Below are 72,089 nucleotides of genomic sequence, written 5' to 3'. Positions count from 1 at the left end.
GGGGTACGTTACGTTACCGTACAACACCATTGTAATACGGGGACGGGCCCACCTACGTCATCGACCACGTGGTACAGAACGTCACCGCACATCACTAGTGAAATATGGAGACGTACCGCACCTACGTCATCGACTTCGGGGTACGGTACGTCACCGCACTCCACCAGTGTTATACGTGCCGCATGTACGTCATCCAGCTCGGGGTACGGTACGTCACCGCACAACACCAGTGTAATACGGAGACGTACCGCACCTACGTCATCGACTTCGGGGTACGGTACGTCACCGCACTCCACCAGTGTCATACGTGCCGCATGTACGTCATCCAGCCCGGGGTACGGTACGTCACCGCACAACACCAGTGTAATACGGAGACGTACCGCACCTACGTCATCGACTTCGGGGTACGGTACGTCACCGCACTCCACCAGTGTTATACGTGCCGCATGTACGTCATCCAGCTCGGGGTACGGTACGTCACCGCACAACACCAGTGTAATACGGAGACGTACCGCACCTACGTCATCGACTTCGGGGTACGGTACGTCACCGCACTCCACCAGTGTTATACGTGCCGCATGTACGTCATCCAGCCCGGGGTACGGTACGTCACCGCACAACACCAGTGTAATACGGAGACGTACCGCACCTACGTCATCGACTTCGGGGTACGGTACGTCACCGCACTCCACCAGTGTTATACGTGCCGCATGTACGTCATCCAGCTCGGGGTACGGTACGTCACCGCACAACACCAGTGTAATACGAAGACGTACCGCACCTACGTCATCGACTTCGGGGTACGGTACGTCACCGCACTCCACCAGTGTTATACGTTCCGCATGTACGTCATCCAGCCCGGGGTACGGTACGTCACCGCACAACACCAGTGTAATACGGAGACGTACCGCACCTACGTCATCGACTTCGGGGTACGGTACGTCACCGCACTCCACCAGTGTTATACGTGCCGCATGTACGTCATCCAGCTCGGGGTACGGTACGTCACCGCACAACACCAGTGTAATACGGAGACGTACCGCACCTACGTCATCGACTTCAGGGTACGGTACGTCACCGCACTCCACCAGTGTCATACGTGCCGCATGTACGTCATCCAGCTCGATGTACGTCATCCAGCTCACCGCACAACACCAGTGCAATAGACGTGTGGGACATACGTCTGCTAAGTAATTGTATGTGTAAGTATGAGAGTGTGTGTCTGAGACCCCCCCCCTGGCCACCTGTGCCCAGCATCAGAGTGTGTGTATGGCTAAACCCCCCCCACTGCCCACCACTGCCCAGCATCAGAGTCCCCACCACTGCCCTGCATCAGAGTGCCCAGCATCAGAGTGCCCACCACTGCCCACCACTGCCCAGCATCAGAGTGCCCCGCATCAGAGTGCCCACCACTGCCCAGCATTAGAGTGCCCCGCATCAGAGTCCCCACCACTCCCCAGCATCAGAGTGCCCTGTATCAGAGTGCCCACCACTGCCCAGCATCAGAGTGCCCACCACTGCCCAGCATCAGAGTGCCCAGCATCAGAGTGGCCACCACTGCCCAGCATCAGAGTGCCCCGCATCAGAGTGCCCACCACTGCCCAGCATCAGAGTGCCCCGCATCAGAGTGCCCACCACTGCCCAGCATCAGAGTGCCCCGCATCAGAGTGCCCACCACTGCCCAGCATCAGAGTGCCCAGCATCAGAGTGCCCACCACTGCCCAGCATCAGAGTGCCCCGCATCAGAGTGGCCACCACTGCCCAGCATCAGAGTGCCCCGCATCAGAGTGCCCACCACTGCCCAGCATCAGAGTCCCCACCACTGCCCAGCATCAGAGTGCCCCGCATCAGAGTGCCCACCACTGCCCAGCATCAGAGTCCCCACCACTGCCCAGCATCAGAGTGCCCAGCATCAGAGTGCCCACCACTGCCCAGCATCAGAGTGCCCCGCATCAGAGTGCCCACCACTGCCCAGCATCAGAGTCCCCACCACTGCCCAGCATCAGAGTGCCCAGCATCAGAGTGCCCACCACTGCCCAGCATCAGAGTGCCCAGCATCAGAGTGCCCACCACTGCCCAGCATCAGAGTGCCCCGCATCAGAGTGCCCACCACTGCCCAGCATCAGAGTGCCCAGCATCAGAGTGCCCACCACTGCCCAGCATCAGAGTGCCCAGCATCAGAGTGGCCACCACTGCCCAGCATCAGAGTGCCCCGCATCAGAGTGCCCACCACTGCCCAGCATCAGAGTGCCCCGCATCAGAGTGCCCACCACTGCCCAGCATCAGAGTGCCCCGCATCAGAGTGCCCACCACTGCCCAGCATCAGAGTGCCCAGCATCAGAGTGCCCACCACTGCCCAGCTCGTACATCATAAACATACCATTGTCAACCTCATTACCCTCAGGAGATAGACACATTTTAGTATACCTAAATGTGAACATCACACCAGCTCCCAGGCACCCAGCAGTCACAGACATCATCACACAAACTACAAATCTGAAAAGCAAAAATTAGCTTCATTCAGCGGAATCACAAAATAAAAGCAAATGAGAGTCCTCGCTCATTAAAGGCCAATGGCCAGTCCAATAGAGTCTCAGCAATAGTTTGTGCCTCCATGGGTGTCATCTCACCCAAACCTGCCTGCACATGGCGTTTATTCAGCTGTGCTGACTACGGGGGCACCATCTGTGGAATCCTCCGGCACCGCATGGACAGGAGAGGGAAGGACAGGTGGAGTGGGTGCAGGTGTAGTGGATTCATCCACACTGGTTGGGGCATCGCCGAAAGTAGATTCAAAAACCTGGCTGCACACCTCAGCCAGGGCGGAAAAATTACCACCTGAACCCGGGGACACATTGGGGGTGGAGGTACAGGGCTGTGAGTCAGTCCTACTGGGTGTGTGGATGCGTGTGTGAGGTGTCTCCCCTCTCCCTGTGGGTGTGCCTACTTTCCCTTGAGACTGTGTGCGTGGAGCTTTGAGCTTCTTATGCTGTGTGTGTGCAGTGGGTGTGTCTGACCTGTGGCGTGTGCGTGTATGCTGTGTAGGTATGTGAGAGGCAGAGGTGGATGGCTCTGAAGGATGGGGGGGGACAGATGCTGCTGGGTGTACATAGCTGCCGTCAGTGTTGATTCAATGGCAGCCACACTCCGACGCAGATCAGACATGGCTGATGACATGCCCTCCATGAACGACACCACCTGTGTAATCAGTTGTGTATGTCCATGGAGGACAGACAGCATGGATGCCTGACCTACTGCAATCTGCCGGAGTAGGTCCACTGTCTGAGCACTGAGGGCAGCAGGGGACACAGGGGCAGGGGCTGGGGTGCCGGGAACAAAGGAGACACGGGGGCTAGCACGGACCCTAGGCACACCAAGGAGTGGGAGGTTGGAGATGGGACTGGAGGAGCGGAGGGCAGCCAAAGATGTATGAGTGACCATTGCTGCATATTCCCCCCCCTCCTGAGAGTCTGTCTCGGATTCGTCGGCATGGTACGATGTGTCAGTCACATGTCGTGCGGCCTGTAGACTCTCCTCCCACTCTGTGCCACTGCCTCCCTCTGACACCTCCCAGCAGGTGGCACTGTCGGTGTGTCCCTCCGCCTGGTCCGCGCCTCTGTCTCCTCCAGATTCAGATGATGATGCTGTGAGCAAGGAGAAGAATGAAAACATATCAGTCACCTGTACACATCAGACATATCAGCTGCAAATCATATGGCCTCTTTCGTCAACATGGCATGCATCATGAGTCACATGACACATAATTCTTCATAATGACAATTCTACTTGTGGAGAAATGTCAGAGACACAAAGCACAATGTAAGGTAGGAGACAAGGTATAGGCAAGGAAAATACTTGTATGAGAGACACAATCATGATCCACTGCCTGACAACAGGATAGCTGATGATGCATAACAGTTCATTAGCCAACCCTGCCACCCAAATGAAGACCTGTTCATGTTTGATTCACATTGACTCTGTGCCACATTAGAAAAGTCCTGGGCAAACTGCCATGTGATGCCATCCTGGGACCTGAACCAAGTCTTCCATCACCTCACACTGCCATCACCGCTTTGTACATCCAAAGTCACATTGTGTGGCAAACCATCAATACTATGTACAAAGAACATGCCACAGATGTTGAGAATATGCACACACGCACTGCCCAGTGTGAGTATGCAGAAGTCCAAAATATAGCACATGTACATTGTACACCTGCAGCTAACACAAGATAATTAGAAAGTGTACCATGGACAAAGGCCACTGAGGCTGACTTGTGCACAAAACACCTGTTGAGACTCAAGAACAGTGCCACAATATGAAGAAGCTGAAAACATTTATTCCATACAAATATTAATTAATTAAATACAAAAGAGCAGACCATGGAGGTATTAGGCCTAATACCTCCATGGTCTGCTCTTTTGTATAGGAGTTGATTTGTTTACCCCTTACAGTTTTGAGTACATGAACCATGTGTTTCAAGCTAAAATGAATGTTTGAAATTGAAAATTCGTAGGTTTTGTACTTTTTTCAAAAATTGTTTTTCATTTGCTATTTAAATCCAGCAGACCTTGTTCTTGTTCTTTTACTTAGAGTGCTAGAGTCACGTTTGAATGCGTTGTGAATGTGATATGATTGGATGTTTGAGTGTTTGATATTCTCAGGTGAATATAATATAATGTGTCCGTCCATTCTTTGATTTTCTTCCTTGTTTCTTCTCTGATGTATTTGTATTAAATTTGGTGACTTTTTGTATCAAATAAAATTGCAACTAAACAGCAATACCCTCTCTGGAATTAATCTTCTGTTTGTGGCTGATTAATATTTGTATGGAATAAATGTTTTCAGCACTGGCATCCCCCTTTTTGTTGCTTAATATATCGGCTCAGCCTTGCTGAATAGAGCCAGCCCTATTTTTGTTTTCACACAATATGAAGAAGGGCAGACATAGTGCACATGTGGTGCTACATTTAAGGTACGAACAGGTGTCACATACCCCCCTACAACATGAAGATGTGCAAAGGAAGATGCAACTTGAGACACTGCACCATAGGAGTACATGTCAAAAACAAGCATTAGCCAAAGCAAACCTCTACTGTGGAGTAGGGCAAGGCATGTAAAGAAGCAGCTGCTGATAGAGGGACAATCGAATTCCAATGCATGAACTGCCTGTCTGACCACACCACTCAAACTATGGGAGTGTGACCATGCCTTAGAGCTCTTCAGGTACCATTTCTCACACACATGACTACAAACAGACATGTACCTACCCCCTTCGTGCTGCTGTCCCTCCTGCAACTGCCTATGGAGGTCTGGGAACACCACTTCCAGGACCCGGAGCATGTTGGGGGTGAGTTGGCGGCTGCCGCCATGCCGGCGTGGAGCTTCCAGCTTCAGCTGGACTCGGGCGATGCGGCGGCTCCAGCACCGGATGTCCTGCCACCTCTTCTTTATGTTTCGAAGCCTCCTGCGAGGCCCCCCCTCTCTCCGGACAGCCCTGGCGATGTCCACCCAGATTTCACCCTTCTCATAGGCAGATACCTGTCACAAATGTAAAGTTACAGAACATCAGTATACCTGGTGCATGTTCCCAAGACACCCATATGTCCACAAAATACATGATGACAATAGGGCAACGTATGGCACACACATTAGCATCATTGTCCAGGAGTATGTGGCCTGTGTGCTAAAACAACTGCTTAGCATGACATAGAAAATCTACAGATTACATGAGGGCTGTAAAACACTCTTTGAGCATGACACTCACTGAACAAGATATGCTATGTCTGGGTGCAATGCAGCATGTGACATGCTGTCACACACCACACTACAACAAATAACTCTCTTCTAACAACACTGTGCACCCTGGCACTCACTCAACAACAACATTGCATCTATCCACTATTACTACACAGTGGCTATGATGTCACACACACAACAGGTGCACACTCCAAGGTATTGCACACATCACTCACCTGATCCTCTGGTCTCCCATACAGCTTGCTGAAGTTTGGCAGGAGGGCATCCAGAAGGGCCTTGTTCTCCCCATCAGTGAATGCAGGTGCCCTCTCCATGTTCAGCTAATCAGGGCCAGAGGATTCAGAGACAGCAGCTGTGGTTAGCACACCAATGTTGTGCAGGCAAGTGCCCTCCCACAGCCACATGCTGCCTTATATCTGTGCTGCAGAGGGTCTGTGAGTCCAAGGAGTAGTGTGTGATAGGCCACCATAATTTGCATCCTATGTTCCATCCAATCACATCACACCTAAGCCCATGACACACATATGCATGGTTTGAAAATAGAGCCAGAGCTGAACAACAACTTTCGCAACATTGTATACTTTTTCCTAACTGATTCTTCCAGGACACCTGTAGGAGTGTAAAAAAACTCCGTATCCATGACAACCTGGTTGCATTTTGAACAGTACACTGTTGCACTAGTTGTTCCCTATGCATATTTTAAAATCCACACACAAGTACGGTGACATTGCCAATGCTACACATTGAATGGTGTAACGATGCGTACACAGGCACGTACCATTGGGGTACGCTCAGCTCGCGTAGAGCCTAAAGGCGATAGGGAAACGATGCGTACACACGCCCGTACCATTGGGGTACGCTCAGCTCGCTCAGAGCCTAAAGGCGATAGGGAAACGATGCGTACACAGGCACGTACCATTGGGGTACGCTCAGCTCGCGTAGAGCCTAAAGGCGATAGGGAAACGATGTGTACACAGGCACGTACCATTGGGGTACGCTCAGCTCGCGTAGAGCCTAAAGGCGATAGGGAAACGATGCATACACAGGCACGTACCATTGGGGTACGCTCAGCTCGCGCAGAGCCTAAAGGCGATAGGGAAACGATGCGTACACAGGCACGTACCATTGGGGTACGCTCAGCTCGCATAGAGCCTAAAGGCGATAGGGAAACGATGCGTACACACGCCCGTACCATTGGGGTACGCTCAGCTCGCGTAGAGCCTAAAGGCGATAGGGAAACGATGCGTACACAGGCACGTACCATTGGGGTACGCTCAGCTCGCGTAGAGCCTAAAGGCGATAGGGAAACGATGCGTACACACGCCCGTACCATTGGGGTACGCTCAGCTCGCGCAGAGCCTAAAGGCGATAGGGAAACGATGCGTACACAGGCACGTACCATTGGGGTACGCTCAGCTCGCGTAGAGCCTAAAGGCGATAGGGAAACGATGCGTACACAGGCACGTACCATTGGGGTACGCTCAGCTCGCGTAGAGCCTAAAGGCGATAGGGAAACGATGCATACACAGGCACGTACCATTGGGGTACATTGTGTCAGACATGGTCAAGTGAACGATTGTGTAGGCTGCGTCCCTGTCCACCTTCATGTCACCATTGGCAGAGTCACACTAGGAAATCTCACAGCAGGGATGTAGTCTACACTCATGTCGACCATGTGGATGCATACATCAGCATGGCACACATACATCAGTATGTGCCTGGTTTGGCAGACATTGAAGAAGCACAGGGATTGTGACCCTGTGCCTCAGTTGATGTGTGAATAGCTTGCACAACATGTCATCATTCATGATGCACATGTGCATCACATGCATTCAACAATTTCAACACGATTAACGTCTGCAACATGTAGCGAGGCACATGAACACTCGAATGGGCCACAATTCAGTACAGGGAACTGGCACATGATGACAGGAACATGCCCACTGTCACAGAGGTGTCATAGCCGCACAGCATGACCCTGTGTGACCACGTCATGTGTGTGCCATGTGCTACATTGTGCATGCTGTTAGCATATGCCATGAACAGGTCAGTAAAGTATTACTCACCTCAGAATATCCCCACATGTCATCCTGGACATGGCAATTTCCGTAATACCGTACACTTGTGTGTTGGTGTGTAAATCCTCTGGCTCTGCAAGTATCCTTGGCGTTGTGTCTGCCCTGATGACTTTATCTGAGTAGTCATATGTCACCTCTGCGTCCACACGTCAGGTCCTCTGTTTGTTTCTCAACACCAACGCAGGTCCGGTCTAAGTTAAAGCTTACACATTTTGTACCCTAAATCATTGTACTAACACTTCAGAACATTTATCTTTTATTGTCATACTCAAGACCGTGTCAATAGGGATGTCACTTACAAAGCCTGTGAGGAATGAAAAGGCCTCATGTTGGTGAGTGACCCTCACCGTCTGTGTCTCCACGGTTTTCACGTCAGGCACAACAACAAGTGCTGCTCCAATTGCGGGGACCTGACATATGAATCCAGGTGTGATATGTCCCACAAGCCACTTAGACTCCAGCAGTTGGCACAGCACCACAATAGCTCATGGTTGGGATGTAGGACCAGTGCATGTGTGTGGGTGTGGAGACATGTGAGCCCCTCATTAGTACATCATTCCCCAGGGCAAACTCGTCAGGTAAACAACAAAAGTCAGAGATGTGTAATTGCATTGACAAATAACCACGATGCAAGTGCAATGCTGCATGGGATTAGGGTGACGGCGACCACACGGCTCCATCAGAATAGCAGCCATCGTAGCCAGCACCACGACCTACGGTCCCAGCCCTGCATGTGACACAGGAGGAGTAAGTGCACTTCCTCATGTCCATGATGTCCCTCACCCCGCCCACTGACTCCGCATCAGCTTCTGGCCCACCGTACCCGTCAGGGGGCAGTTGCGCCTCTGTTGATATGCCCCTGACGCCATCATTCGCTGAGTGACGGACGCAGGCGGTGCATACGTCCCAGAACCGCTGTGACAGACATGATCGGAATGTTCCTCCTGGTCCCCGCTGGTTCAACTCACAACCTCACTGCCAGATCTCCCCCAGGTGTCAGCCGTGGCGCCATTCTGGGGTGGTGCTGGCCCCGATACCACACACTGTACGGCTCCGCCGTGGTAACTGTGTGGCAGAACACCGCTCTTAATGCTGCATGGGAATGTAAACATCAATGAGCTGGCCACACCTCATTACAATTGGCGCTAAAGAGTATTGGGAGGGTCAAGAAGACCCACTGGCACGTGAGTGTCAGTCCCAACACCACAGGACAGGTGGACTGGGGGATGTGAGTGTTGTGGACACCTAGCCAGACACAGGTGATGTCTCAACTCAAAAGATGTATTTGGATGATTGGGCAACGTTCAGTGTAGTGTTTATGTGGGCGGTTGGAACCATGGCCCTTCATCTCCCTGTTGCTGCGGTGAGGACCAACTTGTCACTCAGGTCCTTCAACTACACTAACGCTACGCTGAGCCTCTGCAGGCCTATCTTGATGAGAGTACTGTATGTATATTTGCAAGCATGTACAGCCACGCAGCATGTTTGTCTGTACATAGGCACGTTGTCAGACCCCCCACTGCCCTACCCGGACTGACCATGTTCCCTGTCCTACCACCCCATCCCAGGAAGCATCTGCATGCAGCCCTCAAAACCACAGAACACATTCCCGTTACCTACGCTGTAGAGGGTATCCAAGAGGTACAGGCACTACGCAAAGATGTCATCATCCTCCCTGACTCTGGGAGTGATGTTTAGCTACTTGACATGCATCTTTGCCTGCTACCCACACTCTCTGTGGGATATGTTTGTGTAACAGCTGCCAGTGTATGCGTTGTAGGTACGGCCAAAACGTGGCCACGCCCTTGTCGGATGCCAATCAACAACACTAGTTTTGTTCCAGTGTGGCCTGGATAGCCACCACTCACTGGTCAGATCGATGACACCCAGGGAGGCTAATTAGTCCTAAGCTATGTATGTATTGAAATGTGACACTTTGCTACTGCCTACTGTTCCTTACAGATATTGGTTTACAAAAGGTAAGTAACTAGTCCTTGAAAGTACTGTGCATCTGCTGTAGGAGCATCTATGTTGTGTCCTTGCTGAGATGGCAGGGTGACTAATGTACACACACCATGCCACGTGTGTTAATGACCCGTTCACATGTGTGATGGCATCACAGACCGTCAGTGACAAATGTAATTATCATGCTGTATGATGATGGTCATGTAATTGTCACTGAAAGTACACACCGCGACATGACTAAGGTTGAACAGTGCAAATGATTGCACATGTGGTGTGTGTGTGTATTGCAGTCTGCCCTCTGGGTGTGCAGACAACCTCCTACTGACATTGACATGACGTGTCTCACTGACATGATACATTGTCATGGTCACTAAGACCTTTACATCTGAAGGCTTGTATGCATGTCACATCCATTCCACACACTACAGGTATTTTCCTTCGCCACGGAGGAGTGTGTGGGAGCTGGCATCTGTGTGTATCCCACACCACACTCCAAATTGTCTACATTATTTGGAGAAGTGTTGCTTGTGCCATGTACATTGTTATAGTCTTAGTCAGACAGTTGTAGACATTTCCTTAAAATTGTGTCTTGCAGGGCACCCCCTCTGGAAAGGCCGTTGCCTGACTTGGAAGCCATGAGGGAGCGCAACTGCATCCGTCGATATCGCTTCGGCCGACAGTTGATCAAGGACCTGACGGGCAGGCTTGAGGCTCACCTACAACCACGCCACAGGTATCCAAGTGCACTGACACCCAAGGTAAAGGTGATGGCAGCCCTCCATTTCTTTGCCACAGGTACCTTCCAATTTACCATAGCTGATGTGGGAGGGATGTCTCAGACCATGTTTAGCCGGGTATTGGGTGATGTTTTGGGAGCAATGTTGCTCCACCTTGATGAATTCATTACATTCCCTACTCCAGAAGAGTTGACAGATGTCAAGGGGGAATTCTATGGCCTGGGCCGTATGCCACATGTAATTGGTGCAATTGATGGTACACATGTTACTCTTGTCCCACCACAGGCTCAGGAGCAAGCGTATCGCAACAGGAAACACTACCACTCGATAAATGCCCTGGTGGTGTGTCTTGCCAACATGATTATCTCACATGTTTGTGCACGTTATCCAGGATCGTGCCACAATGCTTTCATCATGAGGCATAGCAGGGTACCACAGATGATGCTGCAGCTGCACAACCACCGGGCATGTCTAGTTGGTGAGTATACACTGTGAGCTCTGTATGTCAGTATGTCACAACTTCATGATCTGCATCATATGATTCACTCTTGTACATGATGTCAAATTGCAGGAGACGCTGGATATCCAAACATGCCGTGGCTAATGACTCCGCTACGCAACCCCAGGACAGCTGCAGACCAGCGTTACAACAATGCACATGTGAAGACCAGGCAGGTGATCGAACGGACCTTTGGACTCCTGAAGAGCCGCTTCAGGTGCTTGGACAAGACAGGCGGAGCCCTCCAATACAGCCCACGCAAGGTGTGTGACATCTTCACCGTGTGCTGCATGCTACACAACATGGCAGTGGAGAAGGCTGTGCCACTCTACCTGGATCCTGATGAGCTGGAACATCCGCCCGTTGAGGATGAAGGCCTTGGCCAGGATGCCAGTGATGAGGAGGGTGAAGATGATATCCGCGGTCACCTCATCCGCAACTTCTTTTCATGATGGTGAGTCCTTTCATCTTTTAAGTAAAAGATGGACTATAGAGTAGCATGGGTAGCATGCTATGTATGCAACAGACTGTAAGCAAGATCACTTGGATGTGTGTTGTGCTGTGTCACATGTTCAGTTGTAATGCTACACACATACGTGCTATGAGTGCACTCGGAATGTACAGGTGTCATACTACATCTGGCTATTCAACAGACATTGACAAAATGACATTATACCGAACGTGACCCCTTGTGTGCCACTTTCATCCACAGCTCGCCCTGCCTGTTGTCCGTTGGGGTACATCGTGGTCATCCTGCTACTGCTCATTATGATTGCAACGTCAGCCACATCAACGGAGCATGCTTGAACATGTGGAGAAGTCAATTTGGGTAAGGACTCATATGAGGCTGTTTAGCGTTGGTATGTGTAGAAATGTGTGGTACATGCTCATGTGCATGTGGTGTCATCTTGCATACATGCTACTCCATTATGTACCTCATGACATGTATGGCCACTCCCATGACAGGATAGTCACCCCTTCTGTCATCTGTTGTACTTTGATACTCTGGTGAATGCATCAATGTGTGTAGACATTGCCACAGCAACATTGCACATACCATGGCATGACATTGTGTCAGAGGTCACAACCACGGACTCTCTGGGGGATTGCAGCCTCACTGTGTGCATTAGAATGTGACTGGATCCTCACCTCCAGCTTGTGGGCCAGTCCAGTGTGATTACCATGAAACCATGTGGTGTTGGTGTTGCCCAGTGTATGTTCCACATCTTAAGACAACTGTCCTGTGAATCAGTTAACATGGATGCATTGCCCCTTGCAGCAGTATATCATGTCACTGTCATGTCGTTACCTCAGTGCAGGTTGAGAATACTGCTACGCCAGCCTTCACAGTGAGTAGCCGTGATGTTTAGATGCACATGATGCCATGTATGTTTAGCATGACAAAGTAAAAAGTGTGAAAGATGCATATGTGAATTTCTGTGTAGCACCAGTGGAGTGCGGTCATTCACATGAATCTCTGGTCGCCGGCACCATGACTGTGGTATGGTAGGGTCTGATTATGTAGCTTGGATGGACATCACTTGCACTTAATATTTTTTGTACATGCATATCATGTTTAGCATTGTGATGCATACTTGACACACCAAAAGACTGGCTACAGAGTGCCTTCATTGCATGTCGATCATTAGCTTCCTCATCATATGTGATACTAACAGCTGTAGTGGATTTGCTCAAGTTAGCCTACAGGGCCCTTATGGCTAACCAATATCACATACAGACTTTAGAGTTAGCGGTAGTTGGATTTCCATATGTTTCCATTTGTTACTGAGGTCTACCTCATCTGTGCCTGGGAATGTGTTTATACTACATAGATCTTTTTGCATGGGTGCTCACTTGTGAGCGTTACACATGACTCTAATGGATGACAGACTGTCCCAGTTTTTATGTGTCTGTGTCACAGCATCGAATCTGATGTGATGGCATGATTAATCATCATTATTTGTCACCAGACAGTACACTTCACAGGTGTGACTGGTACAGTGTAGCTAATGAGGTTTTTGAAGTGTCTGTGACATGAGAATGTTGTCCTAATGCTTAATTGCCTCTGTTTCAGGTCTCCCTCCCAGCAGTTCCCATCCTCTCCTTCCCTCGCCTGATCACCCTTTTGTGTCTGTTGTTTGTACTCAGACCAATGGGCTATTTGGAGGTGGAACCCTTAGAGCATCACACCAGTCTGATGAAGAAAGGTAAGGCCAGTCGTTGACAGCCTTGTAGGTATTCGTAAAGCGGCATTACAGGTGACATCATGATTAGTGTAAATTGGACTTATTGACAATGCACATGTATGATTGTGAAAGCTCCATGGGCTCACAATGTAGATTATCATGTTGTGCATGACGTCTGACTCCTACAGAATATAGTGCCTGCTTGTGGCTCTACACACATGTCCGTCTAATGTGCACATATACTATTTTGAACGTAGTTACCTCATGCTTGTTAGGTGTGTAACTGTATATTGACCACACGCATGGGGTGGGTGAAGGCTAGAATACTATGTTGTGTGTGAGGTACATGTCTTTGTTGGTGCAGTTTTCCTTTGAACATACTAGCTCTTGTATACACCTGCAGACGCTGGGTGTCTTGTGCCCCACTTGACCGTAAGGGCCCTGATCCACTGACTGTGATGTGTGGTGATTACTGTGCCATTTAGTTGTCAGTGATCCTGAGTGAGGCAGACACTCCTGCCTTCACATCCACATGTCACTTTGTGCATTGCGGCTGCCCTTGTGTTATGTGTTTGTTTAGCAATTAGTCACACCCCTCCTGCCGTCATGTATTCACTCATTGCTGCAGCTGCATACACAGCCAACATGCAGCGCACACTATCCAGGAACACAGACACCTACAGGATGACCCTCCTTCCATCCATTAATAGAGCATGCTCCGGCCACCCTACACACAGACAACACCAGACATTCACCCTCGTGCTATGAAAATGCTGTGTACTCAGCCATAGCTGCTGCTATGCGTGTGTGTGCAACACATACTAGCACAACTATGCAGATTCACATGACATTGGGTCTACGTACCACCAGGTCATGTGGCGTGTCCAACACACACACACCTTACATAGGCACAATATTGTACAGTGTTAGCTTGTCAACACCACTAGATCCGAAAACTGTTAGCTTACAGTCACGTGCCAGAACACAACATGCTCACACCACTTCAACATTGCTGTCACAGTCAGTCAAGTTGGCACATGGGACACACACCATGACCCTGTCTCTTGGGTGTGGTGTGATTTGGCCGTTCCGGGGTTGGTATTTGTCTGATGTGTGTCGTTTTTCTGTATGCGTTGCTCCCATTACAGTAGTATAGTACTTGTAGCTCCATAGGGGTAGGTCACCTAATCAGGTGTGCTTGTGTAGAGTGCTCCAGCCCATTGCCCACAGTCTGTCCTGCCACCGTAATCCTGTGCGGCATTAATCACATACACAGTAATGCATCATGCTGATGGTAGCTCACATACCTGAGGACACAGTTGTAGGTACTCCCTACATGGACTACTACTTTTGTGACACTGACATGTACTCCTCAAAGTGACTCTCCTGGGCCTGCCTGTGCTAGCAGTATTGGGATTCAATCCCCCCTCCAGCATTGACTGTCCCACACAGGTGTGTCTTACCATCCATGTATGTAGTTTGTGGAAATTTCTGACCAATGTGTGTCCTCACTCAGATTCTGATCCAAGTGTGTGGATGACTGCTGTTTGTTGTATACCTTGCATTTATGACATTTGCTGACACATATACATGTATGCTGTTTCAAAGATTACTCACCAAATGCGTATGATGTTTAAATTATTTATTGGGTGCTCTAGTGCATGAAACGTGAATAGGTGCTGTACAGAAAGGGGGGGAATCCAAAATTCACTGCTGGAGATGAGATGCCTTACTGTTTCAGTCAACAGAGTCCAGCCCACAGTGCCTGACATCATTGGGCAGACTGGGACCAGCAAGTCCATGTGGGAGAGTCTCATAGGGGATGCTGTTGCACCCAGGGGCTATATGCCAGGTCCAGTGTCCTGGGAGAAGTCCATGGGCCACAGGCCCTCAACGTCTTCGGCGTGGACGACCCACCTTCCTTGGGGGACCCTCATGTGCAGGCATGGACGGTGCATGGGACGCTATGTCAGAGGGTTCATCCTCCTCCCTCTCCTCCCTCCCTGTGGCTGGTGTTGCACTTTGCCGTGATGTTGCTGGCCTTGTGACACAGGGAGGGGGCTGCATGTTGGCAGCCATCTGACGTAGCACATGGACAATGTCCCTATGCACCATCAAGAGCTGAGCCTGGTGTGCCTCCACCCGTCCATAATGCAGGTCTTGCCTGGCTATTTGCTCTGCCTGCTGTTCTTTGAGCTGGTTGAGGGTCTCCGCAAGCTGGCTTACCTCACTGGTGTCCCGCCGGTATGCCTCAAGGATGTTACCGAGTTCAGCCATACCGGTCCCTGCAGCTGACTGCCCAGATTCTCGCCTCCGCCTTGCGCCACTCCCACCACCCTGACCCACATGAGCACAGCCTGCGCTTGTGGGCACATCCGATCGACGGGCCCCCCGAGTGCTGGGAGGGTGGAGGTTGTCACCAACCTCAGGGGCGCCCGACAAAGGGTGTCCCTCATTTTAGACTGGCTCGATTGTGAATCATGGGCAGGGCTCTGACCTGTCTGCTGGGATGTGGTGGGAATAGGTCCGGTGGTTGGCAGAGATGTAGCTGGTATAGTTGCTGCAGGGGTTTGGGATCCAGAGGAGCCAGGTTGGTTGGGGTCATCCACAGTGCGTTGAGGGACGGCGCTGGCGGTGGGGTCTGGGTCCTGCTGAGCCTGGGACTGGGATCCTTGGCCCCCCTGGCTGGGGGGGAGATCCGCACGTTGCCCTGTGTGTGGGAGAGAGAGAGACACTGTTAGGGCTATATCAAGTGACATGTGGTTTGGGTATCCATTATCAGCATCACTGTTCCACAAGCTATACATAGTTGACATTGTACAGTTGTGTATTTAGTGGTAGAAAAAACAATAGTACGATGGGGTATATACATTCTTCCAATCTCTTGACAATGACTGACACAGCCATTGCTGTGTCTTGTGTTGCCGGCACCACACGTGTAAAGCATTTGTAAGTTTCACGCAACATCCTGGATGTGGTGAAAATTCTTATGTGTGCGTCAAGCATGCACAGAGTTTAGATGCAGCATGTTGATGTAAGAGACAGAGCATCATTATTTAGCATGTCAGCGACTAGTTTGGATGTCTTTTGCTGTTCCATGCTGGCCAAACAATGCCAACACCGCTGGACCTGTACACCCACTTGGAGATCATGGCTTTAGAACTTGGCACTTCTCTGAGACGCATCACCTTGTCAATACCCATGTCCATGTTGGTACTTATGTACATCCACAAAGGTAATGAGATGGGGCACTAGCTTTTTTAGAGGGGCACAATGGACTGGAGCTTCTGTTATGTGCATGTAAGAGTTGTATGCATATTCATATGAGTACGTGTTTTGTTGTGGTACATGGCAATTGGGACAGTGTTGCAATACAACGCCTGTCCCCCGGGGATGAGTTTCTGTAAGGGGTGTGTACAACAGGCCATGCTATTACTTTGTTTGCGAATTGCAAGTGTCCATTGTTCATGTTTTGGCTGTCCCCTCATGTGGCATGCTGCCATTATGTTGGATTTGTGTTGGTGCACAGGATGTGTGACCTTGTCCTCATGTTTGTGTTGGCAATGAGCACAGGAGGGACTTGTGCTGCCTACACCTGTGCCCATTGTGTACTATAGAGCTTTCTGAGATGTGTGTCCTGACACAGTACAGTGTTGACAGCAAATGGTGGGTGTCTTACAGGCACATAGCAGATGCTTGCTGGTACTTGTGAGACATCCCTTAACATTCAGCTCTATGGAGTTTGTGAGGCCTGTGCAGTGCTTGTGTGCAACTGTGTGTGTGCCCCAGGGATGTGCGTTGAGGTGACCGAGGGACAAACACTGACTGATGGAGACAGAGGGAGAGGGAGACAGAGGGAGACAGAGGGAGAGGGAGACAGAGGGAGAGGGCGGCAGAGGGAGAGGGCGACAGAGGGAGACAGAGGGAGACAGAAGGAGAGGGAGACAGAGGGAGACAGAGGGAGACAGAGGGAGAGGGACACAGAGGGAGAGGGAGACAGAGGGAGAGGGAGACAGAGGGAGAGGGCGACAGAGGGAGAGGGCGACAGAGGGAGAGGGCGACAGAGGGAGAGGGCGACAGAGGGAGAGGGAGAGGGAGACAGAGGGAGAGGGAGACAGAGGGAGAGGGAGACAGAGGGAGAGGGCGACAGAGGGAGAGGGCGACAGAGGGAGAGGGCGACAGAGGGAGAGGGAGACAGAGGGAGAGGGAGACAGAGGGAGAGGGCGACAGAGGGAGAGGGCGACAGAGGGAGAGGGCGACAGAGGGAGAGGGAGACAGAGGGAGAGGGAGACAAAGGGAGAGGGCGACAGAGGGAGAGGGCGACAGAGGGAGAGGGCGACAGAGGGAGACAGAGAGAGACAGAGGGAGAGGGAGACAGAGGGAGAGGGAGACAGAGGGAGAGGGCGACAGAGGGAGAGGGCGACAGAGGGAGAGGGCGACAGAGGGAGAGGGAGACAGAGGGAGAGGGAGACAGAGGGAGAGGGCGACAGAGGGAGAGGGCGACAGAGGGAGAGGGCGACAGAGGGAGACAGAGGGAGAGGGAGACAGAGGGAGAGCGCGACAGAGGGAGAGGGCGACAGAGGGAGAGGGCGACAGAGGGAGACAGAGGGAGACAGAGGGAGAGGGAGACAGAGGGAGAGGGAGACAGAGGGAGAGGGTGACAGAGGGAGAGGGCGACAGAGGGAGAGGGCGACAGAGGGAGAGGGAGACAGAGGGAGAGGGAGACAGAGGGAGAGGGCGACAGAGGGAGAGGGCGACAGAGGGAGAGGGCGACAGAGGGAGAGGGCGACAGAGGGAGACAGAGGGAGACAGAGGGAGAGGGAGACAGAGGGAGAGGGAGACAGAGGGAGAGGGAGAGGGCGACAGAGGGCGACAGAGACAGAGGGCGAGACAGGGATGGAGACAGGTAGATTGTGCTTGCTCTCTTGCTACACTGCCTTACTTTGTCACAAAATGATGCATCTCTGAAAGGTGTGTCAGCAAAATGTTAATATTTAGCAGCTGTGGTCTAGTATCTTGTGTGATCTTTACCTATCCCTGTGCATTGGGCATCATGCTTGTGTGTGTCCCTGGGACATATGGCATGAGAGCAGCCTCTTACCCTACACATTGCACCCTATGTGCCTCCCCCTTGCAACTACCACCATTTGGTTGTGTACTGCTTGGAGTCATGGCCACCCACCCCATGCTGCTGGGCACTGTTGTTAGTCTACCCATGTAAGTTGTGTTTTTTGTACACTCACCAGACTCAACGGCTCCTTCTATTCCATGTACTCCCACCGCTGGCAGTAGGACCATGACCTTCTCCTCCCAGGGCTGGTATACAGGAGGTCTGCGGGGACCACCGCCTCCAGTGTGGTGTGCATTGGCGTAATCCTGTGCCATCTTTTTCTTCACCATCCTCCGCAGATCGTACCACCTGGACTGGCAATCATCCCTGGTGCGTCTGATGGGTGCAACAGCATTGACCCGGTCTACAATCCTCTCCCACAGGCGTGTTCTTTCTGCCAGGCTGGTCTGTCTGACCAATGCGCCAAACAGCTGCGGCTGGAATCTGATGACTTCATCAGTAAGTATCTCCATCTCCGGGTTGGTGAATTTTGGATTCTTGGGTGTGGTCATGGTGTGAGGTGTATGTGATTGAGGGTGTGATGGTGTGTATGGATGAGGGTGTGTGTTTGTGATAGTGAAGGAGGTGGTGTTGGTGTAGATGTGATAGGGTGTATGTGTGAAGGTATGTGGCTGCAATTGTTGGTGTGCTCTCTGTTTCCTCGCAAGCATGGGTATGTTGCAAAGGATGATGGGTTGTATGTGTGGTCCCTTTTATTGGTCAAATGGTGGGTGTGGCTTAATTTGAATTGTTGGTGTGGGTGTTATATGGGGTGGGTGTTGGTGTTGTCCTCTGTTTGGCTGCTTGGCTGTGACCAGGACATTGATTGTCAAAGGTGTGTACACAGGAGACATGTTCAGTGTGGTAGTGCGACTCGTTAGCAAGGTCCTTGTGGTCGTTTTGGTGTTGGCGTTATGTGTGCTTGCGGTACTTGTGCGTGCGAGTGAGTAGTACGGACCGTTGGCGGGTGGGGGTGTTCGCGTAGGCTTGGCCGAGGGGTGTGCGTGTCGTACTTGTGCGTGCGAGTGAGTAGTACGGACCGTTGGCGGGTGGGGGTGTTCGCGTAGGCTTGTTGGGGGGGTGTGCGTGTCGTACTTGTGCGTGCGAGTGAGTAGTACGGACCGTTGGCGGGTGGGGGTGTTCGCGTTGGCTTGGCCGAGGGGTGTGCGTGTCGTACTTGTGCGTGCGAGTGAGTAGTACGGACCGTTGGCGGGTGGGGGTGTTCGCGTGGGCTTGTTGGGGGGGTGTGCGTGTCGTACTTGTGCGTGCGAGTGAGTAGTTCGGACCGTTGGCGGGTGGGGGTGTTCGCGTAGGCTTGTTGGGGGGGTGTGCGTGTCGTACTTGTGCGTGCGAGTGAGTAGTACGGACCGTTGGCGGGTGGGGGTGTTCGCGTAGGCTTGGCCGAGGGGTGTGCGTGTCATACTTGTGCGTGCGAGTGAGCGGTACGGCCCTTGGCGGGTGGGGGTGTTCGCGTAGGCTTGTTGGGGGGGTGTGCGTGTCGTACTTGTGCGTGCGAGTGAGCGGTACGGACCGTTGGCGGGTGGGGGTGTTCCCGTAGGCTTGTTGGGGGGGTGTGCGTGTCGTACTTGTGCGTGCGAGTGAGCGGTACGGCCCTTGGCGGGTGGGGGTGTTCGCGTAGGCTTTTGTGGGGGGGTGTGCGTGTCGTACTTGTGCGTGCGAGTGAGTAGTACGGACCGTTGGCGGGTGGGGGTGTTCGCGTAGGCTTGGCCGAGGGGTGTGCGTGTCGTACTTGTGCGTGCGAGTGAGCGGTACGGGCTGTTGGCGGGTGGGGGTGTTCGCGTAGGCTTGGCCGAGGGGTGTGCGTGTCGTACTTGTGCGTGTGAGTGAATAGTACGGACCGTTGGCGGGTGGGGGTGTTCGCGTAGGCTTGGCCGAGGGGTGTGCGTGTCGTACTTGTGCGTGCGAGTGAGCGGTACGGACCGTTGGCGGGTGGGGGTGTTCCCGTAGGCTTGTTGGGGGGGTGTGCGTGTCGTACTTGTGCGTGCGAGTGAGCGGTACGGCCCTTGGCGGGTGGGGGTGTTCGCGTAGGCTTTTGTGGGGGGTGTGCGTGTCGTACTTGTGCGTGCGAGTGAGTAGTACGGACCGTTGGCGGGTGGGGGTGTTCGCGTAGGCTTGGCCGAGGGGTGTGCGTGTCGTACTTGTGCGTGCGAGTGAGCGGTACGGGCTGTTGGCGGGTGGGGGTGTTCGCGTAGGCTTGGCCGAGGGGTGTGCGTGTCGTACTTGTGCGTGTGAGTGAGTAGTACGGACCGTTGGCGGGTGGGGGTGTTCGCGTAGGCTTGGCCGAGGGGTGTGCGTGTCGTACTTGTGCGTGCGAGTGAGCGGTACGGGCCGTTGGCGGGTGGGGGTGTTCGCGTAGGCTTGGCCGAGGGGTGTGCGTGTAGTATGTATTGGTGGAGCTTGCAGTGAGGCGAATGTCCCATACGAATCACTGTTGAAGCGTGAATACTTTGGCCCGTACGTATCTCGCTCAGGCATTTCGTTCCGAATCGGAATAGTGAGTTTGTACGAACTGATTACGAATCGTACGGTGGTCTGCCCGAGGCTTATTCGTATGGGTATACGAATGTCAATCGTACGGATCGTAGCAAATCGTACGGAAATCAACGGTAACGGATCGGAATTCGCTGGTCGGACGGTAGTTTCCCATTCGTACGGAATCGGCTACGAATACGAATCGTACGCCGGATTTTTTTACCGGATCGGAATCGACCCCAAAGTGGGAATCTGGGTCTTCAACATCAACATCCATGTACTGTTCAGAAAACGGAACATCTTATTAGATCACTACTCCTCCCTTTCCTTGAAAGGGTAAAGAGGTTGAGCGTTCAAGTTAGTACTCTAGTGGATGAAACAAAGCTACACACAGAAATATTGAAAGGTCTGGCAGCCTAACGGCAGAAAACTATAAATAATGGGGTGAATCCTATTTTAACTCACCCGAAGAGGGTTATTTCAACTAGTATAGAAACCACAAATAAGACAAAGCTGGCTGAACAAACTGTCCCGGGGTTGAAAGACAAGAGCGTTGTAGTATCTAGATTAAAAGACTCAAGTAAGTTGGCTGAGAAAACAATAGCAGCATCAAAAGAGATGAGGGGGTAGAGGTTTAAATAGTAAAACACCACTCACAGACTGCAATCCGGTCAGAGTTGACCACCCTGATAGGGAACTAAAAAAGATAGGAAGCCATATTGATTTGCCCCCTGAGGCGGCCCCGTTTGTCATAGTCTTTACTGGCGTGCCTGAACTTAAAGAGGGGAAAAGGGAAGGATATACGGAGCTAAAAAATAAAGTCATGCATTGGCTCAGGCATAATAGACCACTCCCGGGTAATATAGACGGAACAATAATACATGTTTGCAGACTTGCGTGGGTGGGCCCAAGACCTAAAGAGCTTACTGGTGATATAATTATAATCAATTTCAGAGATCGCCGGGCGGTAACACACATTTTATATTGGTATCAGGAGTATGGAAGCAATGGTATAGCAACTCGGTCACTTACTTATTTTTATCCTGAGCCGTTGTTGTATCAGCAAGATTTTGCTCCTCCCCCAAAAACCAAATATTTTTCATATAGTCGCCGTATAATGTGTAACAACCAGCAAAGAGTAACTCATCCGGTCTATGAGACATACCCCTCACATAATCTCCGCCCTATGCATATTAATCACCAACGACCAATTCATTCGTTCTATGGGAATTCTGATAGGACCCTGACTCATCAGGATTATTATTCATCTCTTCCTAGGGTACAAGGTAATATGTACCTAAACTCTAAACAAGGAAGGAGGCCTCAAGAGTTTTTGAACAATCAATTTAGAATACCAATATTTAATCGATTTGATGTTCCTTACTTTCAGGAAAGTCTAGAAGGAGTAGATTGACTTCCTAATCAGAATGGCCTTCAAGCGACCCTTGAGACTTTGGAACAGCGTGAACTACGAAGTAGCGCTGCAAAAGGGGAACAATTATATCTGGCCTCAGATTTAAGGGACAGAGTAGAGTTTTCTCCATTATATAATTTGGGTGAAACAGAGAAACAGTTAGATCAATTGGTGGAAGATGTTGCACTACTGAAGAATAAAAGGCTAGCTTTAGTCCCACCCATGCAAATGTGCCAAACAATATTAACATTACCATCAGAAGTCAAGTTAAACAATGCCCGAGATTTAAAAATACTTAGCTGGAACATAGCGGGTCTTGACCCTAGATTGGCGGACAAAGATTGGGTCGAACTAATCTCAGGTTATGATATAATAATGTTCCAAGAAACTTGGGCACCTCATGATTTGAATGTTAATGGGTTCCACTGCTACAATATAGCGGCTCGTAAATCGCATTTCGGCCGTGCAGTTGGAGGACTGTTTGTTGGCTTTAGCATTATGGCTCGGGGGAAACATAGGATTATTAACACGGAAAACGCCAATATACAAGCCATTGAATATACACGGCAGGTTCCTTTTGTCTTGATAAATTTTTATAACAATGATTTCATTTCGATCCCAAACAGGAATTTTCTAGCGCTCACCAAATTTATCTCTAAATTAGAAGATAGCTGGAGTAAAAGTGAAGGACTTGAAATTATTTTAGGTGGAGATTTCAATGCCCAGCTCTCAAATAATACTTGGCAAGAAAAACAAAGGAAGGGGGATTTAGCTAATCAAAGGGCCAAGAATTGAAAAGTTTGTTAGACAAGCATATCCTGACTAATATTATGGATTCTGGCCAGAAGATCTTGCCACAGCAAGTACCCACGCACAGAGGTCTAGTTAGTACTTATACCATTGATTTTATTTTTGTTTCTCCTGGTATGGCAGATCGTATAATAGCAACGGACGTTGTAGCATTAGACTTTGGGGACCATAATCCAGTAACGGTAACTATGAGGTTAGACTCCCGAACTGTTTTCTGTGTGACGCAAGGAGCAAGAGACATAAGCGTACCCACAGATAAATTAAGGTTGAAATGGAAAGGTATAGATAAAGCTGGAATTACAAAGCCTGTGTTAAAGGAAGAACAGATATTAATAGACTGTTGTTTAGATTCTACAACTGATGGTCAGGTTCTTATTTCCTGTTTTAGCAAAATATGCTCCACAGTTAGAGCCTTGTTATCCGTACCAGCAGGTCAGGGCCCAAAAGAACCTAGGTGGTTTGATAATAGCTGCTGTGTGGCTAACAGGAATTTACACAATGCTCTTTCAGAGATTCCCAGAATTAGAGCGAATGTGAGTGCAGCGAGGAAAATATATAAACTAGCTGTAGAGAAACGGAGAGCTACACTCTTGGGTGAACGTTGGGAGTCCCTGTCTGAAACTGCGGAAGGGAAGCTAAGTAAATTATTCTGGCCCGCAGTTAAAGAACTTCGAAATATGGGCCAACAACTCACCCCGATTAGCTGCACCATTGCCAGTGACATTTGGGAATCCCACTTCTCAAAAATGTATGCCTCACCATTGAATAGTGGGGATATAAATGCATTTGAGGCATCTAATAACTTAAATTTTAACATGGGAGAAGTGGAAGAAGCAATTGCCCAGAGTCTTGGAAATAAAGTCCCTGGCCCAGATGAGCTACCTATAGACCTTATCAAATGGCAACCGGGTTTATGGGCTCCAATACTGGTGAATGTTTTTAACATTCTTCCTAAAGCCAAAATGCCAGAAACTTGGGGTATTAGTATAATAGTCCCCATACATAAGAAAGGAGACAGGTCTGATCCCATGAATTACAGGCCTATCTCATTGTTAGATAACTCTTTGAAAATGATAGGCCGTGTTATCTGTAATAGGCTTACTACATGGATAGAAGACAGTGGGATCCTGTCATCATGCCAATTAGGATTCAGAAACAGGGTCGGTACAGTCGAACAATGCCTCAACTTGAAACTAATTATTGATAAATATAACATTGCACGGTCGGTTCCTATTTATTTAGCATTTATGGACCTGTCTTCAGCTTTTTATTTTGGTAACAGGTCCAAACTTTGGTCCATTTTATTGGAGTACGGTCTGGACATTGCCCTGGTTCACATTTTAGCTTTTTTACACACAGACTCAAAATCCAGAGTGAGAATAGGTATGGGTGGAGAATTATCAGGACTAATTAAAATAGGTAGAGGAGTTAGGCAGGGGTGTGTTTTAGCACCCTTGCTTTTCATAATCTATATTAATGGCCTGAGTAAGTACCTTGAAAAATCTACCCCTGATGTCCAGTTAGTAAATGGCAAACCAATACCTGCTCTTCTGTATGCAGACGATGCAGTACTATTGGGACGAACATCTAACTCACTCCGTACTTTTGTCTTAAATTTTACAGATTTTATGGACAAATTAGACCTGAGGGTAAATTTTAAAAAATCTTTTATAATGTCTTGTGGGCCAGGCAAGCGACAGATGAACTCCATACAGGTTGGAGAAGGAAAACTTACTGCAACCTATAATTTCCCATATTTGGGAGTGACCTTTGCTGTGAATGGCTCATGGACTGGGCATTTGGCTCAGGCCACGAGCAAATTCTCAAAGGCCACTAACTCAATTTTAAGTATTCCGAGACCAAAGAGATATGATGCCATTAAAGCGATTGGTAAAATTTTTAAACTACAATGTGTCCCGGTAGCGACCTACGGGGCAGAAGTATGGGGCATTGTGAAAAGTCCCACTATCCAGCAAATAGAGAATAGGTTCTGCAGGAAATTGTTAAGTGTCCCAATCTATGCATCTAATTTTATTACACATAGTGAACTAAACTTACAATTTGTTTCAGATTTTGTTAATACTCGCCCAGCGTTATTTTGGCACTCGGTTTGGACGAACCAGTCAGCTAAACTTACACAAGAGATAATAACTGATGGTTTAAATTGCGAAAGAGGGAGGAAGTTCCCGTGGCTTTCATATGTGCATACTAGCCTGCAGGAAGTAGGTATGGGAAATATTTTTTCTAATCCCAATGAGGCTAGTACTGTTAAGAAATCTGAATTGAAAGAAGCACTAAAAGCACTTTATTTACTGAAAAGATCGACGATCGAATCAGGGAAAGCCAGAGTTGCTAGGTACCTGAATATTGAGGCACCTAGATGTTCTTTTGCATTGTACTTAACATTATCAATGACTTGTTGGGAAAGAAGTTTATTGTTCCGTTTAAGGGCTGGCACCGTGAGGTATTTGTTAAACTTCCCTTTGGGTTACCAGCAAAGTACAGCTAAAATTAGTTGCCCCTGTGATGGGCAAAGCACACAAAAGGATCTGCACTTTCTTTTTTGTTGTAAATTTTATGTGAAATACACAAAATGGTTGTTAATTCCGTTTTTTTAAAAGCATAGACCTATTACGCTGGAACAATCCTATCAGGCACTGCTAAATCTAGATAATGAAGAAGTAATTTGTCGTACCGGTACCTTTTTAAAAATTGCTGTTGGTGCACGCAAAATGATGGAAAATGTTTAGAATGTAAATGTAACTTGTTTTTCTGTATTTTAATGGATAATAGTAGTTTATGGAATATGTACTATGATATGTACTTTTCTGAATTGGAAAAAATTCGAATAAAGATTCTTTGAAACTTGAAACTTGAAACTTGAATAAAGCCAACTTCATCTATGTGTTGTGTCAGTTGAGTATTGATATGTTTCTCCACAATTTTGGAGATACCCGGAAGCAGAGATATAGGTCTAAAGTTAGATAGTACAGAAGGATCTGCTCCGGCCTTTTTCAACAAAGGGATGACCATGGCTTGCTTCCACTCGGGGGTACCAAGGCCTCCCGCATATAGGCATTAAGAAAAGATCGATAAGGACGCCTTTAGATGTGGCAGAGAGCTGACAAAGGATGTGAATAGGCAAAGGATCAAGAGGAGACCCAGATTTAATACTGTTTAAACAATTAAGACGCCTCTTCAAATGGGTGCCAGGAAGAAATCTTGGCTATCTGGTCACAATTACTGTGATATGTAGGGTCAAATGCAGAAGCCATACTACACAAGGAAGGGAAAGGAGCAGAGAGTGACTTGTAAATAAGTTCAACCTTCTTAATAAAGAAGTCAGAAATGTTGTTACATTGTTTTTAAGCCTGAGCCTGGGCTTCTCTGGGAATTCACAAGAGTATATTATCAAGCCCCTTATTGCTGCTTTAGAGGCAGTTTCCTGCCGCTAAAGCGGCGATAATGATATCGCCGTTCTTGATAATATGGCCCTCAGTTACTATCGACACAAGCTGCAAGAGATTGGGTGCTGTGCTTACACAATTTGATGGAGGAAACAATTACAACATCACTGCATTTGCTTTGTGCTCCCTGACCCCTCCAGAACGGAAATATTCTGTGATCAAAAGAGAGGCACCTGTGTGTATGTGTGTGGGGTCTGGAGCATTTTAACGCTTATATATGTGGTCACAAGTTACACTTCACAGTGACCACAAACCTCTGACCAAAATTCTAACTGCTAAAGGTTTGTTCAGTCCATCTCCATGCTTAGTCAAATTTTCATGTAGGATGATTGTACCCTGTGTGCACAAGGCTAGAAACTGGAAAAGATAATATAATCAGTTGGGTCCTCAGATTGGGCTGCTCCATTGATTGTGGCATGATGAGCTAATGGAAAACTTAGATTATGTGTGGATCTTAAAGATCCTAACACAAAATGTACCAGTGGACCAATTTCCCCTTAACAAAATGTTATCAGCAGCAAAGGATGTAATTGTAATTCTGAAGCTTATAAAGCGCATGGTTACACTTACCAGTGTGTCCCCGTGCTGAATAAACCGCTGAGGAACCCATCCTGGCCTGTTCCTCTCGGCACCCAACTCCTGGGCACCCCCCTGGTGAAGCCAGGAATCCTTAGCGATTAGGGCCAGTGTGGAGACTAAGCAAGCTGTTGCCCAGAGTTGCAGGATGGGACCCCATGATTAGAGTAGGCACCGTGTTGAGAATTATCGGGTCCGCGGATATTTGATCTCAAGACCCTGCCGCGACGGGAATTGAACCCTGGTCCCGGGCCAGACCTCTGCATCAGGGTCTGCTGCTCTAATCAGTGAGCCACACTCCTCCACTGGTTAACAACCATAAATTTGACCACTGCCTACCACCATGTGCGTTTGCATCCTGAAAGTCACCGGTTACCAGCAGTCATTATGCAGTTTGGGTGCTTTCAGTTTGTTAGAGTACCATTTGGGCAGGCATCAGCAGCTGCAATGTTACAACGACTGATGTTCAGATTGTTTAAAGATGAAGAAAAATATAATGTTTTCCAGGATGATATCCTATTGATCGGTAAAACGAGTAAGGAACGCAACTCTAAGCTAAGGGTGGTTTTGAAGATATTTAAAGAGGGTTTCACCGCAGAGCATGCTAAGTGCAAGCTTGCAAAAAAAAGTATTGTATCTAGGGCACGAAATAAGTCTTAAGGAAGAGGAACCGAAAACTTATTTGGTTGATGTAAAAAAGGGTGCTCCTACACCATCCAAAAAAGATGAGGTAAGAGCGTTCTTAGGAATAGTGGAATTCTATTCCAAGTTAATGATAAACTTTCCAAGTAAAACGTTTCCTTTCACGCAGTTGTTGAAAAGTAGGTGTGGATTCGTATGGTCAAAGGATTGTCAAAATGCATTTCAGGATATTAAAAATGAGATTTGTTGTGCACCAGCCTTGCACGAATCTGTCTCAAAAGTTAAGATAGTTAGGGCCATATTATCAAGAACGGCGATAACATTATCGCTGGTTTAGCAGCAGGAATCTGCCTCTAAAACAGCGATAAGGGGCATGATAGTATGCCCCTGTGAATTCCCAGAGAAGGCCAGGTTCTGGTGTGAACCTGGGCTTCTCTGGGAATTTACAAAAGCAAGGCCCCAATGGAAATTATGCTGCCACAGCAACCCTGCAATGTCCCTCTGGAGATCTCAAGAGGGTGAGTAATCACACAATTAACACGGAGATGAGACATTGGTCTTGTATATTTGATTAAGGTGTAGGAAGGTGACACCAATCCTGATTCAAATCAGGATTTAGAAATGTTTAGGCCACTCAATCAAGTCAAAGCCCTTAGTGGAGTAAAGCAATACAGCTGCTGCCTAGGGGCGGGGGTCAACTGTGTGCAGGAGAACGAAGAAGTTGCGCATGTTTTGAGACATTGACAGGCACAAATTTCCGACTGGTACAATATTAGACAACAGAGGGAGGAGTTCACCTTGAACCTGGATAGTGGTCTATAGGGGTCACAGCACAGGGGGGCTTTATCATGTCTAAGAATTGTGACAATAAGCGCCTCTCTCAGGGTGGGTGGGAACACACCGATCAAAAGAGACTAATCGTACATGGAGATAAGGAGACACCAGAGGGGATTATTCTTTATAAAAAGCCGCGCTGAGGACATCAAGGCCCGGTGCATTTTCCTCAGACAAATCATTGATCACCTGTACAATTTCTACCACCTTGAATGGTCCACTGAGGAACCAGCAGTGCCCATCTTCTTACCAAAGCAGCTGGACAGTGTCTAAGTAGGAGGTCAGATCCGAGGTGTCCTGAGACAATGTAGAAGAGAACAATGTAGTGTAGAATGATGTCAGTGCATGCTGTATGGTTCTGACGCCCGCATGTGCAGTCTGCTCATCATCCACAAGTTCCACAATATGGTCACTTGCCATGAATTTGTGCAGCAGCCCAGTCAGCATTTGCCTTGATATCTCCGAGGCACTGCCTTCTTCCCAATGGAATGCTTCTCACAGACTATTGCCTTGTGATAGTCTGAATGCTTGCTCCAAAGCGATGCAAGGCTGTTGCGTTATTAGTAGCAAGAAATTTAAGCTCTACTGCCTGTCTGCAAGATCCCCCATTCAATGTCTTAAGAACTCCAACTTGCTTTGCTATGCATGTGCCCTGAATCACTACTTTAAATGCCTCCCAGAGCGTGAAAAGTGGAATCAACTGAGTCTGTATTCTGCTCAAAGTACTCAGTGATTGCCACCGTAATGTTAGCCCTGAGACTGGATTTCTGAAGGCTTTCGGGAGAAGCCTCCAGGAGTACATGTGCAAGCTAGATGCTGGGTGTGATACCTCCAGAAAAACAGTGGCATGGTCAGACGGTGTCCTGGGGAGATGAACCTCATCAGCGGTCCAAATTGCCACGTCTTTGGTCACAAGCCAGTAGTCTATCCTGAAGCAAGTGTTATGGGAGGAGGTAATGCAGGTGCCCTCTGCACTATATGCATGTAGTGAGCACCAAATGTCTGTGAGGTCATTGTCAGCAATGAGTGTGTGCAGTATTACTGTGGCTCCCGGATGTGCATGGTGGGAGTCACTGGATCTGTCCTCGCATGCACCCAGAACCACATGAAAGTTTCCCCCTCACAGCACCTCTCCCAGACCCATGATTTCCACTAGTCACCAGACTTCTGTGAAGAAGAGGGGAACAACCATGTTCAATCATTAGATTGAGGTCTGAATCAGTGGGCATCCCTGAAATGCACCAGGTAGTATAACGATCTGCCCTGCATGTCGCACAGTGCAAGACGCATATGCCACGACAACCCCCTGAGAATAAGCATGGCAATGCCTCGGACGTAGCTGGAATAGGTGGAGATGTGTGATTCAATAATCCAGCCAGACCAAAGGCGGGCCCTTAATGATGCTGTTAAATGTAGTTCCTGAAAAAGGAAGATACCTATAAGATTCCTGTTCAGATGTGTCAGCACTGGGCGAGCTTACTTTGGTCATTAAGCCCACAGACATTCATGGTAAGGCACTTAACCAGAGCCATCAGGGATCACAGGGGGAGGCGAACATGCAGAGAGGTTAGACCCTGTGTAGCAATGGGAGAGTGGGAGGGAATAAGCAACACTGACACGGGACAAGTGAACAAGCAACAACAAAAGAGAAGTAAGAAAGAAAAATAGTACTTAAATCACAGCACGAGCAGCAGATGGACACTGATCGAAATGAAACAATCAGTACAATTAGCCAATTAGGAGGAAGCAAATGAGAGCAATAAAGAAGCCAAAGAACAGTTGGCAATGGGTGTGATCCAAACTAATTTCGGAAGACAAAGTGTCTTCCTCACAATATTGCATGCGAGCTGTCTTAGAAGAATTCTGTTTAAGGCCCTATGATTTACCCACAAGGCTTTTTATGGTTTAGGCCCAGATACTATCAAAGGGCTGTTCCAGCGCTGTGTTCCTACCAGGCAGTTTAGATCAGCTAGTAAAAATCTGCTGACATTCCCAAGGTTCAAGAAGTCTAGATGGGGAGGCAGGGCGTTATCCATTGCTGCTGCTAGGCTATGGAACCCCCTCCCTGGCGATCTCTCTAGACAAGAGTCTCACTCTCTCTTCCGCAAGGCTCTAAAGACCTGGCTTGTCACAGACATATCAGTTTGAGCTTTACGTTATTTCTGTATGACAGTCCCTCCTGTAGCGCCTTGACGCCTCTGGGCTACGTTTGCGATTAAGGAGTTCAATATTTATTCATTCATTCATTCAGACAAAATTTGAAAAGGACTGAGTTGTGAAAGCATACCATAGTTGTAAGTACAAGAGAACACTTCTGGATTCACATTTTTGATCAGGAAGACAAACATCTAAAGATTAAAAATATGGAGAGGACAGGCTAGATTTAGGTGAGTTTAGATTTATTAAACATAACGTGTATTGGTAAACTGCACGATCCCCCAAGGGTATCTTGGCACTGAATAACAGATGTTTATTTTGACCCAACTCAATAGTACTCATTTTATCGACCTCAGAAGGATGAAAAGGTCAGTGGACCCGCCGGGATTTGAACCTGTGACCATGAGGTCAAGAACAGGCCTCTACAGAGAATGCATTAGTCCATTAAGCCAGCAGACCTGCAATAACGACCCAGTCATGGTTCATTGACTCTCGCTATGTGCTCAGTGGAGACAAGAAATCTTTTTTTTTCAAACTGCCAAATATAATATTAAAATATTCTTTAAAGAAAAAAAAACAGTAATTATCACTTCCACAGTGATGAAGGCACATCATATAAAGCAATGGGAGTCCCAGAATAGGATCTCAGTTCTGCAAAGGTTAAATGCAACTCATGACTAAATCTGTGTGGACGGTAAAAGACTTTCAACAATCATGTCAATTGTTTTATGATTCAAATTCACACCCAGCATTAATTGGAAAGGAGAGAATGATTCAAATAAGAATAACCCAGAGACTTGAATAACTGAGTAGAAATATGTTATACTGAAATTTGTTCTGAAGCCGATTTTAAAGAGGCATTAAGATCTTTTAACTATAATTGTCACTTAGCCAACCTTGACAGTGTTTTCATCAACAATCTCCACCTAACTCAATCAAATACCTTTTCAGCATTTAAGATTTGCTAATTTTGTCCTAGGTACCACTAATAATACGTGTATTAGTCATAAAATTGACATGAGTTCTCATATATGGTGTAATCTTAGTTTTGAATCATACACTCTTAGTGCATCTTTCAGTTTAAATGGCAGCAACATACCAACATTTTAGCACCAAAATCAAAGAGAGATTGTTTGGTTGTTTTTGCACAACATCAAAACCTTTAAGTGTACATAATTACTCCACCTCCTTAGAATATCTTACTATGGGAGTGAGAAAGGGGAATGATCATCAAAAGCAGTGTAGGTTAGAAAAAACACACCGAGTAGAAAGAGAATGAACAGGGCTTCCTATTGTAAGAGCAAAAGGGTAGGTATCTTGATTTCCTCCTAATTTAGACCCCAGCTACACATTCAACAACTCTGCAATACAAGTTCAGGCAATACCCACAAGGAAAGATAAGTGGTCAGAGCTGCAAAAGGATTTCATGCAGTCTGTGATCAGTTACAGAACTTGATTAATTAATTGATGGTGGCAACTAAAGAGCTGATTTACGGGTAGTGTTGCCAGCACTCCAGTTCCAGTTGTATTGCCTTATTAAGTGGTGCATAGCGTTTGAATAGACAATCTAACCCTTGAACTGCTCCTTTCCCCAAAGCGGTCATTGGTTTGGGGGAAAAACAGGAATGGCAAGTCAACAATTCCATGCTGGTCTGGAGAACAAATAAACATGTTTTTCTGAGGACAAACAGCTTTAGTGGGGTGATGTTCTTAGAACCTCCCTTTAGGAATCGTTCCGCTTTGTGAATGTAAAATAACGTTTGTTTGGTAGCCGAGCAGAGGACCAGGAGCCCTCTTGAACAAACTTTTTAAAAAGTATTTTTTTAAGCACTACCCCATACTCAGAAAGGGAAAACGTTTATGCCAGCAGATCACCATCCAAGTGATGGCATCCAATAAGAGCAAGTCACAATTTGCATTCTTCCTCATGAATAGTAATGACATAGGCTGAATCGTGGAACGCTTTGAATGATGATCTGGAGAGTCAATCTAATCGTACCTAGATTGGTTCGCCAAATCAGAACTAATTTGGAAGAAATCAGTGCACATTTTGCAACCACTTTTTGCAAATTGATTCCTAGTAAAGCTGCCCCTACATGTTCAACTGATTCATTCCTCAATCCACTCAAAGTTAGTTAACACAACAATACTTCTTAGACTTAATGGTGCGCTTTTAGCGCACAAAATGCAGTGTTGCAAAACCCGATATTTCATAAGGACCAAGGAAATGTTTCCCATTTTTAATGGAGTGTCAATCATGACTGCTTCCCCAAAGCATCAAAATTGTCCATTTCTTAGCTGGTAAACTCTTCATGCAAGCTAGAACCAACAGGATCATTGAAGTTGCAATGAGGAATCATTGTTAGCCGAAAATTGTGATAGAAGCTTTGAATATCTCTGAGGCTAGTCATTAATCGTTGCTTATTGAGCAACAAAAATGAGAACATTCTATGTACACTCAACGCCAATTATTATCTGACCACTGCAGGAGCAGCTTCGAAAACACGCGAGGAGAGCCACTGTATTGGTTTTTTGTAGTCTATGAATGAAAGTTGGACATTCTAATTACAATCAGGACAATCAGTGCACTGCCTTACTGATCATAGCTTCACCAGACTCTCTGATTTCTCCAGCCTGAATATGCTTCATAAGGAGCTGAAGATCTATGTGATCCCAATAGCCCCACATTTCCATAACCAATAACTGTGATGATGCACAATGTCTTTGTTACGTGAAAGCAGACATTGTAATCCATGTGCATATCTTATGTCAACAGCAATGCTCCGTCATGCAATTCCTGAAAAGCATGACAGAATCCTCATGCCCTATCCATCAGTGTGAGTTGATTGGACCAGCATGGTTAGAATTCAGTGGTTCGTAGCCAAATATCAGTTAGCAAGGTCAGTCATCGTGTCAGAAGGACCCATTTGCATCCCACTATCCAGCCACCTGTAGATGTATAGTCTTGCACCACTCAGATCTTGCCCTGGATGTTTTCTTCCCGCAGGTAATACAGACCCCAAGGCCTAGGGTTCTGCTGAAACAATACATAGCACACCACATATTCCCAACTTCTTTTATCATTATGAGACGTTTTGTCTTAAAGGAACTTTGGATTATATATGTTGTTTATATAGATATAAGTGGCAAGCATAAATGCATATGTTTTCATGTCTTTATTCATTGTAATGCGAAAATTAATTTTGCTTCAATATATTCATATTTTTCTATATAAATGGAATCCACTTTTGCGATGATTGTTTTTCAAATATGAACAATGTTTCATAGAAGACAATAGCTTTACTTCTCATTCATTGATTTTAAACAATAGCCAAGGTTTCACATAATGTTAGTAAAGTAAAAGGGTGCCAGGGTCTTTCTGCTAATTGTTTATTCTGAAAATGTTCAACAATGGTCAGATGACATATATAAACAAAGATCAGAATGAAATGAGATAGAGAGGAACGTTGTCCTAGATACTTGAGACAAAGGTCATACAGAACTGTAATCACCCCCTCCTCAGAAGGGTACTAGGAGGCTCATCTAACTTTCACCTGATGGGCTTATCTGCACGATTGCTGGCTTTGACGATAATAGAAGATGCTGTTACTTTACTGAACACTGGTTCTATTGTTTAGAGAAGGTATGCAGATGTGAACCTTTATTAAACCTTGAATTAGTCCCATGTTTGGTGCTACATTTAGCTTAGTTCGCCAAAGAGATGCAGGTGAGGTTGGATATATTCATTTAAAGAAAGGCCTATGATATCTCCAACATGCTGCAATATTTCTCGTTGTTCACCCTTCTAAAAAGCAGTGTTGCCAATATTTTGTTGATTTACATAATACTTGCCGTTCATATTGTATGCAATAGGATAGGATTTTGATTTTTAAATACATCTTTAAAGTATGTCCCTGGTTTTATAGTGTTCTTGAGTATACCTTTCTATGATGAAAGAGGGCTTGGGGTCACCTGACTATTCCTGTGAAATTCACAGGATGGATTGGAACCGAAAAAGCGTCCCACTCAATTGGTGCTCAGATGGTTGCTGGGTGGTTACAGTGCAACTGAATTTCTGCCCCGGGTTGGCAAATTGACAAAGTCCTTGGTGCCAGTGTTCTCGAAAGCTTGTTACTTGGCTATGTTCTTGAAAGAAAATCCTGAAAATGTATCTCTTCCCCTTGAACGTATGGGCATTGATATGAGTATTACATCAATCAGCATCACACCTTCTCAGTTAAGTTTACATGCCCAGTTGGCACATTCCCACAAGCATATTCTGGACATACCACCTGAACACGTACCTTTACCATTAAACTGCCTCACTGCACTTACAGACAGGGTTATAGGGCTATAGTTGTGCAATAGTGCAGACAGGGGAGCAATGTGGGAACGCAATTTAATCTTCTATAGTGAGCAGTGGCTGAGAGGGGTTCATACCACTCATTGATAATGAAATAGCAGAATGTTGTGGTGAGGGTGGGGTTAAACTCCTCTCCTAAATGTACTGAATGGAGATAGTTAGAATTGCTTATAGGTGCTCAAATCCATAACATCTGAAGCTAAATGCAGACATATGAAGCAGCATCAGAACACACACAGCCGAATTAGGAAGAATGAACAAGACTCCTTTGACTCAAATATTGCCATTATCACTGCTCAAGACTGCACACAGACTAAAATCATCTACAAGAGATACAGGGTGATGGGAATGCTCCTTCATCCACAGTACTTATTAGTGGCATTGTCAAGCAGCATCAAAGTGTTCTGGCAGTATATATTTTTCTGTGCAGTATCCACTTCATATTGTAATATGATAGATGATTAATTCAGCGAAATATGAAATAGTACTCTATATATTGATAGGCTAGCAACTTGTTTTAATAGTCTTTATTTTGCACTGTGAAGCACCCATTTTTTTTTAATAGTGCATGTTTTTAAATGTGAGGCAAATAGCAATTTACTTTATTCCATGTGAACACTTTATAACACAGGGTTGTTGTATTTTACCCTTTGTATAATTAAAGTTCTGTTCAAATTCAATGTGGTACCGATTTAGGACCGTAGACCTCTGTGGTGTGAGAGAAGAGGGGTTTTAGGTGGTGGAAGGACCCATGTATGTGTGACCGTTTCTCCCAAGGAGAGAATTGTTTTGACTGTTAACACAGTGCCCTGTCCCCTTGTGCGTGGAGGCCCTCTATCTTTTCTAGGAGACAGCTATCAAATGTACGGGCATGACTCTCACAAAACATACCTTCCAATTTCTCACTTCCTGTATGCAAAACTGACTGGCACATTTAGCATTAGCAAAACTTTCGTGAAAGTCATTGTAATAACCACCTTTACACTTCCATTTCACTATCTGGACTAAAAAACAATTTGGATCTACAGTCTAGATTAATTTTCATGTTCATTTGTGAAAGAGCACCAAAGTGTATATGGAATATGTGGTCAATTAAATTGTAAGGCTGTGGATGTTTCTTGTATCACTGTCGAAATACAGGTCATGCCAGACCAGAGACCAAGTGGGTCATTTAGGCCCCAGTGGACAGACCGCCAGGCCAAGGGTTCAAAGAGAGGCTTGGACTTCTGTGTCCCTGGCAGAGGACCACACATCATATTTTGAGATTCCCACATGTGTGATTGGTGTCTTACTTCCTTCAGAACAACTACTGGTAGCTCTGAGGGAAAATCACCTTGTCAATCAAGAACTATATTGTTTTCCCTTGCTCTGCACAGATTTCTGTTTTTCAAAACAGACTATCAAAGCCCTGATGCTCAGGGGATTCTCTCCCTGCAATTTTTACTTGCAAGTATCCACTGTAGTACAATTCTCATTAGGAACATGAGTGGGAATTCTATTGTTTTCATCTTTGAATGGCATCAACTAAGATGTGAATACGCACAGTGCAGATACATAACTTTTTATGCATTTAAAAGAAAACGTTGTGTGCATGTCAGCATTGTTTGCAAGGACATCACATACTTTGATCACTCCATCCAAAGTTCTGGCTGAACGTGCACCGAAAGAACGCCAGCAATGGCAAGAAGATCATGTCCTGTAAATATGTAATATATATATTTGTCCAACCATAATTGCTTCAACTCTTCTTAAAATGTAATCTTGAGTGAATTTGCAACTTGTATATATGTACCTCTAACCGCTAGTATCTGTAGTAGGAACTTGTAATTACTACCATTCTTATGTGAGTGTAGAATATTTGTTTCGTATTTTTTATGTTATTCATGTACTCCGAAGTCCTTATGTAATGTAACTGGTTTTATTGTAAAGTGCTCCAACACCTTCGGGTAAAGTTCGCGCTATGGAAAAACGCATAAATAAATATTTTGAAGAACCCCGTTGAGCTGAAGATTACTGAGGAGATGACTGATGTAGCTCTGGGTAAGTGGGTGACATCAATTGTTACATATATTGTATATTGTATTTCCACTGTGGGGTGTGCCACAGCATTAGGCAGACGTGCATAGTACATGGTGGTGGCAAGCTGCCTTAGGTGTTCTAAGATAGCCAAATTGTGTACGTATTTGGAAAGTATATGCCATTACCATACGAATGTATATCTGTCATTGTGACACTTTGGGCCACATCCATGACCTGGTTTGCGTCACTCTGGCATGACGCAATGTGGTGCAAGAGAGGCGCAAACCTTCAGTCATATTTTTTAAGCCACACAAAGCCACTTTGCATGGCTTTGCGTGGCTCCAAAAATATGGAGCAAAGCAACACAGAGCATATGACTGCATTGCGTTACTTTGCCCTGGGTTGGCATCCCATGCACATTGTGTGAGCATTCCCACACAATATTGATGCAATCCCAGATTTACAAAACCTTACTATTCCAACTCCAGAGAGCGCAACAGTAGGGAAAGCGTTGGATAGCGTAGGGATAAAAATTACTATTCCAACTCCAGAGAGTGCAACAGTAGGGAAAGCGTTGGATAGTGTAGGGGTAAAAATTACTATTCCCACTCCAGTGAGTGCAACAGTAGGGAAAGCGTTGGATAGCGTAGGGGTAAAAATTACTATTCCTACCCCAGAGAGTGCACAGTAGGGTAAGCGTTGGATAGCGTAGGGTTAAAAATTACTATTCCCACTCCAGTGAGTGCAATAGTAGGGAAAGTAAGTACATCATATATAAATATAAATAACATAAATATTAATACCAATTACAAATTAATTAAAATATTTTACAATTTTATAAAATATATTAATTACTCAATTAAAATTACAAATAAAAATTAACTAATAATAAAAATTACCTACTAATACTAATTATTTGCCAATTACCAATAAATTAATTTACAATATAAAAATAATTAAAAATTAGACACAAATAAAAATATTAAAAAAATGTAATTACTTACAATTAAATTACTTCCAAAGCTATTCCCCTATAAACACACAACGCACTACAGAAAATAAAATACTAAAATTAACATATATATCAATTTATCCATTTTTATCAATTACTTACTTATGAGCCAAAAATAAATGCCTTTCCAGGAAAGGTGTAACAAGGAGAATTATCTTTATTTTTCCTCTTTTCTTTCCTTTTTTTATGTGTGCCGCATTCTGCAGCACACATAGAAAGAGGAACAAGCCTCTCAGGATTATTGTTGTGCAGGAAGGTGCCCCTTCCTGCCTACAACACAGGCACCATTTCACCATGGTGCAAGGGTGCCTGTGTTGATGATAGGCTGCCAAAAGGGCTTCAACACAATGAAAAAGGACAGAAATGTGCCGTATTGGATAAATGGATCACTGACAGAATATCGACAGTCAAAATATGGACTTGCCAAAATATCGAAGTAAAAATATCGAATGCCAGAATATCGATAGGAAAAAATATAGACAGTCAAAATATCGAATTTTTTAAATATCTTAAAATTAATTGAAAACTAATATAATACGAAATATAATTAATTTGCCCATACTTAAAACATTTAAATATACTTACAATTAATAAATAATTACTGTAACTTTAAAAATATATATTTTTAAAACATATATATATATATATATATATATATATATATATATATATATATATATATATATATATATATACATATTGTTAACAAAACATATACAATATGTTTTCCGTAGGATAGCGAGAGGGTTACATTTACAATTCCCACTCCAGAGAGTGCAACAGTAGGGAAAGCGTTGGATAGCGTAGGGGTAAAAATTACTATTCCCACTCCAGAGAGCGCAACAGTAGGGAAAGCGTTGGATAGCGTAGGGGTAAAAATTACTATTCCCACTCCAGTGAGCGCAACAGTAGGGAAAGCTTTGGATAGTGTAGGGGTAAACATTACTATTCCCACTCCAGTGAGTGCAACAGTAGGGAAAGCGTTGGATAGCCTAGGGGAAAAATTACTATTCCAACTCCAGAGAGTGCAACAGTAGGGCAAGCGTTGGATAGTGGGAGGGTAAAAATTAATATCACCACTTCAGAGAGAGCAACAGTAGGGAAAGCGTTGGATAGCGTAGGGGTAACATTTACTATTCCCACTCCAGAGAGCGCAACAGTAGGGAAAGAATTGGATAGTGTAGGGGTAAAAATAACTATTCCCACTCCAGTGAGTGCAACAGTAGGGAAAGAGTTGGATAGCGTAGGGATAAAAATTACTATTCCTACTCCAGAGAGTGGAACAGTAGGGAAAGCGTTGGATAGCGTAGGGATACAAATTACTATTCCCACTCCAGTGAGTGCAATAGTAGGGAAAGCGTTGGATAGCGTAGGGGTAAAAATTACTATTCCAACTCCAGAGAGCGCAACAGTAGGGAAAGCGTTGGATAGCATAGAGATAAAAATTACTATTCCAACTCCAGAGAGTGCAACAGTAGGGAAAGCGTTGGATAGCGTAGGAATGAAAATTACTATTCCCACTCCAGTGAGTGCAATAGTATGGAAAGCGTTGGATAGCGTAGGGGTTAAAATTACTATTCCAACTCCAGGGAACGCAACAGTAGGGAAAGCATTGGTTAGCGTAGGGATAAAAATTACTATTCCAACTCCAGAGAGTGCAACAGTAGGGAAAGCGTTGGATAGCGTAGGGGTAAAAATAACTATTCTCACTCCAGAGAGTGTTACAGTAGAGAAAGTTGGATAGCGTAGGGGTGAAAATTACTATTCCCACTCCAGTGAGTGCAACAGTGGTAAAAGGGTTGGATCGCATAAGGATAAAAATTACTATTCCTACTCCAGAGAGTGCAACAGTAGGGAAAGCGTTGGATAGCGTAGGGATAAAAATTACTATTCCAACTCCAGTGAGTGCAACAGTAGGGAAAGCGTTGGATAGCGTAGGGGTAAAAATGACTATTCCAACTCCAGAGACCGCAACAGTAGGGAACGCGTTGGATAGCGTAGGGATAAGAATTACTATTCCAACTCCAGAGAGTGCAACAGTAGGGAAAGCGTTGGATAGTGTAGGGGTAAAAATTACTATTCCCACTCCAGTGAGTGCAACAGTAGGGAAAGCGATGGATAGCGTAGGGGTAAAAATTACTATTCCAACTCCAGAGAGTGCAACAGTAGGGAAAGCGTTGGATAGCATAGGGTTAAAAATTACTATTCCCACTCCAGTGAGTGCAATAATAAGGAAAGTAAATACATCACATATAAATATAAATAACATAAATATTAATACCAATTACAAATTAATTAAAATATTTTACAATTTTATAAAATATAATAATTAATCAAATAAAATTACAAATAAAAATTAACTAATAATAAAAATTTCCTACTAATACTAATTATTTGCCAATTACGAATACATTAATTTACAATATAAAAATAATAAAAAATTAGACACAAATAAAATATTTAAAAAATGTAATTACTTACAATTAAATTACTTCCCAAGCTATTCCCCTATAAACACACAACGCACCACAGAAAATAAATTACTAAAATTAACATATTTATCAATTAATCAATTAAAATTCATTACCAATTATATTTTAATTAATTACCAATTAATAATTAATTGACAATTAATTTTAAATAAATACTAATATATAAAATAACATATTTAATTAATTATAATTAAATTACTTCCCACCCTATTCCCCTGTAAACCCACAACCCGCTACAGAAAACAAATTACTAAAATTAACATATTTATCAATTAATCAATAAAAAATCATTACCAATTATATTTTAATTAATTACCAATTAATAATTAATTGACAATTAATTTTAAATAAAGACCAATACATAAAATAACATATTTAATTAATTATAATTAAATTACTTCCCACCCTATTCCCCTATAAACCCACAACCCGCTACAGAAAACAAATTACTAAAATTCACATATTTATCAATTAATCAATAAAAATGAATTACCAATTAATAAATAATTGACAATTAATTTTAAATAAATACCAATAAATAAAATAACATATTTAATTAATTATAATTAAATTACTTCCCACCCTATTCCCCTATAAACCCACAACCCGATACAGAATTATATTCCACAAATATTAAAAATTATTATTAACTTACCTTAAATTCGATATTTTTGTTGTCTATATTCTCTCTAGTTGATATTATGTCCATTCTATATTTTTGATTCAATATTATGTCCATTTTATTCGATATTAAAATGTTCTAGTCGATATTTTGGTAGTCTATATTCTGTCTAGTCGATATTATGTCTATTCTATATTTTTTACTCAATATTATGTCTAGTTGATAATAAAAACTCGATATGTTGACTCTACACCGGATAAATACAGCTCATTCCTGCCCTTTCCCTGTGACGCAGGGCAGCACAGCAAGCCGACTTGCTGCACGGCCCTGCACCACTAAAGTCGGAAATAGGGCTCTAGATGCATGAGCGCACTTATACATTACTGTTAATGTAACATGTCTGAAGCAAATGATTACTAGGTTGTTGGCACCCTTGCTGTTTGCGCTTTACATTAATATACTAGGGGACCTTCTCTCATCTAGCAGCAAAGATATCCCGAGAGCCAGTTCTTAACTGATCCCTCCTCTCCTGTACGCAGACTATGCAGTGTTGGTTGCCAGGACTGCTGTAGGTCTCCAAAAACGTTTAAATGTTTTTATTGATTTTATGGATTTACTTGCTCATGCCACTAACTTTTTGAAATCCCTCACTATGACAATAGGTACTCAGAAGGCTGCTAGGTGCAAGCTCTTTTGTAGGGGGACAGAACTAACAAAAGTGTCAACCTTCCCTTACCTGGGGGTTCTGTTTGATCACTGTGTGACTTGGGCTGTGCAAAGAACACAAAAAAGAAATTTCAAGCAAGAGCTGTAGGATCAACTATGGACTTTGCAAAAAGATTGGGGTCAAAGCCAGTACCCGCCCTCATAAAGGTGTACAGAGTAAAATGTGTCCCTATGGCCAAGCATGGATGTGATGTATGGGGATATAAAGACGTGAGGGACATCCAGGGGGCAGAAAACTAATATATCCGTAGGCTTCTTGCTGTCCCCCTCAGCACTCCTGATTTTATCCTACATGAGGAGCTTGGCATGGGGTACATCTCTGACCTTATTGCTGTTGTGCCCCTACTGCACTGGCTGAGAATTTGGTCTAGCCCAGCCACCACTTTAAACCAACTTGTCATAGCAGAATGTACTGTACTTGAGGGGGCCCTACATATCCCTGGTTAAAGTACATAATGGAGCAAATGAGGTGGCTAGGTTGCCCTGACATGTATACCAAACCTAGGCCTTTAGGGCCGGCAGCCATTAGGAATATCAAACATCTGTTTTTGGCTAAGCAGCAGAGGATAAGGGAGGACAAGGAATTAATTAAATCCACTGTGAGAAAAGATGTCACACTGAGTCTGAGTCCACAGGTGCAGCCTTATTTGTCACTGGTCACTAACACGTACCATTGCTACCTGTTAACAAGATTCAGACTTAATCTAGTACACTTGCAATTAGCCTTTCTTATGGATACACGAAGCCTGGTGCCCTAAAGCCATGTCCTTGTGACAATTTCTCTGAACAAGACACTTTTTTACAGGGGCCCAAAGACTCAGGAAGAAGATCTTTATGCAGTAGCTAGGCTGTACTCATCTAATCTGTGTTGAGAAATATATGTACCCACTTTTGTGCTTGATATGGTGTGATTATGCAGTCCGTTCTGTTGTATTTATTTTTTTAGAGTGGCCCTCAGTATCTTTTTTTAATGATGAGTTTTATCTTTACCTGTTTGTATATATAGCCCTAGTCAAACACATTCTTAAATGTTGTATATGTTTGCTTGTATGGCTTTTAGTGGCTGAATAAAGTATCGTTGACTTTATTACTGGGTTTTACATATGTCATCATCCAATACAACTGCATTTGTGCTGAAGCTCATCAAACAGCTGCTCGAAATCACCGTAGGACCCATCTTGCTAAGGTGCCACATCTGCTCAATGATGAAAAATATTATTTAATACATTGGGTAAAGAGGCATGCACATCTGTGATGTGTTTGTTACCTGGCAGCAAAGACAATTTATACTTTGCGATCAGTAACAATGCAAAACAGATATTTCTTAGGTTTGGTGACATAGTGCAACATGTGTGCAATTGTAGAAAACAGGATTTATAACTGAGGAAGAGCGGCTTCAGTAATGATATGAACAGTGGTTGAGTTCCCACGATATAATGCTAAGAAGTAAAATAAGGGTTCATTGTGTGCTTCTGGTCTTTTCCCAGGTAGCTTGGCACAAGAGGTTAGCCTTCTCCCTGAGTAAATGCATGGATGAACAGCAGCACCAAAGTAGTAGCTGAGAAATCAACATAATACAATCTCCTTAAAAATAAAACACTTTGAGGATTAAAGTGGAACAAAAAAGCAGATCCTATGTAGAAATGAGGAGAGATTTGAAGAATGAATTGTAAAGCTATAGGGCCATATGGGCAACAGGTTTTTGCGGTCGCAAATGGAGAATAGGGCAGTTTGTAACCACTAAAGAGCCTTTTGCCATCCACTAACCCAATTTTGTAAGTCGGTAACCTATCACCAACTCAGAAAATAGGGATCGCGTGTCAGTATTTGGAAGGAACATGTCAAGGGTATACCTTTATGAAAGCGAGTCACAAGTGGATGTAAGAATGTTTTGCGACCAGAGTGCTGTTATTGTTTTTGTTAGGTGATTTTATAAAGCGCGCAGCTGCCCCAGCAGAGGGGCGTCCCGGCGCTGGAAGCGGTATCAGAAAGGCAACAGGACTAGCCCGTTGGAAACAGATGGGTTTTGATGGCCTTGCGGAAAGGGAGCAGGCCATCCAGGCAGTAGTAAAACATTCGTAGTTGACCGTCTACTTCAAAGAGGTGATAAGCCAGTCACAAGCAGAAAGGGGTCCCTTCCCTTTTGTGAATGGCAGCGAAAATGTTTTTAAGAGCAGGCAGTGGTGCTCTTAAAAAATTTAACTGAAAAGTTTCATTTTTCTTTTTGAGACGCATCCCATTTTCCTTTAAGGAAAACTGGCTGCATTTAAAAAAAAAAATTAAAGTTGCTTTATTTAAAAGCAGACACAGAATTGGTAGTCTGCTGTCCACTGGAGGCCACCGTCCCAGTGTTTTTTTGAGATTATCGTTGGGTCGCAAATTGCGACCTTCCTCGTGAATATTGATGAGGAAGATCAACTGAGACCCAATAGGTATCGCTAAATGTGTCTGAGACACATTTGTACATCGCACTTTGCGAGTTCCTAATTGCGGATCACAACAAATCACAATTAGCGACTCACATAATTAATCTGTCGTAGATGTGGCCCTTATTGTCTTTAAAAAAGTTTTGTTGCAAGACATGGGCACATCAACTGTCTTGTTGTGCTTTTTTTAAAGTGCCACGGGGCAGCAGGGTCTTCTGAAAAATGCTTTATGCCCAAAAACATAGTGCCACTGACATGCCCTAAATCTCTGTATCTCAAAGGATGGTACTGGAAGAACATATCCCCATATGTAGAACTATTAGCAAATGTTCTGCGACTCCGGTGATGATGGTATAAATAACCTTACCTCTCAGAGACAGTTCTTTTACACAGCCGGTTGTGTTTCAGGTCAAACCAGGTTACCAACCACTCTCCTCAAGACGATAATAATAGTCCACTTAATATTGGGCTTACACTATGTTTTCCAAGAATTGCATAACCTATAATATGTGTTTTTTGTCTGCAAATGCTAAGGTGACAACATGGCAACTATGTTTTCAAGTTATAGCCTACGCAGTCTCCTCTTCTCTCCCTCTCTGTATCCCTACTCTAAGAGTGCTGTGTGCTCTGTCTGTATATGTATTTATTATGTCACTGTACTTCTGTGCATATGTACAGTTTAACCTTTGTTTCAGAAAAAATCAATAAAAAAGATGTGAATTAAAAAAAATATTGGACCTACTGGTTTTCTCATATGGCAGTGTGTGGCTAGAGCGGCAAAGTAGGCAAGAAATTATGGATTACAACACATGCCAAGTTATTACCAGTGCCAAAATTAATGCAAACATTCCACTCATCACTTTTTTGTCTTTTTATGTTCTTCTGTTTTCCTCCAAGGCTCCACAGTAATCTCTGCACACAGGTCCCTCTTCATTCTTCCCAGCCGTAAGGATAATTGGGCTGCAACTATGGGCTGCCTACTTGTGACATAAATCTCAGTCGTCTTGTGGCTTAGCAGGTCAACTTTCCTGATTGAGAACGGCATTCAGTGTTTGGGTTTAAAGAATGTAGGAGTCTGTCCTTTTCCTTTCTTAGGTATCAGGAGCAAGTCATCAGCTGTCTCGTCTTGTTTTCCCAGGGCTAAGTGGCATTCTGATTCCTATGGGTGTCGAAATCATGTTATAGAGGGTTCAAAAAGCAGTGACTGGTAGGTTTTCCTCATTCTATTGAAGTAAAACCACTAACCGATAACTTTCCAAAATGTCCGTGAATAGGTACATCCAAATTTTACTTCTTCTGTGCCTAAGTCCATCTCCCATTCTGCCAATTCTAATCTGGGGCAGCCTTTTCCCATCAAAGGAAAACAGACATCACATCTGGTCTCTTTTTTTATTACCCCCGTTTGGAGCATGGACAGGAGTGTGTGTCTTTGGGAGGACCTTCTTCAATGGCATATCCCTGCGGTGTATTTCTTTTGATGTATGTGGGAATGGCAGAATTCCGTGTCTGGATGTGCTTCAACTGTCAAACATATCTTTCTTACTTACCTGTCACGGTCAAATCACTTTTTGCAAGTTCCCTTGTGTTCCTAATGACCTGCATACAATAGAGGCCAAGTATTCAAAAGCTCCTTTGTCTCCCATCGACGCACACATTTTTCGCTTAGCACTTCTGGATGAGCAGATTGTTGCGTAGCAAGCATATGTGTCTAGAAAGTAATAGCATGGTCTCTCATAAGACCAAGATGGCAGCTACAAGCTGTGCTCCGCCAGATTGCGGAGCTCGCTAATCGTTTAAAGCCGCAATTTTCACCGCCCGAGCGAAGCAGAAGCGTTTCCGATGTCGTTGAACTAGGGAGGCACCGTCTTTTACTCTCTCCAGCTCCTACCGGAGCATATAAAGAAAACAGTAACTCTCTGGTCCTTCTCACACGAGATGCCGCCATTTTGTGCCTGCTGCTCGTTTTCATTAACTGCCTTCTGAGGTAAAACCAGTGCGTTAATATGTAGCGCTTGGCAGCGTTTTTTTTTCTTCTATTTTACTATAATTTTTGTTTCTCATCTACTGCCAAACCACATCCTGCAAATATAATGACCTTTTGCTGAAAACTAGATTATTTTTACTTGCTTCTCTGGAACTATTCATCTTTTGCTGTTCCCTCATAATTGTGCTTGAATAATTCTGCTCAAATGATGTCCACAGTTTAATTTTTATTGATGTTTGATCATCTTGAGAGCCTTTTTTGAGGGGTCAAATAATACTTTCTTAAGAGTGTTTACTTACTATTTTAAACCAACTCCTGTCTGCTTTAAATCTCCAACGGAGGTGGTCAATTTATTCTTTTCATACATATGGGCGGATTGAGGTCTCCCTTGAAAGTTAATTTTCATCCTTCTCGGCGTTCCATGATGGCCAGTGATAATTCTCCTCACGTCAAAGCTACTTTGTCTGGTACAAGACCTAAGAGGGCTAAGAATGACCCTCCCTCGCCGATTCTGTAATCGCATAATCCTGTCCTTGACTCAATTCTTTATGAGTTGAGGGGATTGAACTCTTTTATGTCCATTACCAAGGATAGACTCCGACACATTGGAGATAGGTGAAACACAATGAAAGCAAAGGTATTTGACATGGAACAACGTTTTAGTGATCTACACAATGTCTCTATCAAAATGCCTATTCTGGAACAGGAGATTCAGCGTCTCAAGCTTCACATTGAGGACCTTGAAAATCGCAATAGACGCAATAATCTTTGCCTTTAAGCTAACCAGAAAATTCAGACGGTCCTGATATTCTCCTTTTTCTTAAAAAACTTTTGGCAGAGCTCCTTGATCTTCCTATAGTGCCTTCACTGAATATCTAATGTGCTCATCATTTGGGTTGTCTTCAACCAAATTCTGTTCGACCTAGAGGAATTGTAATGCTATTTTTGGAATTCATAGACCTTATGCACGTCCTACAGGTGGCAAAGGTGCAAAGCCATCTTGTTTAGACTGGTCACACCATTTTTCTCAGGATATCTCCAATGCTACTAATGCCAGAAGGAAAGAGTTTCTTGCTCTTCGTCCTCAGATGAGACAGTTAAACATTTGTTATGGCATTTTGCATCCATGGTTGTGTAAAATTACTCATAATGGCTACTCTCGCTCATTTGATGATCCTGATAATTGAAGTCCTTCTTGCTCAATCTCAAACCTAGCTCTATGGATAGTTCTACTCAACATCTTTAGCTTCTCTCCTTTATCTCTCTCTGATAGATTTCCTATGGCTGTTCCTATGACTATCTCTTAAAGTTGCTCCTCTGCTGTTTCATCTGTTCTCGACACAGTTGCCCTCCATGCTCACTTTGTTTACTCTGTTTCTTAGATCTGGATATCTTTCCTTGATCTATATTTTTTCTTCGTATTCTTTTTTCTTTCTCCATTCTTCACTGCTTATTCTCTCTCTTTAACAATATGTTGCTTGATGCACATACCTATTGTTGTTATTTGTTATTATACATTTTGTTGTTTGTATTCATCTAATAAGTGGTGTTCTGCTGCTTCCAGCTGTTCTCCTGAAGTGTATCATCTTCATTCATGTGTTACCCTCCCTTCCCTCCATTATGTGTAAGGTTGTCACGTGGAATGTTCGTGGTCTTGGAAACCCCGTCAAAAGACAAAAGGGACTCCCTCATTTGTCTGAATTGAATTCTCATGTTTCATTTATTTAAGAAACGCACTGTAATGATATAGAGTCATTTCAATTGAAAAGACAATGGGTGGGTCAAATTGTTTATTCTCCAGCCTCAAATCGAAAAGGTGGTGTTGCTATACTATTTCATAAATCGATACATGTAAAAATTTTATCTATGAAATGTGATAGTGATGGACGTTGGGTAATGGCTAAGGTTGTTATACAAAATAAAGAACTTGTCTTATTGAATATCAATGGCCCTGTTAAGCCAGCTCCTGACTTTTGGAATAGCATTAAGATTTTACTTTCCTCTATTGATGGCCCAACTATTATTGTTGCTGGGGATTTTCACCAATGGTTGGACCCTTTCACTCCTGATAAATCCCACAAATTATTTCAATCTGCCATTACCTCTCGTTCATCATATGATGTTTGGAAGCCCTGTAACCCTGAAACCCTTGAGCTTACTTTTTATTCTTATGTTCATCATAATCATTCTAGAATTGATTATATTTTGGTTAGTAAACCCTTACTCCCATCTATTCAATCCTCTGAGATTGGATCTATTTTTCTTTCTGATCATGCCCTGTTTTTTCTGCTCTTGATCTCTCCCTGATTTCTCCAAAATGTGGTTGTTGGAAACGTAATAATTTCTTCTTATCAGACACTGCTGTTGTAGCCACAGGTACTACTTTTAATAACACATTTTTTGCTATTAATAATCCTTTGGACACTTCCTTTACTAAAAATTGGGATGCTTTTAAGGCCTCCTTCCGTGCCTTTACTATTTCAAACTCAGCAAAAACAAGAAAACTGCTAAGGCCCAGTATTCAATTTTACTAAAACAACTCAAAATGCTATTCTTCATGAACTAATTAAGGCCAGATCTGCTCTTCACAAACTTAGCACAATTGATGCATGTAATGTCCTTTTTAAAATCAAGTCTGAAGGTAAAAATATTGGTCCTATTTTTAATATGAATCTACTAATAACTCAGCATCCTCAGATGAAGATATTGCTAATGCATTCCATGATTATTATCAGTAATTATACACTGAGGATACGAATCCCTCTACCCCAAATTTACACTCCTTTTTTCGGGCCTCCCTAAACCCCCTTTGATTCCTGATCAATTTGAATTGCTAGAAAGAGAGGTTTCTCCTCAAGACATAATGAAAGCCATCAAATCCTTAATAAAATCGAAGGCACCAGGTCCTGATGGTCTTTCTGTTGATTTTCTTTCTATTTTTCCATCTACTTTTGTTCCCACACTTCTGGCCCTTTTTAATAAGTATTGGAGAATTTTGTGGATCTGCGGTCCGCAAATTCACGCGAAATCGCAAAAAGTCAGCGAATTTGTAGATTTTCCTGCAAAATCATGAATTTTTTTGCGATTTCCATCTACTCAACTGGAGTACTTTCTACTGGCTAATCATTAAGTGCTACCTCATTGGGTAAATGTATACTGCTTTTCCTACACTGCAGCTGCGTAAAGGGCTAGAAGATTTGTCTCCACTGACAATGTGTGCCTGTAACTTTGCCACCGCACCAAAAGGCGCCGAGGTCCCTAGAGTGAGCTGTCCATCATAGTTGGGAAAGGGCGGGAAGATGATTGATACCGCTATTGTGTGGTGCGGGGCTTCTATGCGTGTCAACATGCCTCTTGTGTATAAAGGGTCAGAGAGCGAGCAGGGCAGCAGGTGAGAAGAAAGCAGCCTCCTGGTCACAGGAACTACATGGGGATTGCGCTCGAGAAACTCATGGATTCAAAGACCTCCCTCGAGTATTACAGCTAATCTTCGATGGCAGATATGGGGTTAAAGCACACTTGCCCAGCCTCGATTGTGCTCACTAATGTTTTGGGCTGATTAAAACGTTACTGAATTTGAGCTTCAACTCGGGCACCTGCTTTATTTATATCTGCAAGTGCTTCCTGTGGAGGTTTAATTTTTGTGACAGGAGCCTCGCGCCAGAATGAATCCTGCCCTGCATAGTTATCCACGAAGATGCCACCGTTTTGTGCAATACCTCTACTCAACTGGAGCACTTTCTACTGGCTAATCCAGTAGGTGCTACCTCGTTGGGTAAATGATAGTGCTTTTCCTACACTGCAGCTGCGTAGGGCCAGAAGATTTGTCTCCACTGACCACTGACCATGTGTGACTGTTACGTTTGATACCGCTAGTGTGTGGTGCGGGGCTTCTATGCGTGTCAGCATGCCTCGTGTATAAAGGGTCAGAGAGCGAGCAGGGCAGCAGGTGAGGCGAAAGCAGCCTCCTGGTCACAGGAACGGGGATTGCGGTCGAGAAACTCAGGGATGCAAAGACCTCCCTCGGGTATTACAGATAATTTTCGACGGCAAATATGGGGTTAAAGCACACTTGCCCAGCCTAGATCGTGCTCACTAGTGTTTTGGGCTGATTAAAACGTTACTGAATTTGAGCTTCAACCTGCTTTATTTATATCTGTAAGTGCTTCCTGTTGAGGTTTAATTTTTGGCCCACAGGAAGCACTTACAGAATTAAGGCCGGTGCCCGAGTTGAAGCTAACTTTGTTACCATTTAAGAATGGCGCCTGCAAGCACTCTGGCAGCTTGCCGGGGCCATTCTAAAATGGTTACAAAGTAAGCTTCAACTAGAGCACCTGCCTAAACTGTGCTTCCTGTGGGCCCCAAAAAAAAATCCGCCTGCTCGCAAATTTTTCGGCAATTTCACGAGATTCGCGGATCGCGAAATTGCTGAAAATTCTCACATTTCGCGAGCGGAGCGAATTTTGCGCCCATACTTACTTTTTAACTCATTTATTGCTGATTCCAAAGCGTCTGGTACCTTCGTGGAAGCCTTGATTGTCCTTATTCCCAAACCCGATAAAGATCATTCCCACTGTAAAAACTATTGCCCAATTTCAATAATCAATTATGACTGTAAGATATTTGCTATAAGCCTTGCCTCCGCCTTGAGAATATTATCCCACTATTGGTTAAGACAGATCAAGCTGGTTTTGTTAAGGGCAGATTGGCTTTGGACAATGCGCGCATGTTTGCTAATTTTATCTCCTTCGGGAAGAAGTATAAATCTCCACTTGCAGCATTGTCCTTAGATGCAGAAAAGGCTTTTGATCGAATAACTGGGAATTCATGTTCAATACGCTCCAATGGTTTGGTCTAAATTCTATTTCCTATGTTAAATTGCTTTATTCTTATCCTCGTGCTAGTATTTTTGTGAATAACCATTTTTCTAAATCTTTAACATTATATAGAGGTACACACCAAGGTTGTCCCCTTTTGCCCTTGTTATTTGTTTTATGTCTTGAACATTTCCTTGTGCCTATTCAAGTTAATTCACGCATTTCTGGCTTATACATGACTCTCTAGAAACTAAGTTGTTAGCATACACTGATGATATAATGGTGTCTGTGTCTGATCCCAATAATTCCCTCCCTCCTTTCTTGGATGAGGTTCAGTTATATTCCAGTATTTCTGGATATAAGTTCAACTTTTCTAAGACAGAAGTCCTATCCTTGAACTCTATTTGCTACCAATATATGTTTAATAATACTAATTTTAAGTGGTGTCCCACAAAAATCAAATTCCTTGGCATTTAATTTTCCTCTACCTTATCTGCCACTATTAGTTATACGTTTAATGTCCTAACAAACAAAACACAGTCACTCCTTCTTTCCTGGTCCTCTCTTCATTTGTCATGGTGGGGTAGATTAGATACTATTAAAATGATGATTGTGCCAAATGTTCTCTATACATTATCCAGGTTATTTTTCCAGATCACTGTTTCATATTTTTCACAGATTAATTCTATTTGTACAAAGTTTTTATGGAATAAAAAATACCCCCGTATTGCTCTTATGAAACTCAAACGTCCCAAAACAGAAGGTGGTGTGCGCTTTCCTGATTTTAAATCCTATAATTCTGCATTTTTAATTCGTCAATTTTTTGCCTTAATTTATGACTTTGCTGATATCCCTATCCCTCGTTGGATTGTTTTTGAGCGTTTCCTAATAAAAGATTTTTCTTTTTGAAATATAATATATGTGTAAATGTGCCTTCATATTAGATAATCCCATTTCAAAGTACTCTTGACACTTATTATATGATATTTTTTTCAATGGTGTAGACTCCTATCTATGTTTTTTGTCTTCCACTATTTGGTATAATAAATTTATCAAATATAAACAGAAATCATTTTATTACAAACACTGGAAGGAGAAGGGAATTATTTTTATTCATCAATTAATCCAGAAGAATTCTGTTATTCCCTTCCTTGAATTACTATTACATTATAATTTACCTGATTCATTTTTTAATGAATATATTTTAATACCCACAGCTTTGCAGTCTTCTTTATCTTCCCAAAATTTCCCTTTAGCTTCTCCTTCACTCAATCCACCCTCACTGTTATATAGTATTGCTCAGGACCATAGACCTAACGCTGCCTTTATTTATAAGAAGTTGTTATCACCTGTTACTGAACAACCTAAATCCCATATAGAATTACTCTGGGAGGCAGACTTATTACTGTCACTTTCTATCTCTTCTTGGGATAAACTATGGCTCAAGTTATTTTTTAAACTTCTATTGCCGCTCGCATTACTCAATCCCTATACTTTATTTATAGTAGAGCTGTTATTGCCCCTGTTTGTATATCTAAGTTTTCCCCTACTTCCTCGTCCCTATGTTGGTCTCGTTCTGAATCCACTGGGACTTTAATAAATCAACTTTACGATTGTTCGAATGTATTGAAGTTTTGGAAATCTATTCGAACTAAAAGTATGAAAATATGTCATTATATTATTCCATGATCCATACAAAATGTTTTTCTAGGTTCCTCCTCACCTGATTTTGATGTTTCTAATCATATTTCTTTGCTGTTTGACTTATTTATTGCTCTAGCATTTAAAGTGATTTTGTCCTGTTGGAAAGATAACTCTAACTTGGTGGAACTATATTTGTGATGAACACAGAATTGCTACTGTTTCTTCTCTTGCTCTTTCTCAGAAAATTAAATCTGACCTACTTTGGCTACCTTTTACTTCTTATCTTTCTACACATGCACCTGCATCTTAATTTCTTAATTTCTTACTTTCTCTTTATCTCTATTTTTCTTTTATTTCTTCTTTCTCTTTTTCTTTCTATCCTCTTATTTTTTTTCTCTTTCTTCACCTTTTTTATATTTTTCTCTTTTGAATTCTTTGCTCATGTTTTTCTCATATATTATTGCTATATTTTATTCATAATATGTTCATTGGATTAATAATGTTTCTCTTTTTCTGAAATCTCAATAAAAATTAATAAACAAAAAAAGAAAGTAATAGCATGTGAGTGGATAGCTGGTTGTGTGAACTACTGAGCACATGCAGTATGAGGATTACATGTAGCCAAAAAGTATACCTCCGCACCACTTTGCTGTATGTTATAACGAAGAACGGGACTATCTGCTTGTAAAGTGTCTTAAGTTCTCCTTCTTTGCCTGTGATCTAAGTCCATGGGCAAACCCTTTCTAATCTAAGTTTGGTGAAATTTATTTGCCATGATATTCAAATTCCCTTTTTCATCTCTTTACAACTATATAATGCTATTAAACTTTGTAATTAAGTGTTACTGAAATCAATGATCCACAGCAGATCTAAACAGGTGTCGTGGGGGTGTGGGCAAGATGGCAGACAGGAGGGTTATGTAGCCCCATTACTCTACCGCCACTGCTGTCAGGAGCGGTTTTCACCATACACCAGGACCTGAAAGGGAATACATGTCATCTTCGTCGGTCTGCGAAACTGCAGGCTATGCCTTTCAGTGCTGTTGGGATCACTCTGGCTGTATGCCATTATTTCTGCCTTACAAAAGGTGGCAATTGCGCTGTGAAAAAAATGGGCAGGGTACATTTGCTTGCTCTGAACCGTGACGATGCAGGTGGCTGGCAACACTGAATGGCCTCCGGGTGTCCTGGGTATAGTAGTGAGGCTGTTTGGTGGGGGGCGGCTGCCAGCAGTTCTGCTCCTTCAGTTGTCGGTGGTTATGTGCTAGAGCTACATCTGCTGGGCCCATCCAATTGCCTTGAACTCTTGCCTGCATAAGGCCCCCCTCAAAGCACGGGACTTGGAGAGAGGCTAAATAGTTGAAGTTTGTTGCCAGCACCCTGGAGTTGAGCCGCAGTGACCGCATTGGGAGAGGGTATAGGCGGACTGGGATCTGTGACATTACTGTCCTAGGGGTACCATATCAGAAGCTCCAAGGCCCCAAGGAGTAGCCTGGAGACAGTGGAGAGGGGCTTGTGTGCCAGCCACTAACAGTAAGCTTGCACCGTAGCATTATCCCCATGTACATGGACCACCTGGCACCGGACAGAGCTGTGCAGACATTGCGGCACATCAGCAGCTATGAGGTGAGGAGAGCAGCGTGCCAGGGCCTGGAGAGAGTGTGATGCTGGGTGGTCTCTTGAAGTGCCCGGGTGAGATGGACTGCCAGCAGAGAAGATGGGAGAAAGCGATGGTGGCGTCCTTGACATCCTCTGAGCTAACAACCACCTACAGCTATTGGGGGTGGCTGCTGTGAGTGTGAAGGGATCCCAACAAGGGAGCAGTGCTTCCTTGTATTAGAGCACCATCAAAACACTACATGTGGAGGGCATGCCAAATTTGCTAACATAATGCCAGGCCCTTGGGGGCTTACCCCCCATGTGAGTGAGCTGGGACTGACAGCCCCACACACTCCTACTCCGAATCTCAGTGATGTCTTGCTACGCCAGGCCTGATGGGATGGCCCAGCTGTTATCGGGGTGCTGTGGAGAGTGACATACAGTGAACAACACAAGGGACTTGTGAAACTACACAGCTGGGAAGATCTGTGTCTGGCTGGACTGTGGTCCAGGCAGAGGTGAGGAGGCCTGGATAGCCATCATCATTATGCACCATCTAATGGAATGGGTGAAAAATGATAGGTTGATCATAGAGATGCTCACCCAATCCACCGGGGCCCTGGTGGAGGAGGCTGCTCCATTTCAGAACCACAGCCTGACTGCAGAGGAGGTTGACGAGGAGGGCCCGCTCCCGAGGTCCTTTTGGAGGTGCCATTTACATCTTCACACTAGGACATGCAAGCAGTGAAACAGGAACTCACGCAGGACCTAAGAGATGTGTGCTGGGATCTGACAAAGGTAGGGGACACATTGTTGATGCTTGAAGATCATGAACCAAGATAGGATGAGGAGCTCAAATAGCTTCAACTGATGGTCTTGTGTCTACGAGACCAGCAGGTGGCCATACGGATGTATGTCGTTTCAACGCATGCTTTTACCACGCATGCCTTTACAACGCGGGGATTACAACGCAAGTCGTTACGACTTGCGTTGGGGGGTGCTGGATAGTGGAATAGTTTAATTTTCTATTCCAACTCCAGTCCCCGTGGATAGTAGGGAAGGTGTTGGATAGAAAATTTAACTATTTCCTATCCAACAGCGCCCTCCAGCGAAAGTCGTTGTAACGACTTTCGTTGTAATTCCTGCGTTGTAATGGTAGTGTGGGGTAAAAGTTTAGTTGTAAACGATGTTCCCCTGCCATACAAACTCTTGCTCAGGACCTTCAAAACCGTTTCTATAGGAACAATATCCGCATCCACGGGGCACCAGAAAAGGGGGAAAGCACAAATATTTGGACTTATGTGAAGGCTCTCTCCTTACAGATTTTAGGTGCAGCAGCAGACATGGAGTTGCAACTGGATAGCATGCAGAGGGTGAGCATACCAAGGACGGAAGGCTGCCCACCTCCAGACATACTTGCTGGTGTCCATGATTTCCAACTTAAAGAAACTATACTTTGAAAGTCAAGCAATGCTTATCCCATACAGTTTCAGGGCCACAAGGTGGCGCTGTATCAAGATCTCTCTGCCATGACAATTCAGGTGACAGCCCACTTCAGACCGCAACAGGTTGCATATAGCTGGTGCTACCCCCTTCCCCCTTATGTTCCGATGGGACAGGAAGCTTTATCAACTAAAATCTCCCTCAGAAGCTGGCCGTCTCTTCACCATGCCGGTGAAGGAGGGAGAAACCTTGCAGCCTGGCCCGGCCAGGCATAAGGAGCATCACCGCGCTCGATGGTGCAGGGTCCTAGCTTCCCCTACAGACTTGAGCTTAGAGCAAGCAACAATGGCCCTAGATAGGCAAGTTGTCCTGGATTCACTGACTGGTGACAAAGAGAAACAGGCGTTGCAAAGAAATCTGCTTGGTCCTGGAATTTACTTGCTCTCCCTACCATGATGGGGTATACTGGTGGGCCCCGGGACGCTGGCGGCTAGAGGCAGGTGGCCTTGTCTCACAACAACGGAGGTGACATGTGTGGACCTCCCACAAGGGGATACTCTTTGGAGTTACCTGGCTGCAGCCGGGGATTTAAATGTTCGGTGGTTCAGTATACTTTTTCTTTATGGTTAGGGGTTCTGTTGGTTGTGCACTCACTCCTTACTTTCTTTTACATGCATCTGCACACTGCCTCCTCTCAATTCCCATCTACCCCCAGGGGTGGGGTCTCAGATTCGTGTGACAATAATAGTTATTTCAGGTTATGCAGAACAGCTTTAGCCCGCTTTACATGTTCCCAACGAGAACGTGAAAATACTGTCCTTCAGTGTGAAGTGTCTTAATAACGCAGTCATGCGCAAATGCCTCATCTCATACCTGGAACAAACTAGGAGTGATATCTCACTACTGCAGTAGACACATTTAACACCTGGGGACTGGCAAAGAATGACATCCTGACATTTTTTCCCAACAAAACATCTTCATCACCACCAAGAACGTGGGAGTTGCTAAACTGGTCCTGCACTCCTTCAGGGGCACAGTGAGGTGCAAGATTGCTTAAATGAAAGGACGACTCTTAGCTCACCAGATACACATAGCGGACAGGACTATTACATTGGCGTCTCTTTACGCACCCAATGGAAAGCCAGAATGCTTTCTGAAGCGTGCTATGGTGGACGTGATTGCCTCTCCGGAACACACAGTGTTAGTGGTGGGAGACCTCAATCTCGCTTTTCGTAATGAGATCGTCAGGTCTGGGCAAAAGTATGGCCAAATTGGGGCACTTTTGCAGGAGGGTGCCAGTTGGTTGCACAAGATGGGAGTACGTGACTTTTGGAGGATCATGCACCCACACACTAGGGATTATATGGAGAAAACTGACAAGCGTTGTATGCGTTCACTGACCAATCTTCCTATTAGTACCCCGCTTATTCCCCTGCCTTTATACCTGGGACAGACAGCACTCTTTGTACTGGCACGGAATCTGGGTGACCTCTGAGCTTCTCCCTTATCGGCAGGGTCTAGAGGATGTCCTTAGGTCACCTAGTGCCTTAAAAATATCAGGGTTAGGCATATCAAGCAATCATTTAAACAGCTAGGCTGTGAGAGTCTTTGAACTACCCCTACAGATTTTATTAGGGTAACCAAGGCTGACTAAAAGAGATTGTATTGGCAGCATAACCTATCCACATATTTTGGGCAAGCGGGAAGAGGCTAACTAGCTTCTGCATTTTTTTTTATTTCAAAGGAGATTTTAAATGGGAACACTTCCTTGATGAGGATGGGTTACTTTTAGCTAAGTTGTTATACTTGAAATTCCATTATGGGACTGTTCCTCTATGTTCTTTTACTTCCAAAAGGCAGTGTGTATCAAGGGATCTGGAAGGGTCCTTTCCTTTCTCTGCACAAATCAGTGAGACCAACTAACATGTTTTGCATTTCTGCCCAGTGTATACAGGACATTGTTGGCTTCTGGGTATACAAGATTAGGATACTGAGAAGCGATACAAGGCAATCTATGATGTTTGTGGTTTCATGGTATCTTTTATGTATGTGGAGACTACGGTCCAAAAATCTGCAGTCTAGTGATCCTGTTTTTATTGCTGCTTGATTTTGCTTATACCCTGCATGGAATTTTCCTGCTAAACTGGATTGTTGTAATGGTTTTATTACCTTACCTATATATGTATCTCACCCCTTGATTTGAACAAAAAAAGTAAGATTATACCTTTTTTTGCCCTGCACACAAAACCTACACTCGCCTTGATCCTTTCTTGGGGACGAGGGACATTCAGGCTTGAAAGACAGTGGTCAATATTGAATCTCAGTCCCTTTCAGACCACGCCACGCTAGCGCTTTTCTTTCAGTTGCCTGCATCTAAGCATGTACCCCACCCATGGCGAATGCGCAAGAGCCTTTTCAATTGGCCAGAAGTGGTCCAGCATGTTACGCAAGCTATTACAGATTATTTGATTTTTAATTATATGGTGGACACCCCCATAGCCACACTATGGAAAACACTGAAAGTAGTTATTCAGGGTGAATTAACAGCTATATCTGTGGCCAATAACAACATTTAGTGAACGAAGCAGGAGGGCTTGGAGGGGAAAGTGAATGAGCTTGAACTTTTCTATAAATGGACCGAGGCTCCTAGGATCTAGTGCCCCCTAGAAGCCACACAGAAGCCACACAGGCACAGCTGGGAAGCTTAGATTTGGAAAGGGCTGAATATGCCATACCTTGCGTACACCACTCTTTTTAAGTAGGAGGCAAATGCGGCAGGCTTTTGGAAAATAAACTTCAGGTTAAATGGCAGATAGAGAGGGCAGATACTATCCTTCACCGAAATTGTAGTGAAGTAATGGGGACGACCCTATTGCTGAGGGCTTCCTGGATTATTATGAGACATAATACACAGCGCAAGACTTGCCTCCTGACAGCCCTGGTGTCTATCTAAAAGGAACACTTAAACCAAGATTGACACCCTACCAGGACTACTTGGATCAAACAATAAAAGGAGGTAGTGACAGCCATTGCCAAATGGAACCTATTCAAATCCCTGGGCCCAGATGGCTTTTCAGCCCACTTTTAGAAACTTTTTGTCATACGCTGGCCCCTATCCTTACCAGCCTTTTTAACTAGTTTTGCAGACATAGAGACAATGCCACCCTCCATACTTGAGGCCCTGAACCCTGTTACTAGGATAAGCAAACATTTTATACTTATGAACCCCTTTCAGTTATCAATGTAGATGTTAAACTATTTACTATCTGCAAGGACTGGTGGACCCAGACTAGGCGGGCTTTATACCCCAGCGCAAGTGTGGTGACAATACCAAATGAATTCTCCACATTGTGGACAAAGCTAAATGTGCATGGAAGGGTATTATACTTCTTGCTATAGATGTTGAGAAGACATTTGACTGGGTGTATTGGCCCTATTTGGAAGCAAATCTCTGCCATTTTGATGTCAGACAGAGATTCCGCGCCTGGGTTTTCAGCAATTATGGGGCGCCATTAGGCACATTGAGGGTGAATGGCCTGGCCTCAACTCCATTTCTCATCAATAGGGGGACAAGGCAAGGGTGGGCATTTTCCCCGCTCCTATTTGCTCTTAAAATGGAGCCTGAGGCTCAATGAGTAAGAGATGAACCCGCATTATGGGAGTAAGTAGGTAAGTAAGTCATATTTATTGTTTGGTTAATTAAAACCTTTACAATTTACAAATAAAAAAAGTAGTAGCAGTAGTGTCAGTAATTGTTTACGCAGACCATAAGTTAAGAAAAGCAAGTCTCAATTCTCAAAGAGAGAGAGAGGGACTGTTCTGTCATCGGTTGGTTGTTAACAGCAACGAAGGAAGATTTGCTGTTAGCTTTTCTACTTAAGCATGTATCGTCTAGGTGTTGAGTTAGAATAAAATGTCAATTTTGCTTGAATGTAACGCTTTAAGGGGCCATGAGATGCAAAGATTAAGCGATCCGGTCGCTTGATGAAAGAGCTTTTGCCCTTGCCACTTCCATGAATTGAACATCTCCACCTTCGAAACATGCCTTCACAGCTTGTCTGCAGGTTCTTGTCAGCTTAATTGCAAAGAGCGGTTTTAGTAACTGTTGCCGTTCGGCCTGTAAATTTCTGCATATAAATATTAGGTGTAATACACTTTCATTAGCATCCTCACATAGGCGGCATATTGACTGACCCTGGAGTCGCTTCCACTGGGGAAGATGCGGTAAAGATTGTAAAATACCCAATCGAAAGTGAAGATATTTTTCTTTCTTCCTTCTATTAAAACCCGTGCCTAAGTATGGTTTTGGAGAGGATTTATCATAGGCGTGAACCACAAACCATCCGTGGGCTCTTTCTGTAAGTATCGCCTTGTCTTCTACTAGTGATAGCTTTTTCACTGTATTGTTAACAATTTGTTTAAAACAATGATAGGACCCTGAGGCGGCCCAAAGTTCCTTGAGTCCTAGACGATCTATCGATGCTGTCAAATAGGACCTTGCTGCACACTCCCTCTTAGGTGTATTTCATTCCATAAATGTGAGTTCAGTGTGCATGCTTCAGATTTTTTTTATCCTATACCAGGTTTTAGCATAGGTTCCTTTGCGGGCTATTTCTTGACTTTGCATGCCGAATTCTAGCCTTATTTGGGCTGGCGAGGCGTACTTTGGTAAATTAAATATTATCCTGGCAGCTCTTGAGACAGTTCTGTCCAAAGTGAGTGCATCTCTTCCCCTCAGACACTCACTCCCATAAGTGATTGACGGGATGAGTTTCGCTTGCCAGACTTGTAGCAGTGGGATAAGGCTAGGGCCGGCCATTTTCTGTTTGATCAATTTTATGGCTATAGCAATCGTGTTGCCTCTTCTTTTAATTGCTTCTTTTTGTAAATTGAAAATCCCCTTATTATCCATCATCACACCTAGATACTTATATTGGTCAACTACTTTGATTGGTGAATCTTCCATATACCAGCAATATTTAGAGGTTTCCTTCTTTAGATGTATCCTCATAACCTTTGTTTCGTCATGATTAATGGTTAATCCGTTAGATATTGAATATCGACTAGTTCTGTCCAATAAGTGTTGGAGACCGATGGGGGTCTGGCTGACCAGTGCAAGATCCTCTGCGTACAAGAGGTTAGAAAGTAAAAGCCCTCCCAGCTTTGGCGGATGAGAATTGCAAATATCCAGTTCTGACGAAAGGTCAGACATAAATAAGCTGAAGAGCGTTAGCGCCATTATTGGACTAGGTTTTGGAGGAAAGGAATGCAGTATCAGCCTCTACGCAGACGATGTGATCAGTAGTGGCTTCTGGAGGGAGTGCTGATGGGTGGTGGGGAGGGGCAGGGTGGGGGTAGAAAACTACAGCATATGGCCAAACAGAGTTAAGTAACTAACTAAATATATAAAATGAATTATATTGCGCGCGCTGCATCGACATTTACGATGCAGTGCGCGCAATGTAATTTGTTTTATTTATTTAGTTAGTTAATCAACTCTGTTCGGCGGTATGCCATAGTTTACTACCCCCACTCAGCCCCGCCCCACCGCCCGGCAGCACTCCTTCCAGTAGCCGCTACTGGATGTGATGGTTACACTCGAGGACAAGGTGCAGGCCCTGCCAGCCTTTCTGAAGGAGTGGAGAGGTGGCAGGTTTCTGCGTTAATATTCAAAAGTCGCAGGTTTGCAATCTTTCGGTTACATCCCAAGTGCATTTATTGCTGGCAGCCCAGTATCCAGTGCAGTGGGCAACCACCTCTGTGCCATATCTGGAATTATGTCCAGATCACCTCCACGGTGAGCAAGAATGCAGGCCTTAAGTACCAAGCTTTGCTTTGGCACATGCAGCTGGGTCTTGCTCATTGGAAACACTCTTGGCTTGGCAGAGTAGCGGCTCTGAAAATGGCCATTATCCTACGGGCTCTGTTCTTGTTTCAGGCCCTTCCCTTGGAGGCCCCGGTGGTGTGCTTCATTCTATACAGGGGAAGCTAAATCGCTTTGGCTGGGCAGGGGGAGAGCCTGCTTGAGGCGACACCTAGTTTACCAACTGCCCAAGAGAGGGTCTTGGGGGTCCCTAACCTTTTACTTTATTACCAAGTAGCGCAGCTCCACTTCCTGGTGTAATGGACGTGTGAGGAGACTTAGAGGCATTGATGCTTAATGAATAGGGCCATTGTGGGTGACCATCTCTGGAGGGTTCCCCTTTGCAGTGATAGCACAGAACCAGGGGCCTGTATTCATCCCGTCAGTAGGGCTACCCTCTGGGTGTAGAACCGCATGACTATCCAAAAAGCTTTGACGACATTTGCATCACCACTGACTCCTATTGTGAATGACAGAGAGTTCACCACAGGTATACATTGTGCTGCCTTAGCGGCCTTACACGCAGCTGAATGCCAATTGTTAGGGCATAGGCTTGATGCAGTGGGCCCTCTTTCCTTTGAGCAGTTCAAAGCAGATTTGGGGCTATCCGAAAAGGAGCAGATGCTCTATCTGCAGGCGCACCACTAGGTCATTCATCCAGACAAATGGAAAGGGGAAATCAGCGCTTATATACAAATTATATGCCCTGCCTGTCAACTAAAACCCCGGGGCTAAGGAGGTAGGAACATGAGTTGGGGTGGACTCTGTCGGCTATACAATGGGAAGAGATCTATTATAGAGCATGGCTCACCACACAAATCACTGTTGGTATGGAAACAGCCCCTAAATTGCTACATATTGGTACCTTGCACCAGAGAAGTATCATAGAGGGAATCCCACCCACAGTGTAGACTGTTGGAGGGGCTGCGGATCACCCGGAACCCTGCTTCATCTGCTGTGGGATTTGTCCTAAATTCATGCGATACTGGGACACCATCCTAACTGACATAGAGAGATATTTTGATAAACAGATACCCTGCTTTTCAGCTTATGATATATTAGGCCTCCCGAATGCACTGACATTCCCGCCTATATCTGCAAAGGAAGCCATACTAGCTTAGCCCTGGGGACAGAACTCCAGGTTAATCTTTCCTTTTGGAGTACAGAGAAACTCCCAACACACTCAACAAGGCTACATAGACTGTGGCATCTCCTGGGAAGGAATGATTGTCCCTTGCACTGACAGGTCAGCTAGACTGTTATAGGGAGCAGTGGCATCCATATGTCACATTACTCTCTTCTGAATGTAATTAATTCACCTGCCCATGATACCTTTGACTACTGCGTTTAACACAACAAAGAGGGGGGTTCGAGACTGACCGGAACACTGTTGTCCAAACCATGCTCAATTTATAAATAGGAAAATGTCAGTTCGAAAAATGTCAGAGTAGCTACTATAACTGAATTAGGGATTAGAAGGTTATAAAGCAAGTACACGTGTTGTATTAGAATTAATGGGCGAAATTGTTTATTAAACGCGAATGGGCAGGAACGTCCCTCAATGACATACGGACCAATCGAATGGGGAGGGGACACAGTCACAACAATTGACGTAGCGCAAATGTTGGTGCAAAATTAGGTCAAATTGGGCAAATCTAAAAGGATTTCCGAGAAGGGGTCTGTCTGCTCTGTGCAACATTGAAGTGCTTGTAAACCTAGGAATAAGCAGGCGCTGTGCAAGAGCCCTACTCCTGCATGTATATTGGGTGGCCACACACCATGTGCTTCATGGCGAAGTCTGCTGCTGGCAAAAGGCCTTGGTCTCTGATGGGTAAAAGAAAAATCCTGCAGGCAAGCCTGAAGTTGGTTGTATTAAAAGTTGAGTGAAGGTATGTCATTGCTTTCAAAGAGGAAAATATAAACACAGCAGGGTACACAATGTTTAAAAGAGGTACAGCTTTATTGTACGGGTTGCAATCACACAGGAATAGTAGTGACCCCCCTTTAATGTGAGTGAAAGGCACCAGCACCCCTTTGAAAGCAAGGTTATTCAGTCCATGGAGGTAAGCATTGTTACCAGTCGCCCTAAATCAATATACTTGACTCATCGCATGCACCCATATTTTGTTGTGCAAGTCATGCTTGCCCAAGACTTTGTCGATTAGCCCGATTGAGTTTAAGTGACCTTTTACAGGCAACAAAGCATTGCTCAAGGAGATGAAAAAGCATGTCACTGTACATAAATCATCCTGTGCCTTGAAAGCATTAGAAACATTGAACTTCTGCTTTCAGTGTATGAGGTCATTCATTGCATTACAGCTCAGTGTTTCATCAGAAATTAAACATCTGAAAAAACAGAAGTTTTTAACTATGTTGTAATCTGCACCAGGGTACTGTGTTCCGTAATTGATTTTGCACGTGACAAAATGTTATATTATATCACAAGGATCATTGCAGTGGCAGCTTTTAAGATTGTAAAACGGTAGGGCACAAAGTCATACACTTTGTTTCCCAACAGAACATGAACTGCTGTTGTGTGCGTCACTTGTGTTTTTATAATTTTTTTGCTTGACATGCGTCCTTGCATCAACAGTAGATAGGATTCCACACTAAAATATAGCTACATGCCAAGTTTGAAATTTGCATAATTTCGCATACATTTTCAAAAGTTGGGCAAAAGGAAATTCTGTGATATCAGCCCCAATAGGTGGGTGGGACAGGATGCACTCGTAAAGTCTATGTTTTGATAGAGTGTCCTATGTACATGGCTACAGGAAATATGCGACTGTGTGTCTGCAACGATGTTCACATAATTATGGATCACCTGCATTTGCCACTAAATCCATCATCTCCTCCTTAATATGCAGGGTTTAAGAAGAAAAAAAATGCAAACAGCTCGCATAGTTCAGTGGAAGGAGGTCTGAACAGGGTCACTGGTTTCTTATTGCTATATGTGGGTGTTAAAATGTGATAACAAGTATAACAATGACAAAATAACGAAGTAATACTATCACAACATGTGCCGCACTAAATTGCAAAATGTGTCTTTTCTTGTCACATAATTTACGCAACCTTGCTGCATAATTTGGGCAGCCCCTGCTGCATAATTCCACTGCCCTGTCTATGTATGTATATGTATTTGTATGTACTTCTGGCTCCTTAGGGGCGTATATAGAGTGTGAGCAAAGCTGCTATGAAACATATGTCATCCACACAGAAATGACTAAGGCCTAAGCACACGACGCAGTGGATAAAGCAGGTAATTCAGACTCTCGGTTTTTATCATCATCCCTATATCAGACCGAAGATACATTGTGCTGCCCAGACGGCCATTAATCTTAATTCTTCCTCCATCTACCTTAAAATGTGTCTCCCAGTCATGCTTTTTTTCCAGGCTTTTTTAGGCAATCTTCAACATCCCCAGCTAAAGACACATTTATCAGACTTGTTCGGCAATGTCAACTGTCTGGGAATATTTCAATCTTTGACAAAGCCTCCTCTGGGCGCCACCGCGCCGCTTCCTCGGACTGCGCGGTGCTCCTGGTGGAAAGGCCACAAGTGTTTCATTAATTACCCGCGTAGCCATTGCTCCAGCATAAATCCGTAGTCATGAGGGCCAAGCACAATTGTTGCAGAGAAAGATGACTTGTCTCTGCACACACACTGCGTCCCATCCCCATCCATCACCTTCCAATGAGCTCAGCTCATCATCCGCCCCCCTCCCCCCGCCCACCCACCGCCACAAACAGAGCTGCTCATTTCTCAGGCCTTTCTTTCGCTAATTCAAGGAAGCTTTTTAAAATGCTGCCTGCTAAGGTGCCCTCCTGATCTTTTCAAACATTGACTAAAACGGTTAAATTTATGAACTCGGATGAGCTCATCGTATAATTCGTGTCAGCTATTTTTGCATGCGTCTCGCTGACTTTTCCATTTCAGTGACCGCTCTATATAATTTTTTATTTGTAATTCCATTTAAACTAAGTTGTGACAAAAAAAGAAAACTCAGACGAATTGTCGTATTAGTAGCCGCTCCCACGGTTGCCATTTAGTTCAGAGCAGAGTTAGGAGAAAATCTGAGAAATAGGTACACGTGGAAGTAGCTTGGACTGGGGAGAATGTGTCATGTTGTCATTTAAACCAACATTTTCACTAATCGGATATTTGAAAGTTTCAAATTCAACCCGCTTAGAATCAGTTTAGGTTTCTAGTAGCGCTAGCATTTATGATTCAAAATTGAATTTCAAAACTGAGAAACCGAGACAAAAAGTCATAGCAGGGCAGTGATGGACCACTTTAGCCAATACAAGTTAAAATCACACTAAATAGAGGGTAGATCTGAGATTGAGCTGAGCGGTGTCATCTTTGTCTCTTGACTCTAAATTTAACAAATGACTTCAAAATGTATCCTCTCATCTCTATAGATAAATGTTGACATTTCTAAACTAATATCAATCAGCACACCCGAACAACATATCTCCAAATACAAAGGCAACAAGTTTTCAAGTACACCACAAGTTAAATTGGTGCTGTTGTGGTGTAAGATTTTTGAAAGTGTTATTTGTTCATCAGACAAATTGGCTCAGAGCTACTGCGTTCCTCTAAACAGAAATACATTTACATACACTCTATTTGCTAGGTTTTGTTGCAGTGGTAATTACTTACACATATATGGTATTATATGTTACTCTAAACTTAAACTTTTATGCTTATTAGTCCGCGTTTTCTGACTTGACATGTAATGCTCCGATACCTACTGGGAACCTCCATTACTCTGATTCTTCCTTACTCGTCCCATTGCTAACTAGGTGTAGTGAGTGTGACCACTCACTCCCAATGTCACTCTCTGCAAGCCTGTGTCTTCCCTTTTTATTAAAGGAAAACGGTTACAGAACATATAGCCCCTCCTCTTCCTCCCGAACTTCGGGGCATATTATCAAGACAGGTGATAAAATTATCGCAGTTTTAGCGGCAGAACACTGCTGCTAAAACAGCGATAATTGGCTTGATAATATGCTCTATGGAATTCCTATTGAAGCCCATGTTAAATCTGAAGAACATCTAACATGGGCTTCAATAGGAATACCATAGAGCATATTATCAAGCCCATTATCGCCGTTTTAGAGGCAGTTTTCAGCCGCTAAAACGGCGATAATTTTATCGCTTGTCTTGATAATATGCCCCTTCATGTTCACTACCAAGCTCCAATGCATGGGCTGATGAAAGAACAGGGAGGGAAGTAAGAAATGGGATGAGTACGAAAGAATTGGGGTAATGATGATTACCAGTAAGTAATCCTAGCATTACCTCCTCATCTTCCATTATTTGTCCCATTCCTAACTACGTGGAGTAATGCTAAAGCAAAGACCTCTTTCATCAGCCCCCCAAGGAATCACAAGGGGCACAAAAAAGCAAAAAGAAAATTATTTATTCCATAACACAACAGAGCAGAAAAAATATCAGTCCCCAAGAAAGCATCTCTAGGACAAAACAGTAGCACCCGAGGAAAAGGAGGGCAACAAAAAAAACACCTATGAGGAAGAACTTGTGGCCTTCAAGATCCCTGAACCCAAAGATAACACTGACCCCCTGAGCCACATGCAATCTGTAATGGGAAATTAAGGTTGATGGAGACAACCAAGTGGTGGCCCTGCAGATGTATTTAAGGGGAAGGCCAGACCACTCCACCCATGAGACAGCCATGCCTCTAGTAGAATGGGCTTTAATCCTTTCCAGTATCTCTCTTCCTAAGGGCAGTTAAGCTGAAAAAATCACTGTCTTCTCCCAACGGCCAAGGTAGAGGAACGCAGATTTTCACCTTTCATCATAGGACCAAGATTGAGAAAAAAGTTTCTCAGACTGCCAAAACACCTAAGATCTCGAGAGATAAATCTTCAGAGCCTGAAACACATCCAACAAAGACAAAGAAGGGTCAGGGTCAGAAACGTCCTGCTGTAACACCGGAATAACAAACTACTGTGCATAGTGATAAGAGGAATTTACCTTTGGGAGAAAATGAGGAAAAAGAGAAACAATGACCTTGTCACAAAAAAATCATAAGTATGGATGGCATCAAACAAGGATATTCCACTCTCCCAAACGCCTGGATGTTTTAATGGCCATCAAAAGTTCACTTCCAGGTAAGGATCTTAAGAGAAACAGATGCCAAAGTGTCATACAGTGAGGTCTTCAAATAAGAAAGAACCAGAGGAAGATCCCACAAAGGAAAAGAGTTACAGAACCTAAGCATTAGAAGCTGCAATCCCTTAAAGAGCTTAGGGGCCATGTCTATAATGGAAGACAGATTGTTCCAGGAAACACAACAAATCTAAATGGAGAACCCCTGAAGTTTAAGGGTAGCAAGCAAGAGGCAGTTATTAAATCCCTTCTGAAGGAATTAAAAAAAGATTCAGTGGTGGGAGCAGAATAAGGAGACAAAAACCTTTCCCTGTACCACTTATCCAAGGAACCCAAATGATTTTCATAAGGTTTAATTGCGGACAGGCATAGAAGACTGAAGAGAATGGGACACTATCAAAGAAAGTCCCTTATTCATGAAACCCTCCCTGTCAATCTCCAGACTGAGAGTCTTAATTTGGCCAAATTCTGCAAAGAAGAATAGGGACAGACAAGGCAGACAGATTCAGAAGAAGGACTCACTCCCATTCCAAAAGCAGAAGCCTGAAAAGAGGGAACCAACATCTCCGAACCCACAAAGAAAGGACTAAGACCACCTCCACTTTTCCCCTGAGCAGACGAGCTAGAAAATGCTGTATCAGGGAAATCAGAGGGAATGCGTTGAGACCAGCAGGCCAAGGACTCGTCGGGGTGCCAATGCCTAAGGCAACATGAGAGAGAAATCTGGTGAAAAAGAGAGAAAGCTTGGCGTTTAGAGGAGCAACAAAAATATACACTACTGAGACCCACCCAATGACTGCGAATCTGCCAGAAAATTTGAGGAGTTAGAAGAAACACCTGAAAGGATGGAAATTCCCTATTCAAATGATACGCCTGACAATTAATCACCCCCTGAATGTGGGTGGATTTCAACCCAAGGAGGTTGGGGCCTGTCCAGGACACAGTTGGTGAGCAAGGTTGTGTGGGAAGAGGAGCCAGTGCCAATCTGGCGATTGATGTATGACATCGCCATCCAGTTGTATACTCCGTCTACCATAACATGACCTTCAGAGCACTCGAGAAGGGAAGCAGGGCGTTCCAGACTCCACTCAGTTCTTTTCAGTTGGACGATCTCGCAGTCTCTGCCACAATCCAATCCAAAGACCCTGAGCTGTGAGATTCCCCAGCACCTCCCCCAGCCAAATTGTTGGCAACGTTAGTTGGAATGTAACCACCACCAAGTGTGTTCCTGTCTAATTGATGTTGACACTGGAATCTGAGCATCTTAGTTGGTCCTGGCCAGGAACCAATGGAACAGAATATGACAGACCACCTGATCCAGGTGAAGACGGGTCCAAGTATTGACCTCCAAAGTAGCTGCCTAAAAAGACAAATGGAAAGGCAGGGAAGAGTACCAACATTTTATCAATGTGACAGTACAGTTCAGGCTGAAAGGGTCATGCAGAAAAACAACTCTGCTTGCTTACTATCTGTCCCTGAAGTTGCAACCAAACTCTATTGTGGACTCCCAACAGGCTCTGAATGAATTGTATGAGAATTTCAGCCTTTTTACACTGATCAACCCCATTTCTTGACTGATACTAGTGGTTACTGACGATGATTGTGTCCTTGGCTCTGTCTTAAAGGTATATGGTAATTAGGTGTTTTTACAATTGGTACATTTTGACCAAAAAGCTTCATTTGCTGACTGACCTTTCATCGAGAGTCAAGCCCATGATGTCGGTATACAACGTTTACAACGCAATTTTTACAACGCACTACCATTACAACAAAACTTTTACAACGCAACATCCATTACAACGCATTCATTTACAACGCAGTCATTACAACGCATGACACTACAACGCAAACCACTACAACGCATATCATTACAACGCAGTCATTACAACGCATACTATTACAACGCAAAACTTACCATCCAACACTTACCCTACTGTTGCACCCCCTGGAGTTAGAATAGTAATTTTAACCCCTACACTATCCAAAACTTTCCCTACCATTGCACCCCCGGAGTTAGAATAGTAATTTTAACCCCTACACTATCCAACACTTACCTTATATGCAATGTAATGTAATGCGTTGTAATGGTATGCGTTGTAAATGTAGTATGCGTTGTAGTGGAATGCGTTGTAAAGGTATTTTTTAAGAATTTGTTGTAATGGTATGCGTTGTAATGGTGTGCGTTGTAATGGATGTTGCAGTGTAAAAAATGCATTGTAAAGGTATGCGTTGTAAAAGTGTGCGTTGTAACGTCATACATCCATGATGTCGACCCGTGACCCAGCCTAAAGTTCAGGTTTGCCTTGCTCATGCTCCGGAGCACTTCTTCCTTGATGAAACTCACAGGAATCAACCGATGCTTCCCATTGATGCAAGCCGCCCTCAATTCCAAACTCAGCCTGCTGCGGAGATTCGCTCAACGCCAAGGGAAAAAGCTCCAAAAACAGTGACCAAATTTGAAGATAAAAATTTGACCCAGCCCTACTTCTCATTGTTTCCAGCCTGTGCTCCATCGTGGTTGGCCTGAAACTTTGACTTTGTCCCAGTTTAGCGTAACCAGATATCCCATGTTGGCACTTTTGTCTTTTGAACACTAGAAATTAGAAATTGTTTATTCTTTAAAAAGATATATCTCCTAGAAACATGGACAAAAACCTGGTTGCCAGCTGAATGTCTTTCCTCCTGGTTCGCAATTGAGAGGGCTAAACTCGCTGTGACTCCAAAGCCTCCTCCTAGTGCATCCCCAAGGCCCATGATCGCTCAGAACTTGAATTTCAGGGACAGAGACACAGTTCTACAGGAAACACAATCCAGATCAGAATTCGCTGCGGGGATGGTAAGGTTCTCATTTTTCCTGATTGCACCCAGAAGATGCAGCAGAGGCGCCATTCCTACACCGCGGGCAAACAAAAACTCAGGGCTGTGGGCCTCCAATATTAATTCCGTTTCATGTCAAGCTCCGAGTGATCCATACCAACAAATCATACTTATTTGAGACTCCAGAGTCAGTATGGTCAACATGACATAACAGAGGATCGACCCCTTTGATGTAATGCAGAGTCCTCATTTTGTGGCGTAGGAGCTGAGGGACCTCCAGGATACACAGCGGGGCTGATACTGTGCCCACTCCCACAAAAGAAAACGTCTCACCAATCGATCTAGGTCACCGTCTGGTCCAACCCCAGCACAGGATATTTCTTTCTCAACGTCAAGCCACACCTCGGCCTCTGGCGAGAGTGCACACGAGGCAGCTACAGAAACTCTCTTGGTTACTGGTACCTTGTTGCCCGTCGAGACATTGCATGATCTTTTTGGTATTTCCTGCACTAGGATGGTAATATAATGATAACTGTAGTAACCAGGCCACATTCCCTAAAGCCTGTGTCCTTTCCAACTTGATGGCAAGTAGATATCCATTCTTGGTGAAGGGATCTCGATGAGCAGGACCCCCATTTGAATGTCATTCCTTCTATTCTTCAGTTTTCTTGATAGGGCAACAGATGCTTCTACGGAAGAAGTATGGGGTGGGGCCGGAGTTAGAGAGTGGGGTTCACTAACTAAGTTACTGTAATTGTTTCAACTGTTTTTAATTAAATGTCTTAAGGTTTGCTTTCTCATTTGTGTTATATTCAGAAACACAGACTGACACACATGCATTTCCCATATCACACTACTCATAAATATTTATGGCATTTAGCCATACATGGCCTGCTTGCCCCCCTGTCCATATGGCCACGGGAATTTTCTCTCTCTATCCATTTCTAGTGGTGCTTGTGTTTTCTTTTCCCCCTGATGGCATCCTACCTTTTACTGTCTTGGAATATTAACAGCCTCCTGGACTGAGCGAAGCACATTGCGGTCCTGACCTATGCTCACCGCCTTCTCCCGGCGGTCCTTTGGCTTCAGGAGACTAATCTCTTGGGTAATCACTGTCCCTTCCTGGCACGCAGAGGATATGACAGGGTGTTAGATACAGGATACTCCCAGGGCTCCAGGTTTGTGGCTGTTCCGTTGCAGCATTCCTTTCCCCTTATTGTAACCAGGGAGTCCTGTGACCCACGACCATTGTCGCGCTATTACAGGGACAGTCCGTCAATATAGTGAGCATTTATGCCAGTCCTGCAGGTCACGCTATACTCTTTCAGGACCTTACTAAGATTCTCCTAGATCTACCACAGTGATTGACCGTAATAGGGGGAGATTTTAACGCGGTCCTT

This window comes from Lissotriton helveticus, chromosome 9 (assembly GCF_964261635.1).
Source record: "Lissotriton helveticus chromosome 9, aLisHel1.1, whole genome shotgun sequence".
NCBI classification, from domain to species: domain Eukaryota; kingdom Metazoa; phylum Chordata; class Amphibia; order Caudata; family Salamandridae; genus Lissotriton; species Lissotriton helveticus.
Note: the sequence above shows the minus strand (reverse complement) of the source record.